The sequence below is a fragment of the Furipterus horrens genome, unplaced genomic scaffold (genome assembly GCF_987537825.1).
Source record: "Furipterus horrens unplaced genomic scaffold, mFurHor1.1.pri manual_scaffold_2, whole genome shotgun sequence".
Classification (NCBI taxonomy): domain Eukaryota; kingdom Metazoa; phylum Chordata; class Mammalia; order Chiroptera; family Furipteridae; genus Furipterus; species Furipterus horrens.
Window position 1 is genome coordinate 35,493,461 of NW_028327172.1, and position 72,089 is coordinate 35,565,549.

Consider the following 72,089-nt stretch of genomic DNA (forward strand, 5'->3'; position numbering starts at 1 on the left):
TTCATTCCCACTATAAGAGTTCATTATGATGCCTTTTCATGTTTTGTCTAGTTAGTTATTCCATTTAGTCTGTGTTAATTATAAACAAAATTCCTAATGTCTTTTTTTATATATTTTTTAAAAATTAATTAACTTTATTTATTTATTTTTAGAGAGAGGAGAAAGGAGAAAGAGATAAAGAAACATCAGTGTGTGGTTGCCTCTCACTCGCGCCGCCGACAGGGGACCTGATGTGCAACCTAGTCATGTGCCCTGACTGGGAATCGAACCAGGGATACTTGGTTCGCAGGCCGATGCTCAATCCACTGAGCCCCAGCAGCCAGGGCCTCCTAATGTCTTTTCATAGAAACTGTCACTTTGATATAAAGAAAATATCCAATTCACCTGGAATTTATTGTCTATATGTGTATCTTTGAAGAGCTGGTATGGTTAAAAATAAGAGGCAGTGAAGTAGGTGACAGGATTCAGGTTCTAGTCCCAGCTTTTTCAGTGTCGCCATTTTGCGATTTGGGTTAAGTCCCTGTTTTTCTGGACCTTGACTTACTAGACATGTAAGTTTTTATGATTCTTGGTATATGACAGAGTTCTTGCTATCAAATAATTTATAGTTTAAAAGGCATTCAAAATAATGTAATCACATGTTAGAGTAAAAATAAGTCCCAAAACAGAAGTGCATGTTTATTACAAGTCAGGAAGGTTTGCTATCTGCTCAACAAGCTTTGTATTTAAGAATATGCAACAAAATATACACTGCCTATGAAAATTTTAAGTGCATACCGTAAATAAGGTTTTATAGAACCTTGCTTTTTTTGCCTTTTTTCATATTTAATAGTTTACTTAATACCTTGGTCGTGGTAAGCCTCAAATTTTATTCTGTAAACAGTGGAGCCTCCAGGGCAACTGAAATAGGTATGGTTAGTCTTATACCATCGCTAGCCCTAAACTGCTGAGCTTTCTTAATGCTGTCTAGTTTTTATGCTTTTGGGGGGTTTTATTTCATGCCAACAGATTGTCATTTCTTAATAGGTGGGCTTGGAAACTAGATAACTAACTGCATTTGTAAAAATTCCATGTTAGAAATGAATACACAGAAATGGAACAACTTGTACACACATCTTAGATTGATCTTAGGGAATTAGGCGGAGTGGGGGAAAAGCCAATCTCCAAAAGTTAAATTGTCTAATTCATTTATATTTCATCCTTAAAATGACAAAATTATAGAATGGAAAACAGGTTAGTAGCTGCCAGGGGTTATTGAGGGATGTGGCTGTGACTGTAAAGAATAGTAAGGATCCTTGAAATGGAATTCTACCTTGATGTGGTGATCACATAAATCTAAATATGGTAACTAAATACACAAATGAGTGCACTTAAAACTGGTGAAATGTGAGTGAATGTATCCATGTCGATTTACTGGTTGTGATAATTTATATAATTATACAAGGTGCGAATTGGAAGAAAGGTAAAAAGTACATGGGATTTCTATATTTGTGTCACTGCAATGATCTCAAACAGTTTTTAAAATGAATGCACAGGATCAGAATGTGCTATAAACACATGGCCTTTTTGCTTGATTGTTCCAAAAAGAGGAAATCTCACAATAGCTGGATTTTAGATACATGAGGCACTATTTGTGTTCTATCTCCATAACCAAGGTTAACCTGTTAATAAGGGCAGACTCTGTCAGACCTCTTTGTATTTATAATATTTTGCTCAAGACTTCCATTTTTAAAACAATAGTCTAGGGGAGCGGGAGTGACGAACCTCAAATGAACAAGATGCTATGGCTGATTGCAGCTGTTAACAATTCGTCTCTGGAGATAGGTAAAATCCTTTAAAATAGTAACTGTCAATCTCCTTTTATGCATAAAAAATATATAATTTACTGGGTGTTCATAAAGGATCATGAAAGGGACGGTGACTTAAAAATCACACAAGTGCAACTTTGATGTCAAGCAACTCCAGAGTAACTACGGAAGCAGGGATTCGGATCATTGCAGATGTTAAGAAATACAGTGGATGGATCTTCATATAATCTAGCGTCCCTTGTTTAAAGAACTTAAGTTATTTACCCATATAGTATTAGTTACTTTCCCAGTTTATTAGTGGGTGGATTAGAAAAGGGCTTCCGGCTGCCAATCTTGTGCTCTTTTCCACTGGACCACACAACACTGTAAAATGTGTCCCCTCTCTCCAGACTTCCACCCCTTGGCTATTTTAATTCCTGGATAAAAAGACAATTGCTAAAGAGCGTTTAAATGACTACAGCGCTTAATTCAAGCGTGCAGGGAAAACGATAAATACGTCCCCAGTCCTTTCTGCGGCCTAAACCAGCCGTTGATGAGAAAGAAACTTGGACATACTGGCAGCGCGCAGCCGCAGGAGGCAGAAGGCATGTCCTCTCTGAGTTGCCGTAGGGGTTAGGTGGCTGTAGTTCGGTCTTCTCCCGCCCCCTTCCACGTCAGCCAAGGACTCTGCGGAGTCGCCGCTACTGCTGGGGGTTGGAGCAGGAGTACACGGTCCAGCGGTTTCCCCAGCAGTTGCCCCTCGAAGCCAGGTAGCGGGCTAAGAGTCCCCAATTCCAAAGGCGTGGTGGGCTGGGCAGAGTCGGGGGACCTGGCTCTCTAGCGGGAGGATGCGGCAGGAGAGAGACTAGGCCGCTTGCGGCCAGGCCTGGAGAAGTGGAGCCAGGGGTATGGGAAGCTTTGGGCCGCACGCCCTGTCCCGACCTGCGTCCTGGCCAGGGGTCTACTCCCTCCTAGACTCCCCCGGGCTTGGCTTTCCGGGCTGGCGCTTGCTTTGCTGGAAGAAAAGGACAGGGAAGGGGCGTGGAGGTGCGCACGGATAAAGGGACTCACGTACTCAGAGTCGGGTCCCGCTGTTAATCGCGATAAAACACTTAAAGGTTTTAACAGAGTAATTGTGCACAGTATCTCTTTACTCGAGCAGTTCAGATTGTATGCCTTGTTAAATCACTTCTATAACATAATGGGGCGGGGCCCGGGGACTGTCACTGTACGGTGGGCCTCAACTGCAGTATAGCATTCTAAACCCTGGGCGGGGTTATGGAGTGGGAAATAATATACCTTAGGTCGAAACTGACAAGTGCTTTTTTTTTTTTTTTTTAAATATTAGGCTCTATTTTTATAGGACCCAATATAGATTGACCCAACCCTTCTAATACTTCAAAACTTGTAAGCTAAACTGAATGAACTTTAGACAGTAAAGATTACGGTAGTTATGGTTGTGGGTTTTTTTGTTGTTGTTGTTTTTTGGTTTGTTGGGGTTTTTTATTTTTTTGTTTTTTTTTGGAGGGTTTATTTATAATGATATTCTTGCATTTATTTTTCTAGGTTTTTCTGGCATCTATTATCTTTAAATCTTGTATCAAGGGTTGATTATCTCCAGAAACCATGACGGCTGCTGAGAACGTGTGCTATACGTTAATTAACGTGCCAATGGATTCAGAACCACCATCCGAAATTAGCTTAAAAAATGACCTGGGTAAACTTTGATAATATTTTGAAAATGATATGAAAATAAAATGCTCATTTGCATTTCAAGTTCCATTTTAATTAAAAATGCTTAATTTTTGTCTAAATCTTTTTCTAGGATCTATTCAGTAGACCTTTTGTCTTACTAAAAATGAAAAGTTGTTACCTTTAGACTTTCAGTGTTGGTTTTTGGAAATAAAACATTTCAGTTCAGCTTAGTAAAGCTAAAGAAATATAATTTTGTTGCTAGATGTTCCTAAAAATAACATAATGGCTTGTGTAGTTCAATATATAATGCTTAAATACAGCTGATAATACTTTGTAGGTAACAGGTTGAGAGAATGTTATTTGAATGTCTTAGCTCCTTGTTGCATTTAACTTCATATTACTTAGCTTGTAAAACCAAAAGAACTTTGTTCTTTGGGTTCGCCACCTGTTGAACAAATGAATGAATGCTAGAATATACATGTATTTTCTAGAAAGGTTTAAGCTTTTTTGTTTTTAAAGCATTTATGCAAAGGAGAAACATATTTCTGAATTTTAAAAGTGTACACTGTGTCTCCTTTTTGTGATTCTGTCAAAAATTTTTAAGTAATGCACATTCCAAAATAATGATTCTCGTTTAATGGAACTACTAAAAATATGTTTAACTTAAGCTGATAACTACTGTTTAAATAGAGTGCAATGAAAATTATGCTTCCGATCTTGAAAGTATCTTTTAGAAGATAGTCACGGTTTGAAAGGAGACAATATTTTACTTATGTATTCCAACAACTTAAGAAGGGGGGGAAAAAAACCCTGTTTTATGGCATTTAAACTGATACCCTTATATAGAAAAGATATATATATAAATATATATATGTGTATATATATATATATATGAATGGAATGCAAATAAATAGACTTTAGTTTTTACGTTTAGACCCCCAAAATACTTAAGGTTATAGCTGGGAATGTAAAGAACAAAATCTGTCCTTAATTATAAACAATACCCTTGCCAATTACAGCTGCCTTGGCTACCCTTCTTTAACCAATAAATAAATAAATATTTTAGATTTATATATATACATATATATATACACATATACTATATCTCAAAAGAGTTGAGATTGAGAAAAAGTTTAGAAGTAGTTTCCAATTTGAGTAACAAATACTTTTTTGTTTGGTGAAATACTGAGTTGCTTTACTACATTTTTCTTTACCTTTAATCATTGGATATGTGCTCTGGTGAATTGAATTGATACTTCAAATTTTTCGTATTTTTGGTAATGTTCATGAAGGCAGAGTTTTGAAAAATTTGAAGATGTAGATAAAAGCATTCCTAACCTCAATTTTAATTGTTGGAATAAATGGAAATTGGTGTTGAGAGGCTTCAAATATAAATGGTGTAGCTTTCTACAACTTTGCTAGTAAACTTAAAACTTAATCTTTAGTTACAAGTGGTGTTTTATCCTGCTGAACTAAGATTTACTAATTTGTGAAAAGTAGACAAAAACTGGAACAAAAGAAGCCATTAACATTATAGTGATACAACTTTATGCCGTTTCATTTCTGTCCTTTACAGTATTAAACAAATTAGAAAAAAATATTTTTTAAAATTTCAGAAAAGAAGTTTTGGGACTGAGAGGAAAACTTGTACCTGTTCAGTGAATACAACTTTAGCCACTTAGAGCTTTGCCTCGTCTATCTTATTTCCGTGGTTATAGCTGTCAGCTACTGCCATCTCTCCTAATGCTTTGTTTCTGTCATCCTCACTGACTTAAAAACTAAAAGTTTGCCCAGATTGATACTCCATCCTTCCACATTTATTTCTTGATTTGATATGGTGCACACCAATTTTTATTCATATATGGCTGGAGATATAATACTCTGAAGCAGGGAAAAATGTGTGAGAAGTTGTTTTAAATAAAAATACTGACACTTATGAGGTAAATATGCCAGTAACCCTTACTGTGTTTTCAGTTCAAATACCTGAGGATATGAACTTTTGATTTACCTGGTACAATTCTTCTGAAGCTTAAATCCTTCCTATAACTCTACCAACTTATCATTCACAGTCTCTGTCTCTTTGGCAACAGCTAAGAACTCATTATTAATAGCCACTTGACTCTATGTATTAGAAATTTGTTTCTGTTCTATCTTTTCCTCATTATAACTCTTAAGATTATTAAACACTTTTCGTCATCCCTTTGTCCTTTCTTCTAGATACTTGTTTATTTTTATAATCAACACAATTGTAGTAGCACTATGTTTGTCTCTTATATTTCTGCCTTTGAATTTTGGATCCAAAAGAGATACACTACAGTATTCCCTCACTTATCGTGGGTATTACTTTCCAGACCCCCCCCCACCCCCGGAAAGTAGGAACCTTGCATTTATTCTACACTCTTAAACCTACATAACTTTAACAACATACATATACAGGACCGCAAAATCCTGCGATATAGCGAAAAATCCGCAATAAATAATTAAATATAATATTTTTAAAAATCCTTCTATACAGTGAGATTGTGATATAGCAAGGGACTGCTGTATTCCCTCACTTATCGTGGGTATTACATTCTAGATCCCCCTGTGATAGGTGAAAATCCACAAAGTAGGAACCTTACATTTATTTTAGTATTTATATATATTTTAAGGCTTTATAAACCCTTCTCACTTATAAACCATTCCCAGTCCCTTATTAACCTTTCCCACTCCCTTATTAACCATTTCCACACTTTATAAACACTAATTATGTTCTTAAACATATTCTACACTCTTAAACCTATGTAACTTTAACAACGTATGTATACAATACCACAAAATCCCGCAATAGAGCAAAAAATCTGCGATAAATAAATATAATATTTTTAAAAATCCCACAATACAGTGAGGCTGTGATAAGTGAACCACAATATCGAGAGGGACTACTGTACCATAAAATCTTTAGTAATCAGTGATAATGATATGAATTTATTAATTGTTTTGCATAAAATATAGTGCATTTTTTTTAGGCTAAGTGACAATAAACTAGTATCTTAAATGTGTTAATTCTAAACAGTGACCACTAATGTAGTACATTTTTTTTCTAATTTTTTTAGGTAATATCTTAAGAAAGTTTCTAAAGTTTTATATAGCCTGTAAGAATATGATGGGATCTTGGAATTAATCTAGTCTTCTGTTCCCAGTCTTTTTGAGTTTGAGGATCTTCCTAATGTTGAAAATATGTCACTGATCCCCACCCCCTAGTAGAGGTTGTAACTTCAGTTGAGAAAATACTATACATAGTAGCTAAAAGCTGCTTTGAATTCAACAGCACTTAATAGCATCTCTTTGCATTTTGAAAAATAGCTGCATGCTTGAGACTTAACATTATTTAGTATACCTATGAAGTATGGTCTCTGCATTAATTCCATTGGTTAGGGACCAGAGATCTAAACCAGTGTCTTCATATCATATGTAAAGAATCATGATGTTCACAGATAAATCACTTGTGTGAAGTCATGTAGCTTGTTTGTGCCATGATCAGGTTATGCCACATGTCATTTGGATTAGTGCCTTTATTACCATTGCAGCTGATAGTGAGAAAATGTTTTATTTTGTTAATCTCTTTTAAATTATCTGAGATATTTCCTTTTGAAATAATTAAATTTTATTTTAATATTTTTTAATCAGAAAAAGGAGATGTGAAGTCAAAGACTGAAGCTTTGAAGAAAGTAATCATTATGATTCTGAATGGTGAAAAGCTTCCTGGACTTCTGATGACCATCATTCGTTTTGTGCTACCTCTTCAGGATCACACCATCAAAAAATTACTTCTGGTATTTTGGGAAATTGTTCCTAAAACCACACCAGATGGGAGGCTTTTACATGAAATGATCCTTGTATGTGATGCGTATAGAAAGGTAAACTAAACTGTAATTATCCATGAATATTGCTTGGATTTTAGATAATTGAAAAATTGGTGGAAGGTGCTTTGTTTTACTTGTAAATATTTGGAACTAAAGTTGTAAGTTATTATTGTAAAAAGTTTTATCGTTACTTTTTTCAGACATTTTCCATGTATTTTTATGTGTTATTAATAAAAAATAATGACACAGAATATAAGATATTGATGTGATAAATAAAAAGTTGCTTTAATCAACAGGAATCTGATAAAAATCTGATAATCTAGGTCTTATTAAACCTACTTTATTATTTTTTCATTAGAAAATTTTGCACTAATATTTTTTTGTAAAATATTGGAACTCGACATTTTCTATTTAAATTTTTATATCAGGATCTTCAGCATCCTAATGAATTTATTCGAGGCTCCACTCTTCGTTTTCTTTGCAAATTGAAAGAAGCAGAATTGCTAGAACCTTTAATGCCAGCTATCCGTGCTTGTTTGGAGCATCGCCACAGCTATGTTAGAAGAAATGCTGTTTTGGCCATCTACACTATCTATAGGTAAATAAAGATACTCCTCTGGACTAGTTCTGTGAGGACTGTTTGTTTAGTCTTTTAGACTACAGGTTACAAAGTGGTTCCTTACAGATTGTGTGTAGCTTGCAGATGTGTTTTGTTTGGCCTGAATGAGATTTTTTCCTTATTATCATTATGTTGTCAACATAAAAAGTCAACAGTGGATCTTAGTTTCTGCATGACAACAATCTGCTGAAATTCAATGACAGTAGCCCCCTTTAAAGAGGTTATACACTTTCCAGTTTATGACAGTGCCTGCCATTCTCAGTTGTATTACTCCAGCCCATTTAATTAATTTATTAACTTACTTATCTCCTACAGGCTTTAAGTTTTTGAGTTTTGACTTTCAGAATTCTCTTTTTGTAGAATTTGAGTCTTTTTACCCTTAGAGGCCTTAAAATGGGAACTTTTTTAATAGAAAAGTTTGCAATTCTCAATTAATTCCTGTTCTTAGGAAGCTGAAGATTTTGAACTTTAAAAAAATTCACAGAACCAGTTAGATGAAGTTAGAAAACTTGAGTTTTATAATCAATGACATCAATCCATTTATAAGTAGGATGTAATTTTTATAAACATCTTCGTACTTTAATAATTGATTGTTACATAATTTCACAGTTCTCTTACTGTTATATTAGATTTTGTTACCTGTTAGGGAAAGTGTTATTGTGGTTAACAATGTAGAGTTCCTTGAAGCTACTATACAGACTACACAAATTTCAATATTTAAACTATTGTACATGCACACAAGTTATGCCATTAAGACAGTTGGAAATTTGAAGACTGTTTATATGATGATATTTGGGAATTGTTAAATTTTTAAGGTATCATAAGGGTATTATGATTAGTTTTTAAAAGAAAGAACTTTTTTAAAAAGATTTTATTTATTTTTAGAGAGAGTGGAAAGGAGGGAGAAGTAAAGGGAGAGAAACATCAATCAGTCACCTTTCGTACACCCCTAACCAGGGACCCAGCCCACAACCCAGCCATGTGCCCTGACCAGGATCGAACCCTCAACCTCTTGTTCCACAGGCCCAGGCTGGTGCTTAGTCCACTGAGCCACACCAGCCAGGGCAGACAGATTTCTTAATTTTAGAGAACATACCGATATATATACAAAAGAAATGATAAGTGGTCTGGGATTTGCTTCAGGACAATATGCAAGGAGAGGAAGTGGGGAGGGGCATTGGTGAGACAAAAAATGGCTGTAAATTAATAGTTCTTGAAGTTAAGTCATGGTTTTTAATACAATGTTCATTATTCTGTTAGAAATACTTTAAAATTTCCAAAATAAGAAGTCAGTAAGTAATTCAAAAAATGGTTTTTTTAAAAAATTTTTTGAGAGAGAGAAACATTAATTTGTTCCACTTATTTATTTATACATCCATTGGTTGATTCTTGTATGTTCCCTGACCAGGGATTGAACCCACAACCTTGGTTTATAGGGAGGATCCTCTAACCAACTGAGCTACTCTGCTAGGACTCTAATGATTATTGAAGAAGGATCTTTCAGTACCTTAAGGATGTCGCTATGAGCATTGATATTATATTCCTAAAGTATATGAAGGACAATTATTTGAGATACGTGATAGCATGTTGAATAAATTAGCTCTTTCTGTATTGAACTAGAAAAGTGTAATTTGATAACTTAATAGGTGAAGATGTAAACTTGTGATTTCTGCCCACAATTTTCTATCATTTTAAAGTTTTAAAAAGCAAAACAATTGATACTATTATAAAGTTTGATAAAGGTTAATTTTGGTAGTATCCAGAGAGTAACTAAAATAAAATAACGAGTTTTTATTAAACCTGGGTGTTATTGGTTTTATTTTAAGAAATTTTGAACATCTTATACCTGATGCTCCTGAACTGATACATGATTTTCTGGTGAATGAGAAGGATGCAAGTTGCAAAAGGAATGCATTTATGATGCTAATTCATGCAGATCAGGTGAAGTACTGTTTAAAAATCTACTTTTATGACTGTATTTAAATCATAATTGAAAGTATTACATAGACCTAATCAAGTTTTTAGTCGGTAATTTTGTTTATATTATGTGATTTGTATACTTAGAGTGTTTTTAGATATTTGAACTTAATTTGTATGAAAATTTTTTTAACCCTCCTCTAGAATATCAAAGTAAACATTGGTGAGGCATTTAATACAACTGCCTTACAGGTTTTCCAGATTGAAATTATGGCCATATTCTGTGGCCCTCTACTTTGGGGCTTTGATGCCTGTTTTTCCTTCTCTTGGTATAAATCTAAAATTTCTTAATACAGAAAAAGAGTAGCTTTATATAAGGGCCACCCTGAGAGATGTCTGCGAAAGAGCATCCACTTTCAGTGTAGAAGTGTGTTCCTACTAGACTCTACAGATTTCTTAAGTGTATATCAACTTGACATCCAGCTCTGCTGGTAGTTCAAGTATATGGATCTGCTGGTGGTTAGCAGTGACTACACACCTTGGTGGCATCTAAGCTAGGGATTTTTGCTGTCCAGTATTTATCAAAATGTGGGAAATAATATGCATGAAGATTGAAAAATAGTCTATTCATTCCTCTGAAATCTGGATGCTGCTGTTTTCTCTTTGTAAACAAGATTATAAGAAAGCTATGTATTTAGGTCACAATGTTTTGTCCTCTTGTAGAGTTGGCTTTAGTGATCTATGTTTTTAGTATTACCTACATAAAGGGACAGAATCACAAATAGTTGATAAAATTTGTTGATACTTTTACTATACAGATGTTGTTGAGGCCATAGGTCTCTCTATCACAGTTTTCAGTCTGTGAGAATCTATGAGATTTTTCTTCTCAGAAATAGGAAGAACTGTACTCATAAAGAGCTGGTTTGTTTTGATTGTTGAAATACCCAGAATCATGTACTCTGAATACATAGTATTTTTCTCCTTCGTGTAGCTGCTGGAAAATTCCATATAGGTGACCCATTTCTAGAACATATATTTGACTTTATGGCTTATATTTATGTGTTAGCCCTCATTTTTTTCCATCAGTTAATTTTCCTTTGCCCTGAATTTCCTCATTTGTTTTCTATTTAGTTGTGTATGTTTTTTGTTTGTTTGTTTGCTTTTCTTAGGTTGCATTAAGTGCTTTTATTGAATGAGGTGGAGTTTGATAAATATATTTTTATTTTTTTAGGATCGGGCCTTGGATTACCTAAGTACTTGTATTGACCAAGTTCAGACATTTGGAGACATTCTTCAGTTGGTTATTGTTGAGCTAATTTATAAGGTAAGACTAATCAATCTATGATGGGTAAAATAAATTTGAACAGTTAAGATAAGGTTAAATAGTCTTTCTGGAAAGCTGCTTAATTGCTAGGTTAATATGTTTTAGTAGTACACATATTTGGAATGACTTTATTAAATAGGATGATATGGACAAAAAATACTCAGAGCAGACACTGCTCATTATAGCCATCTTTGCTTCTGCAGGAAAGTGGCCCCTTTTAACACAGGGTACTGGTCATATGAAATTGGCATTTAAGATGAAACCAGAACTGTGAATATATAATTCCTTTTAATTCATATGTACAGTTTAAGAATGCCTCCGAGGTTCTCAAAAATAGGGATTCTCTGCTCTCCATTGACTAATTTTGTCCAGGAGGAGCCAGGTTATAGTAAGAGAGAATAGTTTTTGAGTCATGCTCAAGTAATAGACATTGTAGTGGATACATTTTAGGAAAATCTAACATAAATACTAACTTCAAAAGAAAAAATAAGGGATATTTACTTCACAGGTAGAGGCATTAAGGTGCATTTAGAGCAGGATAGAACGTTTTAGTTGTCTCCCCAATATTGAATATGATTGCAAAATATGAGTAGTAACTTAAAAAGATGTTACCTTTCTTGCTTTAAGAACTAGTATTTTCCTTTTACTAGCTTTTGAGATTTATATTATTTGTCATATTTTCCTTTTTGATGTGATATCCAGAGTAAAAATTTTAAGACCAAATATAATATCCTATCCCAATACCTGTAGTATACTTGATCATTGTTGTCCTTGCTTTTCTACTTTACATTTTCTTTTTCTGTTTCACTTGTGTATAGTATGCATCTTTTATTATAAGTCATTTGAAAACCTCTTGTGGAAGTGAAAATATAAATTATTACTGAATGCATAAATAAATGAGCTGCTGTGACAATTATTGAAAGTAAAACGTATTTCTTTCTGAAATGACAAGTGTTGCGTCACAGTGTCTCATCCCAGGTTGGCTGGCATCTTCAGATGTCCTTATAAAACTGTTCTTAGCTTTCAGGCTAAGAAACTAGCATTCCATAAACTGACGTCTGTTTTTAAAAATTTATTTGAAATCGAATGTCCATGAAGTCAGTTGAAACCTAAATGTTTTCTTCTCCAGGTCTGTCATGCTAATCCATCAGAAAGGGCTCGTTTTATTCGCTGCATCTATAACTTATTACAGTCATCTAGCCCTGCTGTGAAATATGAAGCTGCAGGAACTTTAGTGACACTCTCTAGTGCACCTACTGCAATCAAGGTACTGCTTATTTCTTTTGATGCCAATTAGATGATAAATGCTCTGTCTTATCACTTATGATTTATTGACATTGCAGTTTACTATGTGGTAAACTTACAGAGGAGTCGCAAAAATAGGACAAAGTTCCCATTACCCTTCATCCAGCTTCCCATAATGTTCATGTCTTGCGTAACGATTGTATAATTGTCAAAACCAAGAAATTGAAGTTGGAACAATATTGTTAACTAAACTATAGACTGTATTCAAATTTCACCAGTTTCCCCCCTAATGCCCTTTTCTTTCCTGGGATCCAGTCCAGGTTACCACATGACACTTAGTTATCACGTGTTAGTCTCCTCCAATCAATGATAGTTCCTCAGCCTTTCCTTGTTTTTCATGATCTTGAAAATTTTGAAGAGTATTGAATCAGTCTGTAAAGTATCTCTCAATTTTGTATTTGTTTGATATTTTCTCATAATTACATCAAGTCTCTGCATTTTGGGGGAAGAATACCACAGAAGTGATGCTCCTTTCTCAGTGTATCATAAAGGAGTACGTGATGTTGGTATATCTTACAACTGGTGATGTTAACCTTGATTAGTCGGTTAAGGTGGTGTCTTCCAGAGTTCTCCACTGTTGGATTAAAATTTTTCCTTCCGTAATCAGTAATATCATGGGAAGATACTTTGAAACTGTATGAGTATTCTGTTTCTTCTGAACTTTCATCAGCTAATTTTAGCATCCATCAGTGGTTCTTTTCTACAGCAATTATTACTGTAGTATTTTAATGGTGATTTTCTATTTCCTCTTTCTGCATTTACTAATTGGAGTTCTTCCGCAAGGAAGAGATGTCCCTTCTTCGTCTTTCCTTTCCTCCTTTCTTTCTTTATATCATTTTATTGTATTGATATTTTATTGTATGGATTTTAATCTATTATATTGTCATTTATTTTGTTGATCAGATTGTTCCAAGACATTGGGAGCTCTTTTCAGGTTTGCTCCTTTGTCCTCTGCTTTTAATGACTCAGGGTTATCTTAATATTTTTTATTTTTTTGGATGGTAATGCAGGTGTGTCAGACTTTGCACCTACAGTAAAAGATTCTCGGTAGCTATACTTTTTGGGGATTGTTTATATGCTTTTTTCCTGCCTTGTTCCTTAATATCAATCCTTAATTTTTGGTTGTTAATCTGCCTGTAGCAGTCCCTTTTCATTCTTTTAATTTCTGATGCTTCCAGTATTTTATAAACTTGAAAAATAATGAGATTTGTTAGAATTTAGAGAATAGAGGGTCGTACTCTTAAAAAAAAAATGCATAGACTTCAGTGGAGGAGTAGTAAATATATTTTGTTGTCTTGGTTTTTTTTTCTAATTTTCACCTATGTTAAAGATAAATGAATGTGTTCTCAAATGTATATTTGGTTTTTGTTTGTTTACATAGGCTGCTGCTCAGTGTTACATTGATTTAATTATTAAGGAGAGTGACAACAATGTAAAGCTCATAGTTCTGGATCGATTGATAGAATTAAAAGAGCATCCTGCTCATGAACGAGTACTACAGGTAACTGTTATTTGAATGAGAAGTCCTAAATAAAATCTTTTATATATTGAGATAATTCCCAAGCTTGCCATCTTTGTTAGCTGAAATGACTGGGCAGTTTAAATTTTGCTCAACTAAGGTGTAACTCTTTAATCATCATCGCTTTTTGTGGTATTGTCTTTGCCATAAAAATGTTTCTAACATTAATTAATGTGTTATCTTTTATCTTTTCTATTGTACTGCACTTCGTATTATTAGCAGTAGAGAAATATTTTTGATTTGAATGTAATTTACATTTCTTGAAAAATAATTGTGCCAACTGATTGCGAATAAAGATGATTAGATTCTAGAAAAGTTATCAGTGTACCTATTTACTCTGTGAGAATAATGATCATAAAAATTAAGACCAAGGACTGCTAAATTGAAGAAAGGTTAATATAGACTGTATATTAGTTAGCACTATCAGTATCAATGATAAGTTCTCTAAATTAGTAATTGTATTGTGGTTATATAAGAAATTATCCTTATTCTTGGGAGGTATACACTAAAATGTTTAGGAGTAAAGAGAATATGATAAAGCATTTGTGGCAAAGTATTAACAACTGGTAAATGTAAATGAAGGCTATATAGGTGTATATTCCTAGACTTGTTAGAACTTTCTTGCCCTGGCTGGTTTGGCTCAGTGGATTGAGCGTCGGCCTGCGAGCTAAGTGTCGCTGGTTCGATCTTCCAGTCAGGGTACATCAGAGAAGGAAAACTCTGACTCCAAAAAACCTCCGCTGCCTTGCGGCATACCTCTTCAGGGGAAAGGCTAAGGGAGTAAACCCTGACAGAAAATCCGGAGCCGGAGTCCCTAAGGCGGTTTGACGTTGTAGTCAACACCGGCAACTCCTGCGGCGCACCTGAAACCAAGCTGTATTGACTCCGTCTTTCCCTTGGATCTCTCAGCTGCGAAGAGAGGGGGGGTCTGCTGCATGGGCAACAGCAGACCCTCCATATCACCCTGCCCAGGCTCTGTAGCTTCAGCTTCACTGGAGAGGACACTCCAGCATCATCGCAAGATGTCGATTCAACACGGGAGGAGACAGATACCGTGTCACTCCCGAGTCGGACTGCACAGCCATTCTCGGCGGTGCAGATAGACTCTTAAGAAGCTACACCATCGTCTCTCGAGACGGACGGCTGCCGATGTTAGAACTTTCTTATCAGTGAAATTTATTTTTAAAAGATTTTGTTTTATTTATTTTTAGATGGAGTGGGAGGGAGGGACTAAGAGAGGGAGAAAAACATCAATGCATGAGAGCAACATGAGTCTGTTGCCTCTTGCATGTGCCTCACCAGGGACTGGGCACAACCCAGGCATGGGCCCTGACTGTAGTCAAAGTGGCAGTCTTTTGCTTTGTGGGATGATGCTTAACCAACTGAGCCACACTGATCAGGACTTTTCAGTGAAATTTTTTAAACATATAAAGTTTAAAGAAGTAAAATCATTTGTAAATTAGTTTTAAGTATACATCTTTAAATATTACATTTTCCTGCAAAGCCAAAATAACATTGTCACACCTAACAAAATTGGTGATAATTTCTTATTATCTAATACCAACTCCAAACTCAAATTTTTCCAGATGTCCCCCCAATGCCCTTTTTGTTTGTTTTGTCCAATTTATGGCCATACATCATCATACTTGGTTGTTGTGTCCTTTAAGTCTCTTATTTGAGCAGTTGCTTTTTTTTTTTCGTGACACTGACTTGTTGAAGAGACCAGACCAATTGGCCTGTCAGATGCTTCTCTGGATGTGTCTGGTTACTTTCTGGTACTGTCATTTAGCTTGTTCCTTAGATTTCTGTATTTCCTATAAATCGTTAAGTTTGATTTGAAGCTTGATAAAGTCAGAGTAAACATTTTCAATTTGTATACATCATACGTGATACTATATACTTCATATTGCATTATATCAGGAGACCAGAAATATCTATTTCTTCCACCACTAGTGATTTTATTATTGATCAAAGAATTAAGGTGATGATGGACAGAACCCTCCATTCCTCAGTTAAGATTTTCATCTTATAACCAGAAATTCTGATTTTTTTGTTCTTTTTCAGGATCTGGTTATGGACATCCTAAGAGTATTAAGCACACCAGACCTAGAAGTACGCAAGAAAACTCTGCAGTTAGCACTGGATCTTGTCTCTTCTAGGAATGTTGAAGAGGTAAAAACAACTCTGACAGCCGTTTGTAAGCTATCAGGCCAAACATGTTGTAATTCTCACTTATTTTTACTTTGTTCTGTAGCTGGTTATTGTACTGAAGAAGGAAGTGATTAAAACAAATAATGTGTCTGAGCATGAAGATACTGACAAATATAGACAACTCCTTGTGCGAACATTGCATTCCTGTTCTGTCCGATTTCCAGACATGGCTGCGAATGTTATTCCTGTGGTATGTAATTCTGATTATCTTACTTTTGAAATTCTCAAAAAGAAGTTTAAAAATTCTAGTTATTCAGTAGTTAAATGCTAGAAATCTCAGTTGTTTGGAATTATTAAATCTTATGGTCAGAAGGGAGCTTTCTGTTCACACTTAAACTCAGAGGAATAAGGACTTTGACTTCTTTCTCTTACATCTTCATTAAAAAATAAAGTAAAATCATAGTAACAAAAATATATTTGCTTGTTACAGTTACCTAAAGTAAAATTATTTTGTGTGTGTGAGTGTGTGTGTGTGTGTCTGTGTGTGTGTGTAGTCTGTCCAGAAGGTATTCAGCCAGGTAATATGAGAAATAGAGACTTTTATTGAAGAAGATACAAAAAATATTATACACAGGACAATGAAACCTCAGTCCCCTTCAAGGTAGGCACCTTGGGACCTCACACAGTTCTCCCTCTTGCCATCAGCTGCCCCGTCGTATTTTCCTGAATCTCATCAATAGTCTGAAATCTCTTCCCTTTCAAAGATGATTTTAGTTTTGGGGAAAGCCAGAAGTCACAGGGCACCAAATCCGGGCTGTAGCATGACTGAGTCACCTGGATGATTTGATGTTTTGTCAAAAAACTCTGCACAAGGCATGATGCATGAGTTGTCCATAGCTGTGGCCTTCTGAATCATCCCAATAGTTTCCACAGAGGAATGTTCAAGCCTAAGGCAAAATTTGATGCAGTTTGTTGCTCTACTTACTCAGTCATTTTGAATGTGACAGCCACACAGTACACATGCTCACTCAACAGTGTCTACTGCCTACACTGACTAGTACAGTGAAGTTGTCATTGTTCACACATGCTCGTTCCAGTCCACTCTCTTTGACTGCCAAGTTGCATCAGTGTCACGTAAACCATTTTCATTATATTAACAATGGCTGGATTTTTTTTGGATAGATCTTTATATTTTTTATATATATATATTAAGACAAATAAGTAATTCTTTCAGATAGTTTTACCTCTTAAAGTTGAAAGGTTCAATTATAAGAAAAATTCCCATACCCTAGAATATTTTGGTTTCTATAACTGTGAGGTAAAGGAGGTATGTATTGTAATTTGAAATTTTGCTATTGAGCTCTAAATTCTTTTCTAAAATGATTTTACTTTTTTAATAAAGATTTTATTTATTTATTTTTAGAAAAAGGGTCAGGGAGGGAGATAGAGGGAAAGAAACATTGATAATGGAGGGAAACATTGATTGGTTGTCTCCTGCTGTGCTCCCACCTGGGGACCGAACCTGCAACTCAGGCATACGCCCTTGACTGGGAATCTGATGGACAACCTTTCGTTTTTGCAGGTCATCACCCAGCCAACTTAGGATGATCCAATTAATTTATTTTGAGTTGTGGATTTCTAGCTTTCGTTGTATAGTGAGTTTTGTAATAAATTTTGCTGCACATGAAGCTGGAAAGCCGTTGTGACTTGGTGTAATTTAGTGGTGCTTGTCTCTTGACTTACATTTTATTACACATTTGAAAATTATTAATTACATGCTTTGTAAATTTATTTAATTTGCTCTAGCCTTATTAAAAATTGCTTAAGGTTATTAAACCTTAAGTTTAAATCGTTATCCTCTTTTGTTTCTTTTCTTTTAGTTAATGGAATTTCTCAGTGACAGTAATGAAGCAGCAGCTGCCGATGTCTTGGAGTTTGTTCGTGAAGCCATTCAGCGCTTTGATAACCTGAGAATGCTTATTGTTGAGAAAATGCTTGAAGTTTTTCATGCTATTAAATCTGTCAAGTAAGTTTAAAATCTATTTAAATGTAAAGTTAAGTAAGCACTGTACCAGTATCTGTCTTTGAAGGGTCAGTTGATATAAAATATAGAAGAGGAAAGATGACTCAAGACAATCAAGACAAAATAAGAATGACAGTAAACATTACCATACACCCACCCTCGGTTGATGCATAACCTATTGGAACAAAATTTTTTTATAGTTGTGATTTAGCTATATTTTTCTATCCTAATTTTCTCTAAAACGTTGTGAATCCTAAAGTGGCTACAAAGATATTTTTAAAGGTATCACTTTTTAAATATCATTATTATTTATGTGTCCCTTTATCATTTATTAAAGTGAAAGATTGCACCCAGCTAGCGTGGCTCAGTTGGTTGGAGTGTCATCCTGTAGACCAAAAAGTTGCCAGTTCGATTCCCAGTCAGGGCATATACCTAGGTTGTAGGTTTGGTTCCCAATTTGGGTGCATACAGAAGGCAACTGATGTTTCTTTTACATTGATGTCTCTCCCTCTCTCTCCCTTCCTTTCTCTCTCTGTAAAATACATATATATATATATATATATATGTATATATATATATATATATATACACACACACACACACACATACACACACGCGCGCGTGCACGTGCACATACACATATGTAATTTTTTTAAATAAAAAAATAAAGTGAAGGATTACAAATGCAACCTAAATCTAACATGATGTTTTTCCCTTCAGATAGCCTTTACTAATGAGAAAGGACTTCTACATTCAAATTTTGTTTCCTTTAAAGCATCTGAGGGATAGACTATAATAGACTTAAGTTGTTTTTCTGATTGAAAATGTATTGACATTTGTGCAACTGAGAAAGAGTTGCCTTCTTTATGAGAAAAATATCAAAGTTCTGCATTTAGCAGCCATGCACAGTCTGTTAGAGCTTCAGTTTCTAGAATTTTTTAAAAAGTAAACTCAATGAAAATCATAGGGAAAAGATGACTAAAGCCTTTATTTAGTTTAACGTCTTTAACTAGAAAATTGTTGCTTTCTTTACTTTTTGTTGTTGTTGTTATTGATCCTTTTGCACTCCTTCCTTGTTGTTCTGGTCAGCATCCTGCCTGTTCTTTTCAGTGACTACAAATAAAAAGTACTTTTTACATTAAAGTAATACATTTTTTATAGTAGTAGGTGATAAGATACACTTTCATCTTAACTCTGTCCTAAATGAAGAATGACACCTCTCTGGGAAACATTTTGGTATTTTATTTTTACCACTGGGTTTATTAGTTTTACAATGTTCCTAATAATGATGGATGAGAGCACTTATTTTTCTTTTAATGCTATGTTGCTGGGAGAATTAAAGAAACTTAATGTCTTTGTTATATTTCTTAAAATTTCATTCATAATCCCTTAGAACTGCAGAATATTATTTTCTTGCTTGAGTTTAAATTCACAAAGAAAAATTGCTTCAAGATTTGTTGACAAATCAGTGTTTCAAAACTTATATTCTTGTTTTAGGATTTACCGAGGAGCATTATGGATTCTGGGAGAATACTGTAGTACCAAAGAAGACATTCAGAGTGTGATGACGGAGGTCCGAAGGTCCCTGGGAGATGTATGTTTTACTTTTATAGTAGATTCTACTTTAGATGGTGATTTTTATTTTATACATTTGCCCTTATTTTTCTTCATTTTTTACACCTGACTTTTATGTGTTGATTCGCTTTCACTTTTGGGTTTTTATCTGGGCTGAAAAATGTATTTTAATTACCCAGATAATGAAACCAAATAGCTGTTGGAAATTTGTGGGGGCACTCCCCTCCACTGTGTTATTTACCCTTCTGGGAAAGATTTTATTTGAACAGAAGTTTCTGTGTTTTTAAAAATAAGAAGACTTATAAAACTCTTCTTTAACCTATGTGTTCTGAAAGAAGAATGCAAATATTATAAGAACAGGGCTGACTTTACAGTATGTATGTACTGAAACTGACAGCAGTATTTCCTCATTCCACAACCAAATGGGGGGAATAGAAAAAACAGTGTTTTTTTTGGAGACCTGGGTTCCAGTCTTGCTTCTGCCAATAATTAGCTCTTGGGCCATGGATATAAGTTCCTTAACCTGACTGGACATCAGGTTTTTAATTTGTAAAATAAAGAAATTGATAGATAGTAGACTGGTATTGAGGACTACATGTACAGTGGCCTTTTTTTTTTTTTTTTTTAAGGTAGTCGAAGTTATTTTGTACAATTAAGTCAGATTTATTTCAGTTTAGGAGAATGAGGGCTCTTTTAGTTAGTTAGGGAAGAAGAAGAAGGTCTGTTTTGTCTTAGTCATTCTCCCAAGCGTTTTCTTACTTAGTAATTTGTGTGGAGAGAATTAAGATTTGCATTTAACAGGTTAAGAAATTAAGGCTCGCCCTGACCGTTGAGGATCAGTTGGTTGGGTGTCATCCCACAAAGCAGCAGGTTGCCAGTTTGATTCCAGTCAGGGCACATGCCTGGCGAGGTTGCAGGTTTAGTCCTAGGTTGGGCACATGTGAGAGGCAACCAGTTGATGTTTCTCTCTTTTTCCCTCCTTTTTCCCTCTCTCTAAAAATAAAGAAAAAGAAAAAAAGAAACTAAGGCTCAAAGTAGTTTAATTAATTTGTGTAAAACAGAACAAGTATGTGGCATCTAACACCACCCTCTTCTTCTCACTACATCATCATGGGAAGGAAAGAAAATTGAGAGTTCCAAGTTCAAAAAATCCCATTGGGGAAATGCCTTTTCTGTGGAAATGGTTGAATATTTAAATAAGATTTTGCACCCTGACTGCTGTGGCTCAGTAGGTTTGGGTCCTCCTGCAGACAGAAGGGTCGCCTGTTCAATTCCTGATCAAGGCACACGCCTGGATTGTGGGCTGGGTCCCAGTTGATGGAGAATGAAAGGCAACCTATCAATGTTTCTCTTGTTCTTCAATGTTTCTCTCCTTCTTTCTCCCTCCCTTCCCCTCTCTCTAAAAATAAATAAAATCTTTAAATATGATTTTGCTTGCTATTGATATTATTACTAAATTGATGTTTCTAATTGATTTTTAGATCCCAATAGTAGAGTCAGAAATAAAGAAAGAAGCTGGTGAATTAAAACCTGAAGAAGAAATATCTGTGGGGCCAGTTCAGAAATTGGTAACTGAGATGGGCACCTATGCAACTCAGAGCGCCCTTAGCAGTTCCAGGCCCACCAAGAAAGAGGAAGAGAGGTAACCTGCAGCACTGTGCACAGCCAGCTGTGCTTGTTTTTATTACTCTTGTCAATAAAACACTCAAGTGATTTCTTTAGTTTTACTTGGTTTTTTTGACCAAAAGGGCAATCTTTGCCATTTAAGATACTTGAAAGGAGAAGGATATTTAAGTTCTTTCTCTCAGGAATTGTGTTGATGATTTTAATTCTCTGCTCTTGTAAGTGTTTTTATTAAAATAACTGGTTTCTGTTTAAGCTAGAATTATTTTACTCATATAGAAAATGCTAAGCTGAGGTAACTAATGATATTCGAGTTTTGTTGTCTTTTAGGAAATATTTGGGAAGATTTTCCACTTCTAACTGATGGAATAAAATTCCAATGATTTTCTTATTTTGTTCTCCAGTTTTATAGTGAAGATGATGAAAATAATGCCTAAAATTTTAATAATTGTTTATTACATGCTGGGCATTGTGCTTTTAGTTTGCCTCATATAATCTTCACAGCAGCCCATTGAGATTGAGTATATTATTGTCATATTTTATAGAAGAGGAATTTGAATCTTGAAGCTTGTAACTTAACCAAAGGCACACAGTAAATAAATACTGTAGATAAGCTGGGATTTGAATGTAGTTCATTGGCTCCAGTACATACACCCTTCACCATTTTCTCTTTATATTTATTTGTTTCTTGTATCATTTGAAGATAGGTTTTAAATCCATGTATTATTTTCTTTTCCCTTTTTCATTCTGAGAGTTAGAGGGAGCTAGTTGAGCTCCTCATCACTGAAGGGTGGCAGTGAGAGTGTTAAATAGCCTTATTTGAATCATTTATGCAAAAGCTGCATGCTGTTTAAGAAGTTAGTGGATTTCATTTCCCTTGATTGCTTTGCAGACCTCCCCTGAGAGGATTCCTCCTGGACGGAGATTTCTTTGTTGCTGCCTCCCTTGCCACAACTCTGACCAAGATTGCCTTGCGCTATGTAGCTTTGGTTCAGGAGAAGAAAAAGCAAAATGTAAGTTTATTTATTCTACATTTACCCAACAAGTGAACATTGAATGTCTGCTATATGCATTTCACTATGAGGGATCTAAAAGTGAATGCTAGAGTTCCTATCATGAAAGAGCTATGGTTTAATGGGGTAAGTGGACACAGTAATATAATGTTATTGTAAAATTGACAAAGTAATACAATAATAATACCTTATGATTAGTTCAGTGGAAGAGTTATAAGGGTTTTTGAAGTCATTTCTGTTGGCTAGGATTAGTCAAGCATCAGTGAAGGATACACCTCTCTGCAGCGTCTTCATCCAGCCAGTCATTGCCCGTTTTATTCCAGAAATTTCTCTTTAATGTATTCCCATTACCACAGTTCATAACCTTCATCATAGCTCTGACCATTCTGACTATATGCTCATTTAAGGTAATGTACAGTAGTCCCTCTCTATATCGCAGTTCACTTATCATGGCCTCACTGTATCGTGGGATTTTAAAAAATATACTTAATTATTTATCACGTATTTTTCACTATATCGCAGGATTTTGTGGTCCTGTATATATATGTTGTTAAAGTTACCTAGGTTTAAGAGTGTAGAATATGTTTAACATAAGTAGTGTTTATAAAGGTGTGGAAAAGGTTAATAAGGGAGTGGGAAAGGTTAATAAGGGACTGGGAACAGTTTATAAGTGCGTGGGAAGGGTTTATAAAGCCTTAAAATTTATATAAATACTAAAATAAATGTAAGGTTCCTACTTCGCAGATTTTCACCTATCGCGGGGGGGTCTAGAACCTAATCCCCACTCTCTTTAAGTGAGGGAAAACTGTACATATATATAAGTAAAATAAGAATGGAAACATGACAAAACGGTAACTATTTGTGAAATATATCTTTCTTTTGGCTTTTCTGTAGTTGGAATTTTAAAAAGATAGCATTGGCATGTGAAGGGGTTAGAGTAATACAAGACAGTTAAAAACCATCGCTATTTTTTTGTTAAAGCTTAATGAAGGTTTTAGACAGTGGCAGCTAGTATAGAAAAGAAATAGGATGCAAAAAAGATAAGAGACAAAATATAAAAGATTTGAAATCTTTTCAAGTGAGTGAAAATTAGTTTTTTTTTCTTGAGTTGTAAGTTATGATAAAGCAACATTATTCCAGTTGCAGAATCATGACAATAAATAACCCATTTCTCTACTTTTCTAGTCTTTTGTCGCTGAGGCTATGTTGCTCATGGCCACAATCCTTCATTTGGGAAAATCCTCTCTTCCTAAGAAGCCAATTACAGATGACGATGTAGATCGAATTTCCCTGTGTCTCAAGGTCTTATCTGAATGTTCACCTTTAATGAATGACATTTTCAATAAGGAATGCAGACAGTCCCTTTCACACATGTTATCTGCTAAACTTGAAGAAGAAAAATTATCTCAAAAGGTAAGGGATATTTGATAAAGCCATAACAGTGCTTTGTAGCTTAAAAAAAAAAATCAGTCCTCATATGTGAAGGTAGTCCTTATTAAAGGCTTACAAAAAGCTGTCTTTCTTTCCATATTAAAAAGACGTCTATTTGTTTTCTCAACACAGAAAGAGTCTGAAAAGAGGAATGTGACAGTACAGCCTGATGACCCCATTTCCTTCATGCAACTGACTGCTAAGAATGAAATGAACTGCAAGGAAGATCAGTTTCAGCTGAGTTTGCTGGCAGCTATGGGTAACACACAGAGAAAAGAGGCAGCAGATCCCCTAGCATCTAAACTTAATAAGGTAACAAAATGTCAAATACACTGGTAAGTTATTTTTATTGGCTACTTAAGAAAGTAGTAATCAGGAAGTTACCTGTCTCACTCTTTTTTAAAAAGAAAAACGAGTTATACAGCATGATACAACTGAGAGGCTGATAAAGTCCTTTACTTATGATAGTACTTGATTTTATAACTTGTTGAAATCCTAGTGTAATACACAGAGCTGGGGGATCCTTAGAGGTTAACTAAAGCTTTTCTAGGCCAGGACTCTGACCTCCTCCACACCCTGCCCTCAGCTTTTCCTATGTCCCACTGCTTTAAACAGGGCAACTCTACTTTTATATTCTTAATATATTGGGTTCCATATAGGATTCTGTTAGAAAAACTATACTACACTCAAAATATATAAATTTACAAATCATTGATCTAGTTTAATACCTTTATTAAATGAGTAAACAGTCTCAAATTGATTTTGTTGTCCAAGCTAAGGTTAGTTGCCGAATAGAAACTACTAGAACACTTTACCTCCTTTCAAATTGGGAATTGCTCTCAATATGTCAGTTAAAGATTTAAAATATTTTATTTTTAAAAATTGTGTAAAATTTACATAACATCAAATTTACCCTCTTAACTATTTTTAAGTATACAGTTCAGTGGCATTAAGTACATTCATATCGCCCTTGCCAGTGTGGTTCAGTTGTTTGGGCAATGTCCAGTAAACTGAAAGGTCACGGGTTTGATTCCCATTTGGGGCACATACCCTGATTGGTCCCCATTTGAGATGCGTGCAGGAGGCAAATGATCCGTGTTTCTCATCAATGTTTCTCTTCCTCTCCCCTTCCCTTTCCCTCTCTGTAAAAATCAGTAATCATGTTTTCGAGTGAGGATTTTTTTTTAAAGTACATTCATATTATTGTGCAGCCATCACCACCATCTGTTCCCAGAACTTTTTTCATCTTGCAAAACTGAAACTCCATACCCATTAAATAATAACTCCCCCACTCCCTTTCTCCTCAGCCCCTGGCAGCTTCCATTCTACTTTCTATTTATGAATTTGACTGCTCCAGGTACCTTATATTAGTGGAATCATACAATATTTATCCTTTTGTGACTGACTTATTTCACTTAGCCTGATGTCTTCAAGGTTCATCCGTGCTATAGCATGTGTCAAAAAAAAAAATTTTTAAGGCTTAATAATATTTCATTTTGAATATATACTACATTTTGTTTATCCAGTCATCTGTTAATGGACACTTGGGTTGCTTTCACCTTTTGGCTATTTTGAATAATGCTGCTGTGGACATGAATTTACAAATACCTATTCAAGGCTTTGCTTTCATTTCTTTTGGGTTTTAACCAGCAGTGGAATTGCTGGATTACATAGTAATTCTGCTTTAATTTTCTGGGGAAAAGGCCATACTGTTTTACATAGCAGCTGCACTGCTTTATGTTATATCCCTAGTACATAAGAGTTCTCCATGTACTTGCTAACACTTTTTCTTTGTTCTCTTAATAGTAGCCATCCTAGTGGGTGTGACTTAGTATCTAATTGTGGTTTTAATTTTCATTTCCCTAGTGATAAATGATATTTGGCGTTTTTTCATGTCCTTATCGGCCATTTGTATATCTTCTTTGGAGAAATGTCTGTCTGAGTTTTTAGCTCATTTTTATATCTGGTTGCTTATTTATCTTTGTCTTGAGTTATAGGAGTTCTTTATATATATTCTGAATGTAAGTCCCTCATCAGATACATGATTTGCATATATTTTTCTCCCATTCTGTGAGTTGCCTTTCATTCTGTTAATAGTGCCCTTTGATGTATAAAAATTTTTAATTTTGAGGTAGTCCAATTCATATGTTTTTTCTTCTGTTGTCTACATTTTTGGTGACAATATTATGTCCTAAAAGTGCTATGTTTTAGACGTTTCTTTTTAAAATTGGGGGGAACACGTTTAAAAAATTATCTTCATGGAATTATAAGCATTTCTCATTATGTGCTCTATTTCATTCCTGAGCTTGGTTAGCAGGGACTGCCACATGATCTGAATTTTATTGGGTTCTTGAGTTTTAGAGAACATGAGTTTAGGTGCTGAGGGATTTAATTGAAATGTATCCAAGTCTATTTCTTAAGTTTTATGTTTAATGTATTTGGTGGACATATTTAATGTCTTTCAACTACTGAAATATAAATTCTAGGACCCATCATTTCTAATGTCTGTGTTTTGATTTACTCTATCTACATTACAAAACAATTTTATTACACCTATTTCAAAATGACTTGTCTAATCTAAGCATATCTGTTAATTACCAAACAGACTTAATCATTTGGCTAGGATATGTTTGGCTAAATTGTCTCAGTCATTGGATTATCTCTTCATTTTTGTTTGACAGGTTACCCAATTGACAGGTTTCTCGGATCCTGTATATGCAGAAGCTTATGTTCATGTCAACCAGTATGATATCGTCCTGGATGTACTTGTTGTGAACCAAACCAGTGACACTTTACAGAACTGTACATTAGAGTTAGCTACTCTAGGTGAGGAAATTTACCATAAAGGAAAGATATTTATAGTAAATCTTTATGACAGATCATTAAGGGATATGCACAAGTTTTAGTATAAGAATTCTCTTGAGCCTTTTGTTACATTTTAGTCAAGACTTAGTGTTACATTTAATAATTAGTCTTTTTTAACTCTAGTGTTCTGAACTCTGTGGTATCTTCTTATGCTTATGCTCTCCGTACATCCAAATAGGTTTACTCACTGAGCTTGATCACACATACCAGTTTTTCTAGATAGAAATAAGAGCTGTTTAAGTTACAGATTTACCAAGTAGCTCATTTAGTTACATTTTTTTAATTCCCTTAGTATGGAACGAGGTATTTTCTGAGTCTATACCAATATATACTACATGTGGCCAGAGCAATATATCCTTATTGTATTTAGCAATGTAAGATGTCTTTTGTTTTTCTTATTAAAGACACATGAATCAGACTTTCTCTACTTCTATATCTGTCTTTGAAGTTGGTAAATATAAATTGTATACAGGAACAGTGCAGTGCCTCTAGGAAATTCCACATGGCTTAAACAAGACTTGAGGGACTTGAAGATATCAAGGGAAAATATATTTCTGCCCTTAGCATAGCTTGATGTCTATATAAAGTACTAAGTTTCTAAGAACTTACATTTTTCTGCAGTTTTATCTTCTTTGTAATGGAATATATTGTTTACAACTTAAGCTTTTTGAGAAGTTTGTAATCATTAGTTGAAATGCAGTGGTATGCACGTGCGCGTGCGCACACACACACACACACACACACACATATAGTTATTCTGAGAAGCCTATTAACTTTTTAATGATTTGAGGCTCTTATATATATGTCTTAACTATGTATAAATTTTTTTTTCAGGGGATCTGAAACTTGTGGAAAAGCCGTCTCCTTTGACTCTTGCTCCTCATGATTTTGCAAATATTAAAGCTAATGTCAAAGTAGCATCAACAGAAAATGGAATAATATTTGGTAACATAGGTAAGGAATTATTTTACAGCATGTGATGTTTAAATATTTTTATTAAAGAATTTTTGTAATGAGTCACCGTGATATTTCTTGAGGACAGAACCTGAATCTATTTATGCATTCATTTATGGAGTACCTCCTGAGATGCTAAGGACTGTACCATATTTTGGATACATGGAAGTAAACCAGATAGAGTCATTGTCCTCAAGAAACTGTCAAACAGGAGGAGGAGATAAATAAATATATAATTGCAATGCAGTGTGATATGGGATAGTTTATTTACTGTGTGCTTTGAGGTCATGGGAGAAAATGCTAACAGTATGGAAGGCTTTATAAACGTCGATGGTATGTTACCAAAGGATAACATTTGAACTCAGTCTAAAACTTTGCATAAGCATTTATTGTCAAGTCACCAAAGGACTGGCTTCTATAGAAGCATTCAGTCAAAAACTTTTTAATTTTATTTTTTAGCTATTTTTATGGTAGGGTGGGGTCTCTCATGGTGAGAAACAAATGACCTCTGTCCTCAGCTTATAGTCAAGTAAAGGAGAACCAATATGTAAAATAGATATGTGCAATTCATAATGGTAACTGTTACGAAAGAAGCCTGTGGAAGTCTATGATGCAGTTAGCTCAGTTCTCTCAAAATGGGGGTGAGGAAGGGGGAATGTTAGGATAGGCATTGCGGAAGAGCTAATTCTCAAGTAGGGTTTTAAAAGATTAGTAAGGGTTCTACAGATAGACAGGGGTGTAGCTAGAACAGAGGCATGTATATACCTGGAGTTTACAGTGGTAGGAAAAAAATGAGTTTAAGAAAGTTAGTGGGAGCTATATTTTACTTGTTAGGCTAAGGATTTTGTACTTTATCCTGCATATAAATGGGTAACCATTAAAGAATTATAAGTGAGTGAGTTACATGATAAAATGTTTCTGTGACAGCACTATATTAGAAGACTAATTGGAAGAGGCAGGGTGGTTAACTAGTAGACTATTGCAGTAGCACATGTGAGACATGACAGGGAGCTTGAGCCAGCTCAGTAGTGGTTGGAATGGAGAGAAGGGCTAAATATGATAGACGTTAAGGAGATAGAATGCCAAGGACATGGTTACTGATTGAAGAGGAAGGGGCTAGAGTAACCCTCAGACTTCTTTTTTATTTGAGTTTTCACGTAGATTTGTATTGTACCAATGGAGGGTAACATTCTACTTAAAAACCCAAGAGGCATTTTTCAAAGATAAAACTGAAAGGAAGGGAGGAGACACAAATGAAGAAAGACCACCAAAAGGCCAAGGGATAACTGATACTCCGATTTCTTGATTGGATTTATTGGGTTTATGTTTATGTCAATCACTAAAACAAGGAATATAAGAGAGAACAAATTTGAGAGAGAGAGAATAAGTTAAATCTCCAGCAGGTTGAGTAATAAAGTATCTGAAGATATTCCAGGGCAATTTTGATATCGGTCTGGAACTTGAACCAGAGGTAAATATTTGTTTAAAAGTCATAGAAGTAGAAGAAATCACCAAGGGGGTGTTTAAAAATGAGAAGAGAAGAGATTTGAAAACCAAATCCAAGAGAATAGCAATATTAAAAGCCTGGTCAGAAGAGAAGCCTCTAGAGGAATCTGAGGTGTGGTAAGAGAAGTAAGAAAAAAATTTTAAGAAGTGTCTGAGCTGCAAAGGATCAAGTAACATGAAATCTAAAAGAAAGGGTTCTTCAATTGTAATAGAAAAACAATAAACTTTTTTTAAAAAAAGGTCCGTTGGATTTGGTGATTAATGATATTAAAAAAGTTTTTGTCCATGTTTTGGACAATGGTGATGAGTTGAAGATTAAATAGGAGATGGAGAAATAAAGATAGTGAGTGTAGACTATTCTGAGTATAGGACCTTGGATTTGATAAGGGTGAGGAAGAGCATCAGAATAGAAATCAAGGATGAAGAAGATTTATTTTTTTAAGATGAAAGAGGCCTGAGTATGCTTATAGGCTGATTATAAGGGAAGAAAGTCAGTAGAGAATACAAAGGTAAAGACAGAGTGAATGAGGTAATGGTTGATGAACCAAAGCAGGGATCACAGATGGCAGGAAGTATTAACCTTGAGGAGAATAGACAGCACTTCTCTGATTTAAAAGATGAGGAGGTGAGAGTAGATTCAGAGAAAGACACACTTTTTAGAAGTGGGGCTGAAAATTAAAGGAATTTATTCTTGTTAACTTTAGTTTTCTCTGAAAGTAGATAAAAATGTGGGAATGTCAAGAGATGAGGGTAGAAGGAGGAAAGGAAGGCTCCAATCAGATTATGACTTTCTACTATGGAAGAGATGGTCATAGAAGCATTTAATCTTATATCATTAAGTACTATGGCTCAGCAATATTTATTTTAAAATATTAGTTAAGCACCTACTATAGGAACACTACTATTTGTGTATTCTCCTAGTGCGTCTAACATAGCAACTGAGTTTGAATCCTGGCTTCCATCACTTATTAGTTCTGTGCCCTTGAGCAACTTAATTAACTTCTCTTGTCTTTGCTTCATCTACAATGGAAAATAATAATACTATAACATAGGATTAATGTAAGTACTAAACAAATACTATTTGTAAAGCATTTAGAATAGAGCAGTATTAATAAGCATTATATAAATATTTGATAATACAGTATTCCCTCTATCACAGGTATTACGTTCTAGACACCACCACGAAGTAGGAACCTTACATTTATTCTACACTTTTAAACCTACATAACTGTATACAGTACCACAAAATCCCACGATATAGCAAAACATCTGCAATAAATAATTAAATATAATATTTTTTAAAATCCTGCAATACAGTGAGGCCGTGATAAGTGAGCCAAGGTATAAAGAGGGACTACTGTACCATAATTATTATTTGGAAATGTTAGAACTTTTTTAAGTAAAATTTGCCTCTGGTGATTGAGGATCGTTTTGTGTATGTATATTGCAGTTTATGATGTCTCTGGAGCAGCAAGTGACAGAAATTGTGTGGTCCTCAGTGATATTCACATTGACATCATGGACTATATCCAGCCTGCAACTTGCACTGATGCTGAATTTCGTCAGATGTGGGCCGAATTTGAATGGGAAAACAAAGTTAGTTCTTGGGAGATTTGCTCGAACTCATTATCTTTTTTTCTTTTTAGCTAGTGTTGAGGGATTCTCCTATAAAATTAATCCCATTGAAAAATGTCAGATGTGAAAAGCAAAGTCTTTTCAGTGTCTGTTCTCACAAATTAGCCTTAGTTGAAAGTCATGCAAGTTAGTTCGGTAAGTCGCTGTTATAAATTTGTGAGAGTAGCAGTTCTATAATTAATCTGATTGATTGATTGACATTCCATTTCCTGTATGTATGAATAATAGGTTACCAGTGAATCCAGGGACCAAAAGAGGCTTTACAGAGTCAGTGGCTTACTGCACAACTTTCTTTGAGCCTTGATTTTTATTAGAAATCTTTTATATGCAGTACTATGTTGATCGTCTGCAAAGTTATCTATCTGAAAGTTCTGATACGATCTTACGTTTGTTGGATTTTGTAGATGTCATTTATTTTTGTTGTTGTTGTTGTCTGTCCTCACTCACTAAATACTTGGAAGAATGGTCTCATATGACATGATTGTCTCTCAACCCCAGCATAAGAAATTCACAACTTTCTCATCATAAGAATTATAATCTTCATAGATGAAGAAAAAAGAAAACAGCGTAATGTGATTTTATGTATCTTTATGTACTTCTATTGCTTTTAATAAAGAAAATTGTTTGATATTGAAAATTTTTTTAAAAATTAATTATAGTCTTCTTGACTTTTTTCTCCCTCCTTACAGGTGACAGTTAACACAAATATAATTGATTTAAATGATTATTTACAACACATATTAAAATCAACCAACATGAAATGCCTCACCCCAGAGAAGGTAAGATTTGACTGAGACCTTGTGAAATCCGATAGAGAGTAATAGAGTAGTACGGTAGATTCCTGGCTTTCTTGTATGTGCTCTAGTGTATTTTTATTATTATTCAGCATGAGAAAAGCAGTGTCATTCTGGATTAGCCAAAAGAAGTTATCCCATAGCATATATGAATCCGTTTACCTCTCTCTTCTGGAGTATATCAGTCTACTTGTTTCTAGTGCAGTGACCCAATTGAATAGTCAGATTAGTTTCTCTTTTGAGTCTTGTCCCTTTCAGGTGAAGGCTTATTCCGAAATAATTTCTGATATTCAATTAGAAAATGTTCATGATGTCTTCTGTTGGCTCTGCTTATAGGTCAGAATATATCTGCTTATGTAGAAAATTGTTGATATGCTTTGTTTATCTGCTGTGTTTGTGTATGTCTGAAAAAAGACTAGAAAGAGAAAAAGGAAGCTGAGGTTCTAAGGAATATCTGCTAATGTTATAATATTAATTTTATCAGTAAAAGAATGCTGCCAGATAAGTGAGTCCAAGAGTACTCTGAGCTGTTGGATATACAGTAATGAACAAAATTAAAATAAATCTCTTTCTTCATGGAGTTTAGGTCTGATGTGGGAGAGAGTCAAACAAATATAAGTAACAGAGAATGTATAAATATAAACTGGGATAAGTATTACTTCTTTAAAGTCAGATTTATATAGACATGGTAAAATCCACACTGTTTAGTTGTGTCGTTCCATGAGTTTTGACAAATTTATGCAGTCATGTAGTCACCACCATATGATAACTACTATTTTAGTGATAATTTATCTCTGTTCTTTGGTCTTGTTTATATGTAAGTTCTTCAGTAAGAGTAAATTGTTGATTTTATCACAAATTTCTTCCAGGCACTTTCTGGTTACTGTGGCTTTATGGCAGCCAACCTCTATGCTCGATCCATTTTTGGAGAAGATGCACTTGCAAATGTCAGCATTGAAAAGCCTCTTCAACAGGGACCAGAGGCCCCTGTGACTGGCCACATAAGAATTCGTGCAAAGAGTCAGGTAACAATTGCTCTTTTGAGATCATCCCTGATGTATTGTAGTATTGTTCACAGAAGGAAGAAGAATTTAAGTCTTTCTTATTTCTATATGTAGTATTCTCTGTCCTACTAGTGTTTTGTGTATTAGGTGCATATATATAATGTACTCTCTGAATAGAAATACAACTTCTATTTTATTAAAACACGATCACTCTCCTTTTGGGCCTTTCATTTTGGGTATTTGCTTAAAACCAGATCCATTTCCGTGGGCTATTTGTGAAATTGGTTCTTTAGAGTTTTTTTAAAATCCAAGCTACAAATCTGATGACTGTAAATCTAGCACTAAAACACTAAAATACTTAATAGCCAAGTAAGGTGGTTTTGGTGAGTCTGATTTATACATCCTCAGTTTCAGTGTCAAATGTGGTGTTACTGAATGGGGGGTTGGTAAAGATAGGATAACCTACTGGTTTTATATAGTTTGAATAATTATAAACATTTTTACTCTTGTTTACAGGGAATGGCCTTAAGTCTTGGAGATAAAATCAACTTGTCTCAGAAGAAAACCAGTATATAAGAATAAACAAAAAGTTCTTGCAGCTTTACAGCTAAAATTTAGGTATGGGCTTATTGGACCCCAGCATCTTTTGTACTCTTTCATGCTTTGTGTTATATAGGATCTGAGTTCATGCTGATGCATTGCAGCCAATAATTTATAGCCTTTCCCTTAAATCAAGATTGAGTTTAAAATTATAGTTTGTCTTTTGTCTTAACAGTTCTGAATTGTGTCTTCAAAGTATATAATGTTTCTTACATGTACCAAGATCATTTTCACAGTACAATAAACAGATCTATTCCTAAATCTGTTGTTATTTTATAAATAAATGTATAATTACGTAATTTTAGTTATGTAGCAATGGATTCCTTTTAGTTGGGTTATAGGTTTCTATTATATAAATTTAAAGTACTTTGACGTGTGTATATATGAACTTGATTAAGAGAATTTACAAACCCATTGATGTGAAATGAGACAGGCCTTAATTTACTTGATTGAGTTTTACTTAATATTCCAACATCAGTATTTCTAAAAATGCCTCATTGTATTATTCTAAAGGACTTTTCTCTGGAATTTAGCTCCATGAAGAAAGTATCAAATAACTTGAGAAAACACACCCAGCTTCAGTTTAAAAGAGTAGTATTGTGAACCCTGACTGAAATAAACGTACTATTCTCACTATCCTGAATAGTAATGAAAAATAGATAACCCAAAATAGATTTTATTCATTCACATTTAGCTTTGGGTGTTCCTTTATATTTGTTAGGAATTAAATTGGTTCCTGCCAGTTACTGAAGCTGCAGTAGGAGAATTCAACTCCAGAGGATTCAAAGAGTGATTCTGTTTCCATGTTGCCTCTCTGCTTTACTCCTCCCTGTTTTCTCACTTTCCACCAGGCTGGGCACCATCACCTCCCAATGATGATAAATGCTTTTCTGAGTCCAGTTCCCAAGAGGCTGCTTGTGCTGTTGTTTTGGCCCTTACCTTCCCTGGGGATGATTGAGGCAGTCTGATCTTTTAGCTGAGCCAAGCACTGAACTGTTATACTTTGTCTTCTGTTAGGCTGCAGGCTGCATTCAGGATGAGTCCATAGATAAGGTCTGTGAAAGAGTCTAAGCAGCATCTCTTATTTCAGCGCTTGAGTGAGACTGGAATGATTTGTTTGGATTGTGGAGGAAATTGATACCTTGTATGATGTCATAAACTTTGAAGCCACTGCTTATTTAATAAGAACCAGAGGATTACCAGGCACTTGAGATAACAGAGCATTGAAATCTCAAAGCTGAGTCAGTGGCTACCCAATGAAAGACCCTAGAAATACAGGGAGAGCATCAGGTTGAGGCTTCGAGTCAAGGCTGGAGATTTGTGATGAAAGCAGAGAAACTGGTGCAACTTTGTTTGTATTAGATCATTTCCCAAAGTATGTTCCACTGAACATTAGATTTCTTGATATCATTAGATTTTCTGGGAGAAAAAGGATTTCATAATCAAGTAAGTTTGGGGAAAACTTTATGCTGTCCTATACTGGGGATTCACCATGCACATTAGCATACCAAGAATTCTGAGAGTACTTCAGTAGAGAAAGCCGATTAGTTTGGTTTAACCGATCAGATCTTAATCTTACTTGACCAGGGAATTCTTTTCTCATAAAACACCTACTGACAATATATAGGACAGGAAAAGTGGCATCATGTTAAAGATTTTGGTTTTGTATCCACAGTCAGCCGGTATCGCATTTAAGATCTCAAGAAATTATGCTACTGTATGTCCTAGAATATGTTTGTTGATAATGACAAGAACATTGCCTAACATGCAGGACGTTTTTTGTTGCTATCGAATTGGCTCATACTGCCATTTTCTTAAATTCCTAAATAAGGAAAACAAGGAGAGGTTAACACAGTTGTCAGATATCTATTATACATTAAGCTATTTACTTCATTAGCATTTTATTAGCTTTGTGCATTTAACGTAAACTGAATTGGATAGCAGCACTGTTTAGAGAAGCTGTTTACACTATGCTCTCTTAATTAGGATACAATATACCTTTAAAGGTTGTGGCTGCTCACATTGGAAGATACTGGCCCTGGCCAGTGTGGCTTGGTTGACTGGGCAAACCTAAAGGTCATGGGTTCAATTCCTGTTAAGGGTATTAAGGGCACATACCTAGGTTGTGGGTTCGGTTCTCAGTCTGGGCGTGAGTGAGAGCCAACCAATTGATGTTTCTGTCTCACATTGATGTTTCTCTACCTCCCCCCCCCCGCCCCCCGCCCTTCTTCTAAAATCAATAAACAAGTCCTCGGGTGAGGATTAAAAATACATAAGATTTAAAAAAAAATTTTAAAGAAGATATTGTATAATTAGGAACACGATGTCTAGTAAGAGAATAAACATAGCATCTGACACCAGGTGAGGGCATAATAGATAAATGCGTTGAATGAATTTATCTGTAAATCTTAGAATTAAATGGCCCTTATATTTTGCTGTCATGACGCTAGAGGGGGCTCTGTGCAGTTACTTCTGTTTTGGGATTAGAAGTGATTAGAGTTTCAAGTTGCTTTTAGTGATATTTTCATAGCTGTAAAACTTTTCTTTGTGACTTATAAATATTATGAGGGACAAAAAACGCATTTTAGGATTTCTAAAAAGGCAAGAGAATCAAAATATTTTTGAAAACTCAGTGTCAGATATGAACTATCTGTGCTTTGTATTGGGTAAAGTAAGTAGTTTTACTAGTGACTTTTGCCTTCCACACTGGTAAATGGTCTTAGCGAATAATTTATAACCTTCCCCTTAAATCAAGATTTTAGTTTAAAATTATACTTTTGAGAAAAATTAATTAAATTACAGTTTTTCTTTTATCCTAACAGTTCTTAATGCTCTCCTCAGAGTAGAGTCAGATATATTAGCTCCCTCCCTACCAGCCTCTCCCAGGCTCTTACTACATCATCAGTGTTATTTGTCCCCCTCCCTGGGCTCTGCTCTTTACCCCCAGGATGGCAGGAGCCTAAAGAGTTAATTAGGTGTGGTGCAGAAGTTCATTTAGAATCAATAAAAGTGTGGAGTCCTGTCTGCCACTACTTGCTGTGTGGTCTTAGATGATGATAAGTAGATGGTTTATTGAATGCATAACACTGAGCGCTTTTTTTATGACATATATAATCCTCCCAATGACTGTGAGGCAACTATTAATATCATTTACTGATGATCACACCCCAAAATGAGTATTGATAAGCAAATAGTATTAAATATGTACAGTGTGTAAGTAATATATACAGAGTGTAAGTTATTATTAATTAAGCCTTAATAGTAGGAGTTGAACCCAGATATAAAACGAGGATGTCTGACACTAAAGCCCTTGCACCTAGTCACACATTGCCACCACTGCCTAATCCCTTTGTGCCTCAGCTTCTACATTCTAGGGTGTTTATAATACAGTATTCCCTCACTTATCGTGGGTATTACATCCTAAACCCCCCCCCATGAAGTAGGAACCTTACATTATTTTACACTCTTAAACCTACGTAACTTTACATATGTATACAATACCACAAAATCCCGCGATATAGCGAAAAATTCACGATAAATAATTTAATATTTTTTAAAATTCTGCGATAAAGTGAGGCCGCGATAAGTGAACCATGATATAGTGAGGGACTACTGTATTTGCTTCATAAAGTTGATGTGAGGAATGAAATGATAGAGTATATTTATTATGACTGTTTGGCACATAGTAAATCTCATTCCATTTTTTCACCCATTCACCATTTTTTTCTTCCACTACAGAGAAAACAAAAACCTGTTCACGTCACCATCTTCATCCCTCCCTCTGAATTTGGGTCCTAATTTTATTCTGTACTTGAATGCTTTGTTTTTGTTTTTAAAACCAGTAACTTAAAAGAAGTTTTATTTCTCTAGAATTCTTTATTTGAGGTATCATTGGCCCTCGACTTTGTAACAGTATTTATCATGTCAATTTTTTAAGTAGCTCTTGACACTTTTGTTTATCAACTATTGTTATCACAGCTACATGAAACTGTCAAAACCCATTTATCTCATGTGATAGATGGCCTGTGATGAACTTAACTTTTTTTTTCCTTTCAGAATGACAACCAAATAACATTCTTTAACACAAAAATAAGTGCAGCTAGGTTATAATAACAATGTGATACGTAGAGTTCCTCACTCTGATCAAAAGGCACTTCTAGTTATCAGACCACTTATTAAAATTTTCTCTAGCATGGCAGGATCTCTTTGAGAAGTCAGTTGCACAGTGACAAAAGAATGCAAATGGGATTTATGCCTTTTATCTGGGGTTCTCTTTGTATTGGGTTCTGAGAAAGCTACTCTGTATTTTAAAACCAACAAGATATAAAAATGAAATGCAGTATGGTGGGCTAACATAAAATAGTCCCTGAATGAGTCTTTCTAAATCTAATCTCAATTCTCTTAAGCAGATTTCTGAATTTAGGTGTGTCTTTCTGGGCCTATTTCTTCATCTGCAAAGTGAAATAATTCCGTTAACTGACCACTTAAGAAATTCATACTAAAAAAATTAAAAGCCTGTGTTTTTACAGCTACCACTTCAACAAACTTTATAATCAACTGGAATATCTCCACCTAGATATTACCACAGATACCTGAAAATCAACATGAAATGGAGCTTATCTTGCCCCTCAAACTTGATCCTCTGCTGTGTTCTGTCTCGTCACTTATGCTGGAAACACAGTAGTCACTCATGATGCTGCCCTCACCTCCTATATTTCATCAGACATTCCTTCATTTTCTTCCACAGTATTTTTCCAATCTTTTTTTTTTTTTAGTGCTACTCCTACTAAGATTGCCCTGGTATAGACTTCTGCCATCATTATTCTGGTCTACTGCAGTGATCTAACTATAAATTTCACATGTAATTCTAAAATTAAAGCCTATGCTTTAAATTTGACCACATACAACAGTTGCTATACAGTTCCATGATCTGTTCAGGCTCTTCCTGGTAATAACATTTTGGGAGACATACCTAAAAAATGGAAAAGGTCCACAAAAATTTTAATAATGAAAATTGAAAATGATGATGGCACTCCAAAATGTGTATTGATCCAAATGGTATTAAGTATATACAGTGTGTATCAGAGAACCCAGTGAATATAGATGCTCAATAAATTCTTACCGAGTGACCAAATGAATAAAGCATGCAGCTATAAAGATAACGGTATGGATTAAATTACACTGAACATGTGCCAGTGAAATAATGTTAGGAGGGAAAAAGACCCCACTCTGTAAGAATGTCTTTTACATTAAGATGAGTCAGGTTATGTTACAGAAACACTGCCTGTCCAAGTGAATAAAAAAATCAAAATATACCAGTTGTATCACTAGAACATCTTGAAAATAAATGCTGTCTACCTCCTCAGGTCACTGGGCATGGCTAAGATATTTCATTGGCCAGAATCCCTGATTCCAGCTCTAGTGATTTTTAGATCTGTGATATTGATCTCTTGGGCTTCTGAGTGGCTGAAACTTCAGCTTCTTCTGGGCCCACCCAGAGAGCTGGCTGGCATCCTCCTCTAAGAAAGTACTGCATTCTCTTACAACAGGGTGGGGACTGAATCTTACTGCACAGGACTTCAGCCAGGACAGCGGGGAAATGCCTATCTGGCTCAAGGCGTCTGGGAAAATTACTGAACTCTTACTAAGCTACCAAACCATTTCTTAAAGCCCAATAGCATTAAAAAGTGAATTTAATGAATCATAATAAAAATTTTCTCTTTCTATGAAGTTGTTTCAGGTCGTACTTTTTTTTTTTTTAACAACCCTGTACTTTGAGTAAAAGGTATGACTGTTACTCATGCTTTGAGTAAAGGTATGACTGTGAAGAGTGTGGTTTTCAAACCATCTGTTAGTACAGTGGGATTCCACAAACTAATGTGTTCCCACAGCTAAAGTCAAATAATGGTGGTCTTTTTCCCAACTCCAAGAAAAGCTGGTAGATAGAATTTTGTTAGTTGTATGTTTCTTCTCTGTAAATGTTTTTGACACGTTAATACCTGCTACCAAGTTTAAAAGGTTATATATAAGAAAGCATTATGGGAATATTTGGTCAGCTAAATATTTTTGGTTGAATAACTTGTCTTTGTGGCTATGTGTGCTCCTGGTGGTATTATATTGTATACATGTATTTTCTGCTAGTAAATTGTTCCTTGTTCATCAAATTGAATTAAATGTGTTACTATCATGGTGGCAGCAAAGGACAACTTGTTTTCTCTGTGCTCAACCACTGGACTTAGGTGTTTGTGCAAAACATAAGTTCCAAATATTCTTACATAGTTTGTACAGATCATATATTCAAACGTACACTACTTTAGTGAAAATATAACCTTTGGTAATAAAAATATAACTCTAAATTCAGGTAATCCCTGGCTTATGCCAATATAATGACTTCTGGAAAAGCCCTGGGAGAGTGTGCCCTGGTTTTTGGCACTCAACCTGTAATTAAGACCTTTCCCTTACTCCCTAACCTAAGGCGCAAGATGGGGACTTTCTAGGACCCTTGGGTTCTGACTGATAATACCTGTTCTATGTCTAGTTCAGTGCTATGTTCTGAAGTTACTAAGGATAAAATACAGTTTGGTGAGTGTTTTAAGGACACATAAACCTAATCAGGGTACTGTTTAGTAAGTCTTATAGAAAATATAGCAGCTGCTGTGAGAGAACAAAGAGCTGTGGCTACCGGAAGAAAGTCAAGCATGGTTTCACAAAAAGGTGACATTTGAACTAAGCCTTGAAAAGCATAAATTTGCCTGCTGAATGTTAGATAAGGAATGGGAAAGCCATTGCAGCCACAGAACAATTTGGGTGAAGTCACAAGTGCATGGCACAAGAGAAGTAGGTCCTCCTCAACATACGTATGGGACATATTGCGGGGCAGTGGCAGATGGTGAGGCTGGAGATGGTAGACAAGGGTCAGGCTGGGGCATTTGAACTTTATCTTGTGGGAATGAAGAACTATTAAGGATTTTAAGCAGGTAAGTGAAATGATGAGATTTGCATTTAGAAAAACCTCTGGCTACAGTTTGGAGAGTAGATTGGGAGTGTGGGGAAGTCAAAATCAAGAATCATTTTCACAACATGATGTGAGTGGAACATGGTGCAGGCAGGGAGTAGAGAACAGGAAGAAGCCTTAAAAAAATGTTACAGGTTTCCCTTAGGGCAAATGATGCTCTGATAAGCAGGTAGGGCAACCAAGTCTGATTTTCTTCATGTATCATATGGAAACAATTATCCCTTCCCTACCTGTCTTAGGGGGTTACTGAGATGGCAATGAAATGTAATCTGTAAAGGTGTGTACAAATGGACAATAGAGTAGTTATTAATAGTATTGCCATAGTGATCTTCATTCACAGAACAATACCCATGAGATTGAATGATATAAAATTGTCTCTTTTATGGCTAAAAAAAAAAAAAAAAAAAAAAAATCAGCAATTTCATGTGATTCAACCTCATAATCTGGGGTTAGTTTTTCCTGTTACTTCATGCCTTCTTTTCAGCCATATCATTGCCTTTTTTTTTTTTTTCTTTTTTTAAGATGAGCAATACATTTCATCAAGGGTATTTCCAGGAATGCTGGGAAAGCAACTGGTAAAAAAGTGTACAGGCTTTGATGTCAGATAAACATGGAATCAACTTTTTCTCTGTAACTTATCAATTGTGATCTTCATTAAGTTAATCTGTTTCAGCCTTATTGTTTTCATCTGGAAAATGGAAATAATGCCTGTCTTGCAGGGTTATTAAATGAGAAAATGCATGCCTTGTTAGCTTGTGGCAAGTGAAAGGTGTTGAGTAAAAGGTTCAACTGTTCCTTACTCCCCCTACCCTTATTATTATTATTTACTTGTTCACAGGTTTGGCATAAAACTGTAGTTATTTGCTTCCTTGTGTCTCAGAAAAGCAGAGTTAATAGCTACATACCAGGGATGTTGATGTGTATCAGAAATGTTCAGCTGTCATAACTTCAAGCCAAAATCTTTTAAACTAAGTGACCATTTATACTATCAAATATCATTCCATGGAATTGCTTTAGTGCACAATTTGTGTCATCTTTTTCCGGAATGCCACAAGCCTCATCACTTTTCACATAATTCAGGAAGTTACTCATTTAGCCCAGTTTTCCAATAAGCTCATACATACAGACTGTGTCATATTCCTCAGGAAATGTCATCACATTTATGTGTGTGTGTGTGTGTGTGTGAGAGAGAGAGAGAGAGAGAGAACTGCTCTTTGCAAAGGAGAAAATCTTAAAATATTATATTTCCTTATATTCTTGACTGGATCTATCCCCAAAAGATGAACTGAACTCACATTTGCTGACTCTACACCGCTAGGTCCCAGTAGCACAACTTGGTTTCTGTCTCTGTTTCCCTGCTTAACATTTTCTCTGATGATGAGTTTTGACTTTGCATTAAATCAGGGGGTTTGGTGGGGGGTTTTTGTTTGTTTTGAGCTTCTACTTTGTGCAAACCCTATTCTTTTCAGAGCATATATGTGGCAAACAAGACAGAGCTTACATTTTTGTGACAACAATCAAATAAGATATTTTCAAAATGAGTGCTATCAAGGCCTAATGGGATGTTTATAGTGGCTGGGTAACTTAGAAAGGGTTGTCAGGGAAGTAAGGCAGTAACAATGTCTGGAAGGGAAACTGAGTTTGGCATATTTGAAGAACACAATAGCTGAGGTGTTTTCTCTCCCCCTCTCTCCCCCTGCCTCCCTTCCCCCCTCCCTTGTTCTTTGTGACAGTAGTAGAAGATGCAGTGAAGAGATAAGCCGAGGACAGATAAAAATTATTCTCTGAGCTGTGGCCTCCAGCTTCCCTGGAAGGTTGGATCTGTATCTAGCCACAGCCGAGAGCCTTCCTTTAAACCAGAAGCATGCCATCCAGCAGTATGGCAGTGACTAACATTCTCACTCCATCTCTACTGCATGGAACCTGGCTGTCTTGCCCTCCCCCCTTGAATTTACCCCTGACCAAAATCAACTTGATAGCCTTTTTAACTTAAAAATTAATTACTAAGTACTGTCTGCTCTTGAAGATTAAAAAATGAAGAAAGGCAGAAACTGAAGCTTGATGCCTCATATCTGGGGTGCTCATATTCTGAGCTCAAAGAGATGAATTAATTGGCAAAGGTTGCTCAGCAAGTAAGTGATGGAGCCAGAAATGCAACTCTTAACTTCAGACTGAGAGCCTGTTCTCTATTACATGTTGATATTTTTACTGCTTGAACAACATTTGATCCATTGTAAAAATAAGCAAACAGACAAAAACCTCTCCTATAAACTTTATGTGCATGGCGGATTTACTGTCTTCACTTACTGCTTAATGGAAACTTGGTTCTCTCTTGAGGCCACATTTTATATTCTGTTCCAATCTTCTGATTAGAAGCTGACTATTCTCACACGTTGCATTGGGGCTTCCAATGGCATTCTCAACATTCCCCACAGACATTAACCTATCACTGCACTTCTGTTACTTACAAAATTTACTTCTTTGAGGCTTATGCCAGCCAGCTCAGCTGATCAGATCCTCTGTCCTGAGACTGTGACTCTTGAAAGAGTGACACAGGAATGGAAGGAATGATTGGGAGAAGGGGCTGTCTTTGGGGCTCCTGCCATCTGCTACGTCTTCTTTGTAGTGGTTGTCTTCTGACCACTTCATTCTCTCTAATCTTCTCCACTTCGAGTCCTGCTGTCACTCAGGTGACTTCATAATGTGAAGCCATTTAACATGCTCGCCTCTTTGTTCCTCCATGTTGGCAACAGTAACCACCACCTCACAGCCACGGTTATACCGTGGACCTTCTCAAGACCTGGCACTCTACTTTAGAGTTTTTAAGTTCTGGTATATTAAATCTCTGCCTGTCATCCCCTAGCTCCCTCACTCTCTCACTCCTACCATATCTTCTTGACATCCTGGCCTTTGGCCTCACTGTTTTCCTTCATGTCTAACATTCTCCGTAATATTTTGCTTCCTTCCCTACTCTGCCTTGACCTTGTAGCACAGCATGAAAACCAGCATTATTCTCTTTCTGCAACACCCATTCTAAAAAATCTAAACCATCTGCCTTCTCTCCTAAACTTGGGCCCCTGAGCACAACCATGCAGATTGGCTCTAAAACAACCTTGGTCATCTCTTCACAATAGATATGAATTAATTTAACTAACAAAACTGATTAGTTCATTCCTTCATCTGGCCAACATTTACTTATCTGTTAACATGCCAGGCAATGTGCTACATGTTAGAAAACAGTAGACAGTAAACAAAACCAGACAAGAGACACAATGCCTGCCTTCATAGAATAATAGTCTAGCAGAAAAGAGAACCCTTGTTCACTCTATACAAACATGTCATTACAGTCATGAAGAGTGCTACAAAGGAAAAAACTCTGAGTATTATAAAAGTGTATCATAGGGTGACCTATCCCAGTCTGAAGGACCAGGAAAGGCCAACCTGAGAAAGTGACATTTAATTTCTGGCCTAAAGGAAGGGTTCGAATCAACTAAGGTAAAGTACAATAGAAGTGGGATAAGAGAGCTTTCTTTGTGGAGGGAAGAGTATCTGAAGACGCTGAGACAGGAAGGAGGGAGGAAACAAAAGGGGGCCTTGCAAGAGTGTATGGAGGGGTCTGAGGGCAAAGTTGGAGAAGTTGATGTGAGCGAGATCTTTGGGTCATTTTTAAGATTTTGAACCCATTAGGGTTTTATGCAGAGAATGACATAGATTTGCCTTGTCTTTTAAAGGAGGGCAGCCCATTTGTAGGATGTCGAAAGGATTAAATGGAGGTAAGTAAACCAGAGAGAAGGCTGTTGTAATTGTCCACTCAGCAGCTGGTGGCTTAGTGGAGATAGATTTGAGAAACTTCTCCAAACTCCAAAAGGCCCATAACCTACTTTTGATTCCTCCCACTACCAGCACCACCACTACCACCAATTCTGGCAACTGACTTGCTTCCTACTTCTTAGGAAACTAAAAATATCAGGTGTGAACTTCCTCAATTTCCTGCCTCGACACCCACAGATTTAGCTAACTGCATATCCTTCACTTCCTTCCTGCCAATCTCAGAGAAAGAGGGTCATCATGTACCCTTCCACTTTCTCCAGGATCAATGCCATGCTCTATTGCTTGTCCACTCCCTGTCCTGTAAGCAAACTCAATTCTCTTCCAGTTAGAAAAATAAAAATAAAAATCCACTAATCTCGTGTCACCCTAGATATTATCTTATCTCTCTCCTTCCCTTTATTAACACATTTTGTAAAGTCTGTTCTCCCTCCGTCAGAGATGGTGGTGCTCTCCAAGGAGTCCATTGTACTCCCCACATCTCCCAGCTCCTTTGAAGTTAGGCAGGCCTAGGTAACCACCATCTCACTTTGGCCCAAAGCATAAAGTAGCTGGCATGTGACCTTCCAGTGAGCTCTTCAATTGCTGAGACAGTTGAGGTTTTGTTTCCTAGAAGTTCCAACTTCGAGATAATGAAGACTCCATCACTCTGAGCTCCTAAGTGACTCTGTAGAGTAGTGAAATCCCCCCTCACCACCCCCAAACAAAGCATAAGAAAGAAGCAAATTTTTCTCTGAGTCACTGAAATTTGGGGGTGGTTTGTTACTCCAGCTTAGCCTAGCCTAACTAATACATTTACCATCTCTACTTCCACACCTCCCATGCTCTTTTTAAAACAGAATTACATTATTTCTAACATATTTTTCAGTCCTCAGACTCCCCCCTCCCCAACTCCATTGACGGTTTATTCAAGCAAATGCCACCATAATACTTTTATTGCTAAATCATTGAATTTGATTTCTTAGTATCATGTGACATAGTTGGCTACTCTACTTGAAGCTTCTCCTCTGGCTGCTAGGACACTAGCAACTCCTGGTTTTCCTCCTACTTCTCTAGAACATAGGTTTTGGAGGTAATAGAGCTTTATTCCTCATTCTATTGAAGTGGAATCAAATGGCTTTTATCAAGTCAAACTCCCATTTAAAAGACTTCTATGACTTTCCAAATCTAAGCTTATTAAACTGACATTTGAGACACTCAATGATTCAGCCACAACCTGTTTTTCCAGCTTTAGCTTCCATTCCCCTTTACACAGCCTACCCTTCACCCAACAGGGGCTTGATGAGTTGCTCCTCCTCTTTGACCTTCATCATGCTGTTTCCTGCTTCTGTCATATGCTTCAGTTTTGCATTCTCCTTTCAAATAATTTAGACATTTGTGCGAAGAAGCTTGTGTAGGGTTTGCTTATAATAGTAAAATTTTGGAGATGACCTAAATGTCCATCTTGAGGATAGAATTAGAAATGTTATATACATATTGTGTCTGAAGTGCACTCTTTCTCACCCAAATAAGGGAATAAACCGAGGAAACAGAAGTTTCAACAACGAAAGAGATGAAGAGCAAGGTGATCCAAAAGATATGTTGTGGGTTGTCATCAGGCTAAAACTGATGAAGCCACTGGTACACACAATCTCTCAAATAAGGGTGTAACCTAAGAAGGAGGAAGATACAAATTCTACTCAACAAGGACTCCAGGACAAGGCAAAAAATAAAAATAAAAAATAAAAATTATCAGGATGACAGGGAAGGAAAGTCCCAGAAGACAGCTGAGCAAGAGGTCTAGAGTACAAACAGTTCCAACAGGAAAATAAAGATCTCTAGGAGGGGTGTATTCAAGAGAAAAATCAGAACTGACAAATTACCTGATGCCATTGACCACAGGAAAACTATAGTGAAAACTTATTGGAAGGTATTAGAAGATTTAACTCATAGGTAATTTTTGCAAAGACTATTAAGTAAATGAAAAACCAAGGCAATTATGAAGTTTAGGACAAGCAAAAGTAGAAAAAAGAAATATAATTTTGGCATGTTTCAATGATCAGTTATAAACAATATTTGCATAGGGATCATAATGTAAACACTGAATGCCAATTCAGCCCAAAATTGTAATATAATTCTATCAGGAAGTTGGGGTAGTAGAAACAGTAGGGATGGGGATGTAAAAGAGCTAAATCCTAATCTACAAAAAGAAGTCACTATAGTATGTCTAAAATGGATTAATCAAAGGTAGCAACAAGAGCATATTATTTAGGAAAAACAGAGATATATAAATGCCTAAAAAGACAACGAAGATGGTTACCTCTGGGAAAGGCACTTACGGGAATGGGGAGGGGAGAAGCAGGGCAAGAAGTTACTGCTTTACCATAGGTGTTCTCTCTGCTCCTCCTACCTATCTGGATGAGTATTTCTTCTTTATATCTTTGTTTGCTGAACTTCCATGCAGCGTGATTTTCTGGAACTTCTGGTTGTCTCTAGTTTTGAGGTAGTTGTATTCCTTAGTTGTGGAGGGAGACCCAGTGTGTCTGTCTAGGCCTCCATCTTGGCCAGAAGTAAATTTTTATTTCTAATTCTCTTATTCCCTTGTCCGGATCTAGATATTCATTTGGTATGATTTTCCTTTTGCCTGGAGCACTTCCTTTAACTTTTCTTCCACTGTTGGTTTGCCAATAATGATGTTTTTCAGCTTAAAAAAAATGTCTAAAGCCTTGATTTTTTTTTTTCTTTTAAACAAAACTCACCCATTGCAAATGATTTGGTAAATTAATAACGTTTTACATCTATAGCCATAATCCAGTTTTAGAACTTTATCATCTCTCCAAAAATTTCCCTGATGCCCATTCAATAGTTAATCTCCACTCCCACCCCAGACCTAGGCAACCACTTAATTTCTTTAAATTTGCTTTTTCTAGGTATTTCATATAAATATAATCATATATGTAGTTTTTGCTTCTGGCTTCATTCACTTAGTTATTCAGGTTCATCATCCATATTGTAGCATGTATCAGTAGTTTGTTTATTTTAAATAATGAGTAATGTTCCATTATATGGATACTATGTATAATATAATAGTTTCTCAGCCTTTTGGCTAAGGTCAAGTGTGGATACTGTATTTTCTTTATCTTTCACGAACTGATGAACATTTAAAATATTTCCATTTTTTTATATTATGAATAATAGTGCTATGAACATTTTCATACATGTTTTTGTATGGCCATATATTTTCATTTATCTTGGATAGATACACAGAAATGGAAATATATAATAAGTTTTTAAGAAGTGGACAAACTGTTCTCCAAAGTGGTTGTATCATTTTACATTGTTAGCAGTAGTACATGAGGGTTCCAATTTCTGCACATCCTCTCCAACACTTTTTTTTTCTCACCAACACTTGGTATTCTATAACTCTTACTATGCCCCTCTAGTGAGTACATAGTGGCATCTCATATTTTATTTTTATTGAAGTTAGTTCACATACAATATTATGTTAGTTTTAGGTGTACAAAATAATAATTTAATATTGATATACCTTACAAAATTATCATCAAAATAAATCTAGTAATAATCTGTAACCAAAGTTGTTATAATATTATTGACCACATTTTCTATGCTGTACATTATTTCCCTGTGACTTATATGTTTTATAACTGAAAGTCTGTATCTCTTAATCCCCCATTTATCTTATTTTTGCCATTTACAAACTGGGTTACTTTTATTACTGAATTGTGAAAGTTCTTTATTTATTCTAGGTTCAAATCTTTTTTCAGGCATGTGATTTGCTAATATTTTATCCCAACCAGTGCCTTGTCTTCATTTTCTTAATGGTGTTGTTGAAATGCAATTTTTTTTCATTTTTTTATTGTTGTTCTATTACAGTTGTCCCATGCCCCCCCACTTCTCTCCCCTGCCCTACCCACCTTCCCCCTCTCCCACAGTCAATCCCCACCCTATTGTCCATGTCCATGGGTCATTGATACTAGTTCCTTGAGTAGACCCATCCCTTTGCATATATTGGTTGATTCTTATATGTGCTCTGAACAGAGATTTAACCCGCAACCTTGGTTTATTGGAACGATTGTCTAACCAACTGAGCTACCTGGTTAGGGCACAAAGATTTTTTTTGAAATTCAATTTATCGATTTTTTTCTCTATGATTTATGCTTTTAGTGCCATGTCTAAAAACTCATTTCCTGATCCAAGGCCATGAATGTTTTCTCCTACATTTTCTTTTAGAAGTATCATAATATTAGCTGTTTCTTACATCTAGATGTAGGACCCATTCAAGTCAATTTTGTGTATAGTGTAAGATAAGGGTTTGAGTTAATTTTTTTCTAGATGGATGTTCAATTGTCAAAGTACCATTTGCTGAAAAGACTATCTTTGCCCCACTCAATTGTCCTTGCTCCTTTGTCAAAATCAAGTGACCATAAATGTAAAGTTTTATTTGGGGGCTATTCATTCTGTTTCATTGATCTAAATGTGTATCTTTGTGCCAATACTATACTCTCTTGATAACTGGGGCTTCATAGTAAATTTTGATTTCTTTTATTTCTGAAAAATATTTTGGCCAGATATGGAATTCTAGATTGACTTTTATTTTCTCTTTCAGCACATTAAAAATGTGCTACTGTCCTCTGGATTGCATAATTTCATATGAGAAGTCTGCTGTCATTAATCAGTTTTTTTCTCTAGTCATTCGAATTTTTTTTTTTTTACTTTAAATAATTTCATTATGATATACCTTAGTGTCTTTTTAAATTTAACTTTATTTTTTAATGAATTTTTTGGGGTGACATTGGTTAATAAAATTATATAGGTTTCAGGCATACAATTCTATAATAGATCATGTATACTGTATTGTGTGTTCATCACCCCAAATCAAATCTCCTTCTATCACCATTTATTTCCCCATATACTCTCTTTTACCTCCTCCACCCACCTTTCCTTCTGGTAATCACCATACTGTTGTCTGTGTCTATGAGTCTTTTGGTTTTTGTTGTTGTTTTTTTTGCTTAGTCCCTTAACCTTTTTCACCCAGCCCCACAACCCCCTTCTCCACTAACAGCTGTCAGTCTCTTCTCTATGAATCTGTTTCAATCTGTTTGTTAGTTTATTTTATTCATTAGATTCCACATATGGTACTTATCTTTCTCTGACTGTCCTATTTCACAAAGCATAATGCTCTCCAGGCCCATCCACACTGTTGCAAGACTTTCTTCTCTCTTAAATCCAAGTAGCATTCTATTCTGTAAATGTACCACAGCTTTTTTATCCACTCATCCACTGGTGGACACTTGGGCTGCTTCCAAATCTTGGCTAACATTGCAATGAGCACAGGGGTGCATGCATTCTTTCGAATTAGTGTTTCGGGTTCCTTCAAATATATTCCCAAAAGTGGAATTGCTAGGTCATAAGGCAGTCCTATTAAAAAAATATTTTTTATCCTCACCTGAGAACATTTTTTCATTGCTTTTTTAGAGAGAGAGCAACATTGATGTGAGAGAGAAGCATCAGTTGGTTGCCTCTCTTATGGGTCTGTCCAGACAGGGCATTGTCTGTGCCTGAACTGAGGATCAAATCCACAACCTACATATGTGCCCTGACGAGAAATCAAACCTGCAAACTTTGGGTTACAGGATGACGCTCCAACAACTGAGCCACACTGGCCAGGACCATTTTTAACTTTCTGAGGTAACTCCACACTGCTTTCTACAGTTGCTACATCAATCTGCATCACCACCAACAATGCAAAAGGGTTCCCCTTTCTCCACATCCTTGCCAGCACTTGTTGTTTGTTGATTTCTTGATAATAGCTATTCTGACAGGTGTGAGGTGATATCTCACTGTGGTTTTAATTTGCATTTCTCTGATGATTGGTAACATTGAGCATTATTTCATATGTCTATTGGCCATCTGTATGTCCTCTTTGGAGAAGTGACTATTCAGGTCCATTGTCCATGTTTTAATTGGATTTTTTTGGTGTTGTGTTTTGTAAGTTCTTTATAAATGTTGGATATTATCATTGTGAATATGTTCTCCCAATCAGTGGGTTGCTTTTTCATTTGTTGATGGTTTCCTTTGCTGTGTCAAGACTTTTTAGTTTGATGTAGTCCCATGTGTTTATTTTTTCTTTTAATTTCCCTTGCCCAAGACAACATATCAGAAAAAATATTGCTGTGAGAAATGTCTGAGATTTCACTGCCTATGTTTTCTTCTAGGATGTTTATGGTTTCAAGTCTAACATTTAAGTCTTTAATCCATTTAGAGTTTGTTTTTTATGGTATAAGAAGGTAGTCTAGTTTTATTTTTATTTTTTTGCATGCGTATCTGTCCAATTTTCCCAATACCACTTATTGAATAGTCTCTCTTAACCTCATTGTATGTTCTTGCTGCCTTTGTCGAATATTAATTGACCATAAAGGCATGGGTTTATTTCTGGACTCTATTCTGTTCCCCTGATCTATATGTCTGCTTTTATGCTGGTAACATGCTGTTTTAACTACTATGACCTTGTAGTATAGCTTGATATCAGGTAGCAAGATTCCTCCAACATTGAATTGGTCTTAGAATATCTAGGTAACAATTGTAAAAAAGAATATTAAAAACTCCCATAATTCCCCGGTAGTAATTACTGGTCAGTGTTTTGTGTATTTCATATTTCCTTCCAGTCTTCTATCTTTTGATTTTGCATGGTTTTTACATCAGTCTTCCCCTTACATGACTTCTTTCTGAACTTTGACACTAATGATTACTTCCTCATTTAAAAAATTTTGTTCACTGTTAGCTTCCAGGAAATCTCTCTCCTGGTTTTATTTCAACCTTTCCAAACTCTAAGAATTATCCCTCACAGTTTCCTTCACAAATTTCTCTTTCTCCATATATCCTTAAATACTGACTTCTTTCTCGCTTCTCTTCTCATTCAATATCTACGTTCTCTCTGAATGATTTTATCTATTATCCATGACTTCGGTTATCATTCATCTGCTTATGACTCACAAGTTTATATTTCAAAATATCTCTCCCCAATACTTCAGACCTATATATAGCCAATAGCCTAATATACACCTCTTGTTGGATATCTCACAATGTGTCCCAAATGGAACTCATAATCTTCCCCAACAACCTACATTGCATCTTTGTTCCATCCCAGTTAATGGCATTAACATCCACCTTTCTTCCCAAGCTAGAAGCAGAGAAGCCATGCTCAACTGGTCCTTCTTTGTTCTTCTTAACCCCATACATTTAATGGAAGCACACAATTCTTGACTGTTATCTCCTAAACCTCTCTCTCCTTCAAACCTGTGCCCTGGTTTTCCCACAATCCTGTTGTTCATACCTTTATTATATTCCACCTGAACTACTACAACAGTCTCTTATCTGGTCTCTGGATGAGTCCTGGATATACTGTGGTCTTTATAAAACACCAATTAGATCATGTCACTCTCTTGATTAAAGAACTCCAAGGGTTCCTCATCACACAGGATAAAATTGAAACCTTTAGCTTTGTATGTACAAGGCTCAGCACAGACTCCCTAACCTCCTAATCATCTCAGATATATTATTTCCAGATACATCACCCCATCTTCCTTTTACATGCTCTCCATTCTGCCTGGAAAGTCCTTCCCCATCTTCTCTTTTTTTACAAATGTCTTCTCATATTTCAAGATATAGCTGAAATGTTCATTCTTCAGTGACTCTTTCCCTGGAACTTCTCAAGAAGTGCATCCCCTCATTCCTTTTATGCTCTGGCATTTTCTTCATTCAGCTGTTACTGTGCCTATCTCAGTGGCCTGTGGCTATGCATTTACATCTACTTCTCCTACTGGACTGTGTACCCTTCAAAAACAGTGGTCATCTTATTCTTCTATGTAGTTTCCTCTCTAAGAAGGACTCAGTATGATAATACTCAATAATTGTTTGTATAATATTTAGTTTCCTAACTGAGGTCCCTAATAGACTTTGCAGGGCAACTGAGCTCTGTGTAGTGTAAATAAAATTGTTATTTTTGTTTTTGTTTTTAAGGATATTTTCCTGGAAACAAGATCACATTCTTGTTATCAGATTTTCAGAGAGGCCTGGATTCACAGAAGTTGCAGCATCTTTACCTTAGGGAGCAACTGTAGCAAGGAAGTTAACTTTAGAAACCTGAAGCTTGATGAGAACCTAGACTTCACTCTGCGAATGACTTTCTGCTGTAGCTCATGTCCCTCAGACCTGTGCTGAGGAAAGGGCTGGAGGGAGGGGTGGGCAGCAGCCCTCCAGGGTAGGTGGAAACATTCAGAAGTCTGAATCCGAAAAGCCTAGGACCTCTCTCTCTCTCTCTCTCTCTCTCTCTCTCTCTCTCTCTCTCTCTTCTCCTTTCATGCTCATGAGCACACATAACAGGATGAATGCAGACTTGAAATTCAAACACACACCCATCTGCATGCACACAGATAAACATGCACACACAAATGGGCTACATGCAAATACGCAGTCTGGTTCACACACAGTCTCGCCCATGCATGTTCCCTATGTAACCGCTCACATACACGCGGCCATGCATGTGAGAATCACACGACCTGGCTCCGGCCCTCCCTCCTGCAGAGTGCGAGCGCTGCCTCTGGCATCAGGCCGGGAAAGACAGCCGAGTGGAGCCATCTGTCAGGCTGAGGTTCCTGCGCCGCCCATCCTGCCTGAGCTCAGACGGTAGGCATGCCGGGCATGCAGCCTCACTCTTCTCTCCTGGCTGAATCATGCGGAGTGAGCTGGCCCGGCCAGAGTTTATCAAATCGGAACAGAATTTTGGCAAAACAGATGACTCGTGAGCTTGGCATTTGTGGGCTTGGGAGGTGGAGACCTGGAGGGGGAGGGAGGAGAAGTGGAGGTGAGCAAAGAGGGAAATTGCCACTGTGTACACTGAGAGTCCATGGAGAGGACACCTGACTCAAGGTCATAAGAACAAATAGAAGTTCTTAGGCAGAGAAGTGGGAGTGGGGAGCAGGTGTTCTGGGTTTAGTGTATTGCAGGCAGATATCACAAGATTATATATAATTATAAAATTTATAAGAGTAGCAACGTCTCCTCTTCCTTTGGCTTCTTCATACACTCTTCCCTCTATTTCTCTGCCCCACATATTGGCAGAATCATCACAGTGTTTAAGAGCACAGGCTCTGAGCTCTACAAGTTTTTGGTTCTGTCACTTACTACCCATATGACCTTGAGCAAAGTCACTTATATCTTACAAATAAAGACAATAGTTTTCTTTATTTGTTTTATAAGATTGTTGAGAACATTAAATGAAATTACAAATTTAAGGAGTGGACCTGGCACAAGGTAATGCTAAAGAAATGTTAGCTGCTATTATTTTTATTGTCATAATTAAGAACCTTTAAGCACCAAGGAACAGAAAGCCTAACTCAAACTGGCATAAACAGTAAGGATATTCTTCATCTTATATAAAGGGGAATATTGAAGGAAAGTGGGCTCCAGGCATGGAATAATCAGGGCTCTGACTTTATTTCTCTGCAATTCATCTAGCTCTGTCCTCTTCTTTGTATTGGCTTTGTCTGCAGGCTGGTATACCTCATTGTCTAAGGATGGCCGTGTCACCATGTCTTGAGCAACTGTGACAACATGCTTCCTTGTTCACATCCATCATGACTGAGAAAAAAAATCTCCTCCCACAAACAGAAATATGGATCCCTTCTTTCAACCTATTAAGGCCAGCATAGATTGAGGGCCTGCCGCTGAACCCAGTACAGTGACCAGGGGTATTCATGTCTTAGTTAACTTAAGCATGGCTTCCTAAACCAGTCACTGTAAGTGAGGATGGATTGCCAGGATTGGCTTAGACTAATTGGGACCCACCCCTGGAGTTGGAGATAGAGTCCAGCTTTCTACTGTTCCCATGGCTGCAAGTGGGGAGGGGCTCTATTAGAGAGAAGGGATGAATATCGGGATGTTGGCTGGACAACCAACAGCATCCTTTGCTATACTTACTATTTCATTCTTGGCATGGTAGTTCACATGGGTCTTTTCAGACCTTTGCTCAAGCTCAAATGGCTCCTTACCGGTGAGGTCTTCCTTGATCATGAGACCAGTTACATAAAACATCTCTCTCTCTCTCTCTTATACTCTCTCTCTCTCTCTCTCACATACACACACACAAACACACACACTTGCCTCTCTTCTCCACTCCTCCTCTGCCCTTCCTGTATCCCTCAACCTGCATTAATTTTATCTAAAGCACTTATCACCGCCTGACAGGTCATATACTTTTGGCTTTATTTGTTTATTTTGTCCTTCCTCTATTACATCCATGAGAGTAGAGATTTTGGTTTGTTCAATGCTGTTTTTCTAGTACCTGGAAGAGTCCTAGCCCATGGAGAACACACAATAACAATTTGTTGAATGAATAAATGATTCTGGCCAGAGCCAGACACCTTTGAGCTTCACCTGTAATGGGGCCCGGGAATGGTTGCAACTTTCACAGATCCTTCTTTTCTTCTCTTCCTGCTCTCTCTGTACATCTATTTCTCCCATAGGTGTCTCCCTGTTCTTCTAAATCCATTTGTGAAGTAGACTGACCGGTATTTGTAATTTTGCTTTCTTTCTACACAGTATTGATTATAAATCTTTTTCTTCTCCCTTTTCATGCTAACGATTACCTCTTATTCTCTACATAAAAAATATTAAATATCTTTTGTCCAAAAAAATTAGAAAACTAAAGTGGCCCTTCATTTTTGCAAAGATTTAAGACATGGCATCTCTCTCTCTCTTTTTTTTTTTTTTTTTTTGAGAACTGCATTTGTGTTTTTGTGCATGTGTTTAAGAAATGCATATGGACTATTTCCTGGTTGGAAATAGTCCGTTCTAGTTTCCTTTGAGGTCTCATTTAGTATAAATACATTTTTTTATTTATTACTTTTTTGTATCCTCATTCGAGGATATGTTCATTGACTTTTTTAGAGAGAGAGAAGGGGGGAGAGAGAGAGAGAGAGAGACATCAATATGAGAGAAAAACATCCATCAGTTGCATCCTGTACGTACGGGCCCTGACTGGATATGCAGCCCATAACCTTTTGGTGTATGGGACAATGCTCCAACCAACTGAGCCGCCCATCCAGGGCTGGTATAAATATTTTTTAAATTTTAAGAAAAAAATCTCTGCTATTTCCCACCCCACTCCCACCCTAAAACCTATCTGCCTCTAATGAGGGACATGTAATAGGACATTCTTTCCTTGGGTAATATTTCCTGACTCTAGGACTACACAAAAGAACAAGACAAAAATAACAACAAGTAACACATATTTGCCCAGAAATTTATAATGAACCATGTCTGTTGTTCTTTTCTTAGTTATAAAATTAGTATGTGCTCATAAAATATTACTTGTTTAAAATAAAAAGTGGAAGTCTCTCTATCATCTCTAATCTTGCTCCCCAAAGGTAACAACTATTAATAGATTGGTGCACATTCTCCAGACTTTTTTTTTTGCATGCATGGCATGTCCACCAGAATTTCACATCCTCCTCTATGGTAGAAGTTGTGGTCAGAAGCAGCTACCTGTGAAGAAATTATATTTTCTAGCCACCCTTGCATCCAGGTGTGGCCATGTGCACAGTTGTTGCCATGGGAACATGAGCAGAAAGACATGTTATCATTTCTGGGCCAAAGCTCTCAGGAAGTGAGTGTGACTCTTCCACACCCTTGTTCTCCTTCTGCCGGTTGAAGCCCTGGGGGATGGCAGAACCACAAGATAAAAGGACCCTAGGTCTTTGAATCACTGAGGGGAAAAGGGCCACCTGCCAAACAACCTTGAACCTATGTAAGTGAGAAATGAACTACTATTATGTTTGGGTCCTTATACATTTCAGGGCTTATTTGTTAAAGCAGCTAGCAGTACCCTAATTAATATAGCATGTACAAACATGAGCTATTGTATGTCATATTATATTCACCTACACAATTTTTTTAAAAATGGATCACACATTACATCACAATGTTATTTGGTTTTCACAGCTGAGAGAGGTCATCTAAGGGGTACAGTCAGGAGGTGCAGAAGCCAGAACTGGAACCTGGGCCTTGGAGCCCCCAAACCTGTGTTTTGTTCAGTACCCTCATGCCAGCCATAACCTTTTTCTAACCTGCCTCTTTGATGATGCTAACGTGTAAAAAATTGTTATTTGTTAGGCTTCTTTGATGACTCAGAACAACAGCTGCATTGCCCTCCGAGGCAGAGGGTGGGTAACCCAGGTTGGCTCTGCCCACCTAGGAGCCTGTGGCTTCCTGTCTTCCTCAGTTCAAGGGTTTCTCAGAGAAGGAGCCTTCAAAATGATCATATTTCCCAGAAGACTTAGTTTGATTTGACAAGCACTGCCCTAGGGACAAGGGTATGGGGTTGTGGTGAACACTGGCAGAGTTTAGAAGAGCCAGATCTGAAAGCCTCCTTCTCCAGTCCAACACAAACACCCCCCAGATCCTCAGAATTTATATAACTAGTGAGCTTACATCCCCAGAGAGAGCTCCTTGCTTCAGGTACCAAACACAACCAGAAAGTGAGCTGTGGAAAGCCAGATGGCCTTAGCTCTCACGGGATTCCAGGAAACCTTGACAGTTTTAAAAAGCCCCCATTTCCTGCTTAACATCCAGAGCCTGGGTGGGGAAAGTCAGGGAGGCCCTCACCCACTGCTCCACCCACCCCAAGCCTTACCCTGGGGAGTATTTCTTTGTGCCCAGATGAGATGTTCATAGAAGCAGTATGAGCAACAGGGTGGGTTGGGAGAGAGGGCCCTCATCTAGACTCTGGGATTCCCCACTTCTCTGGGGTACCCTCCACACCCATTTCTTCTAGCTCAACACCCTTCCATCACCTCCTGAGCTAAAGACAGGCCCAGAGATGAGCCAAAGTAACTGATAACTCAAAAGTGTTTCATTATGGTACAACATTTAATAAATCAATGTTCTCCAGCATGTAAACCATATAGCGCTGGTGGGACACAAAATGCTTGAAGGTTTGTGCATAAACACCAGCAATAAATAATATTTAATTATTCCCCTTTCCATCCATTTCAACACTTTTGATCATATCAAAGATGTCACCATTAGATGCTAGTAGGTCTTTAGTATCTCTCTAATACGGGTAAGACTCATCAGAAAAAAGAGAGAAAGCTCAAATAAACAATATTAGAAATAAAAGTGGGGTCATGACTGATACAGCAGGTAATAAAAATATGCCAGCAATAAACATTTTCTAATGTAATGTAAGTTTTTTAAAAAGACATCCTTTACAAAAGCAACTCAATTTTATGCATCTAGAAGCAAATTAACAAAAGGTGTGTTTGGTATTTATCAAGAAAAAAAACATAAAACTTAAATAAATTAATTAAATTAAGAGACAAGCATGGATAGGAAGAAGACTCAATATTATAAAGGTTTCAGTTCTCCCAAATTGTTCTAGAAATTTATGCAATTCCAGTCAATATACTGACTGTGTGCATGTGTGAGTGAAATTTTGCTAGCTGATTCTAAGATGTATTTGGAGGAGCAAAGAGGGCCACTATTTTATATAACGTGGTCAAGAAAGACCTTTCTGAGATATGAGTTTGAGGACTGAAGCATCCTGGGCAGATTGAGCCAAGGTTCTGAGACAGCAGCTGGCTTGGAACGCCCGAGGAATACGAGAGGTCAGGGTGGCAGGAATAGACGGAATCAGTGGCAGAAGTGAGGTCAGAGAATTATCCACGGGCCAGATTATATGGGCCTTGTATGCTATGATAAGAACTCTGGACTTAAATCAGAGATGGAAAGCCAGAGGAATGTTTTGAGCAAAGAGTGATCCAATCTGATGTAAACATTTTAAAGATTTCACAGGAGTTGGAAGTATAAACATATTTCCAGGTGGTATGGAAGTGCAGTAAAAACTGTGAAGGGAGTACATCATGACTGAAATTTGGGAAATCCTGTCTTTAGTAACTCCTTGGGTCAGAGATTTTCTCAGCTCAAGCAGAATGGGAAAGGAATCTAAGCTCTCAGCCAACACTGACAAACAGACAGGCCAGGCTCCGCCCAAGTCATCCTCCTGCCCCTTTGGCTCAGGGCTGATGTCCTAGGGAATCTCTTCAATGGCTGGGCCTCCAATTCAGCCTCCCAGGGAGCAGGTCCAAATAGAAGCAACTCTGTCTGGCTCCTGAAAAACATCGCTGCCTTCCAGAATAATGAGGCTTAAGTAAGGCTAAAGGTGAAAGAGACTCCAGAGAGAGTCATAAAAAAAGTAAATTATAATACAACTAGCATGTCCCGAAGGGAACTCATTATCTTCCCTAAAAAAGTGTTTCTTCTCTGGCATTCCCTAGTCAAGTGTCAACACCATTATTCACTCAGTCAACAAATACTAATGAAGTATCTGCTGTCAGCACTGGATTCTCTGTGGTGAACAAGATAAACAGAATCTCTGCCATCATGGAACTTATAGTCTAACGTAGGGAGAAAGAAGTAAGTTCTTACAAAGTGCTTAGTACTGTGAAGGAAACCAATAGGGTGATGTGATAGAGCAAGGGTACTGTAGGTGGCTGGCAGGCCAAATGTGGCCTACTGCCTTCTCTTTGTAAATAAGGTTTTATTAGAATACAGCAATGGTCACTTATTTATGTATTGTCTACACCTGCTTTCATGATTTCAAAGCCTAAAATATTTACTCTCTGATCCTTTACAGGAAAAGTTTGCCTACCCTTGTGAAAGAAAGAGGAGCCTGTCTCCTACCAATGTCTGAATGAACTTTCTGCTATGATGAAAATATTCTGTATCTGTGCTGACCAATATGGTAGCCACTAACCACATGTGGTTACTGAACACTTGAACTGTGGCTAGTAACTGAGAAACTTACATTTTACCTTATTTAATTTTAATTATTTTAAATTTAAATAGCCACCTGTGGCTGGTGGCCACTGTGTGGGACAGCATAATTCTATATATTGACTCAGGTCTTCCCTGAATCCTCATTTCTTCTTCACACATCTCCTGAATATCTCTTAAAATGCCAATAAGCCAATAAAACCCAAAATCAAAAATATGTTCACCATCATTTCAGTTGTATACAAGTGTATACAAGAAGTATGTATCTAGTACTTGAAAGCTACTACTATTATCATTAGTTACTTTATTAAATGGGAAAGTACGGTGTGTAATTTTTATCTTGCTCTTTCAACATTTCATTGGTACTATTGAATCATTATATTTATTAAAATCTGACATTAAGCCGTGCGTGGCTCTTTTGATTGTCAGGAACAAATAATCATTCAATTTACTTCAAGTGATATGTGTGTGTGAGAGAGAAGGATGAAAAAAGAGATAAGCTTGTCATCAACTCTAACGAGAAGACCCCTATGGTAGTGTGGCTGGGCCATAAGTTTGTTCTGTATCTAAAGAAGCTCAAGGGGCCCTGGCTGGTGTGGCTCAGTGGCTTGAGCACTGCCCTGCAAACTAAAAGGTCATCGGTTTGATTCCTGGTCAGGGCACATGCCTGGGTTGCGGGCCGAGTCACCAGTTGGGAGCATGTGAGAGGCAACTGATTGCTGTTTCTCTCTCACATAGATGTTTCTCTTCCTCTCTTTCTCCCTCCCTCCCCCTCTCTCTAAAAATAAATAAATAAAATCTTTTAAAAAATAAAGAAGAAGAGAAGAAGCTCAAGGGACCTTAGCCACAGGGTTTCCATGGACCTTTCTTGCACTGGTCTGTTATTGTGACTCATTTACTCTGTACATCTATATGTCTGCTCTATTTTCTTTTTTAAAAAAATTATTGGTTTGTTTGTTTGTTTAGTGGAAAGGAGGAAGAAAGAGGGAGAGAAACATCATGTGAGAAACACCAATCAGTTGTCTTTCACATGCCCCAACTGGGGACCTGGCCCTCAACCCAGGCATGTGCTGTGACCGGGAATTGAACTGGCGGTCCTTCGCTTTGCAGAATGATGCCCAGCCAACTGAGCCACACCAGTCAGAGCTGCTCTATTTTCTCAATCCGATCTCCACTCATAGTTTCTGATTCCTCACAATGTCTGTCCGTACAGCTTTTGTCTGCTCGCGGTGGTTGCTCCAGGTTCTCTAAATCATAACCCTTCAGAGTCTGCTCCTGCTGCTAAATTAAATACCTCATCTCTGTGTTTCTCTGTTTAAATTCTCAAAGAAGAAAATACAGTTATTTCAGTTCCTCTTTCTGAGCCATTCCATATTGGAGGTCATGGACCAGCCTGTGAGTTTGTTACACTTGGGTTCAGCTTCCTACTTCTACCTGCCCAGTCAGCTGTAGCCGAAGGGAGGTGGATCACCTGATAAAAGCAAGGCTATCCTTGGCTGCAGGAACAATGAGTGGAGAGAATGTGGATATAAAGCTGGTGCCCAAAGCTATGACAGTGTGACCCTGGAGAGAGCTGGGTCTGTGACAGGCATTGATTCTCTTTACAGCCAGAAGTTCCCAAATGATGGCATGGTTGGAGAAAACCTATCCCTTTCAGTCCTTCCCCCAACTCAGAATTCTCCTGTCCCTTCCCCAATTTAGAATTATTTCAGCAAGAGAGGGAAGGACAATTCTTCCCACATGTGGGTCTCAGAGATAAGGGAAACACTACTGTCCCTTGGGAGGAAGCCTGCTTAAGAGGCTGCTGGAGATCTGATTTTCTGCTTTGGGCCTTAGTAATTCAGGGATGACGTAGTTAGAGCCTGAGGGGATACATTTGTAATCTCTGAAGGTTGGCCACCTCTGACTCAGAGCTGAGTTAAGGGATTAAATCTGCTGCCTCACAAATTTGGCAAGGATGGCAGTGGGCAGTCACCACACAGCCCCTGGGAATCTCCTGGACAGGCAGAATGGGTTTCACTTGGCCATATTGGGGCACCGGGTAGAGGGCCTAGAAATTTTCCCTTCCCAGCACACCTTCTCCAGCTGCTCTGAATGCCTAAAATAAACCAGCAGACGCTTCCCTTTACCTGGCAGCTTTGGTCCCAATTAAAGTGCAACTCCCTTTACTGCCCAAAGCCATCCTCAAAACTGACTCCAGTCCCATGGGCTTTACAGAAGACTGAATTTCACATTGTTCCCTCTTCTCTAGTTTGGAGAGGAAGATAGAGGAGCACTGGGAGCTGGAGGGTGTGTGTTTGGGGGTCGATGTAGGAGATGGAATTGAAAGAAAAAACATGTTCAGAATTGGGGCTTGGGCCCCACTAAATGCAGATTATAACAGAGCTGTACCTTTAAATACAGACCTCGTTTAATCCTGACTGAGCCACCAACTCTATGTATCCTTAAGCAAATTGCTTAATTGCTCTGGGCCTAGTTTCCTCATCTGTAAAGTGAAGAGGCTGGGTGAGAAAGTCTCTCAGGGGCCTTTCCAGTTTCGAATCACTGGACCTGAAACACGCTTTCTGGAGGAGAGTGGTGAGAGGAGGAAGTTTCCATTGGAATCTCTTCTTTTAGGCTTTGAAATAGAGTAGTGGCAGTGGCTCACACCCAGAGACTGGGGGGTGGGGGGGCCTTACGGCTAACCTGAGTTGGCTCCAGCTCCCAATCCCAAATTCCAGACCCTGCCAGTCTCACCTCCATTCCAATTAGAAAAATGTGTCCCTCTGCCCTGACCGGTGTGGCTCAGTTGGTTGGAACATCACCTGGAAAGGAAAGGTTTGGGGTTTGATTCCCATTCAGAGCACATTCTAGGTTGCAAGTTCAATTCCTGGTCTGACGTGGGCCCTGTGCAACAACCCCCAATCCAATGTGTAGGATCCCTGGTCTGCGTGCTAATCTTGTATCCAAGTGCTGATCTTCAGTCCAGGCGTGCACGGGAGGCAACCAATCAATGCTTCTCTGTCTCTCCCCCACCCCATCCCCACCCCCTTCCTCTCTCTCTCTAAAAGCAATGAAAAAAAAAAAATGTCCTCAGGTAAGGATTAAAAAATTGTGTTCCTCTTCAAGAGACAACAATTTACTTTTATCTTCCAGAAACTTGTCTTAATAGCCTACAAACCTACAATGTCTACAATGTGGAGGGCAAAGCAGATCCTGCACAGTTGGAAGAAGAAGCTTTCCACCCCGTCACACCAGGGCCAGGGTGTAGGCTCAGGAGGCACCAGGTACCATAAAGACCATATTGCAGAACAATGGTTTGCAAACTGCTGGGGCCTGCCCCAGAGTTTCTGATTCAGTGGGCTGGAGTTGATCCTGAAATTTTGCATGTATCAGGTTTGCAGGTAATGCTGATGCTGCTTAACTGGGGGCCACATATTGACAACTCCCACGACAGAGTATTAGAGCAGAAAGGGGTCTTTCTTATAGATTAGAAAACTGAGGGAAAAAGAGTTGTCAACATAATGGACCTCTGACCAGTTTTCTCATCCATCTTTCTACTCCATCATCTTGCTGTTCCCTGGGTAGTGTGAGAAATGCTCACAATAAAAACCGGGACACAGGACTTGAGCAGCAAAGTGAGGCATATATTCACAAGTTTGCAGAGTCGGGCACACCCTCAGCCAGGAGAATGTTCTCGCAAAGTAGACAAAGAAAACTGGTTTTATAGTAATGCGATTAGCTTCCCAAACCCTCTCCTCCCCAGTTTCTCCATTTCTGGTTACTCCAGTCTTACAATCTAAGATGATTATCTAAATGCCCCTTTTGTGATTTGTAAATATGCTAATGATGTCAACTTCCTTCTCAGAGATCCTCTAATTACATTTGCCCTTAAGACTCTCTAATTACATTTGTCCTTTGTTACTAATGATTTTCTACTGGTTTGGGAGTCACTATTTCCTTGTTTCTTACAGTAGTAACACTGACGGAAAACCCAGCATCCTTCTCAGCTTCCCTGGAGATCTTTGAGGAGAGATGAGGGCTCCCTGAAGGCAGGGGAAAGGACTTAACCAGTCTTGGCAGACCCTGGGAACTTCTGTTTTAAATTTAGGCTGCAGAGGGAAGGTGAAGCCTGCCCTCATTAAGGGACCCTGGTGGGACATGTGACAGTGGCTCCCCAGAGAAGGGAAGGCCTTAGCAGGAACATCCAGTTCAGAAGCAACTGTGACACTGCAGTTTTCTGTCCGGCTCCATCACCCTTTGCTGACCTTGAGTGAATTGTTTGTTATCAAGGTAGCAAATCTTGTTTCCCTGAATTCTGATTCTAGTTTCTCTATAAGGCACTGATCCTGCTTCTGCTTGGACACCTTCAATTAGCACAAACTCATGCCTTCCTAGGAATCATTCTAACGTCAGCTAAGTACCCAATCTTAGTTGGGGAATTTCTCCTTTCCGAGGAATATGTACATTGATGCCTGATGTCTTTCTAATGCCCAAGCATGTGTCTTCCTAAGACCAGAAGGGTTCCTCTCACGCCCATCAGCTAATTAAGTGATCAATAAATATTTGTTAAACAAATGAAAGGGGGTGGGGATGGGCAGACAGAATCAAACTTACTAGAAGACTGGCTTTATCAGCAGCTATAAGGCCGTGTAAGCTCTGGCCACTGCCTACCTCCAGTTTCATCTAACACAACTTTTTCTCATATCCTACTTTTCTTACTATATACTTATTTACACTTATGTGACAGTTTGAAGAATATACTTATGTGACAGTTTGAATAATTTCTGTTTGTTGCACCATACTGAAAGGCCTATGAGTGTGAGAATGCTCACAATAAAAACTGGGACCCAGGACTTGAGCAGTTAAGCGAGGCCTTTATTCATGAGTCTGCAGAGCCGAGTGCACCCTCACAACCAGGAGAATGTGCAGGCCAAGCAGACAAAGGAAACTGGTTTTACAGTCTTAGCTTCCCCACCCTGAAATTGCCCTGAAAGTGATTATCTTCCCCACCCTAAAATTGCCACCTTAAACTGATTATCTTCCCCACCCTAAAGTGAGAGCGATTAGCTTCCCTGCCCTAACGAAATTAGCTCCCCCTCCCCTCTCCTCCTTCCCCATTTCTCCATTACTGGTTACTCCAGAGTTACAATCTAACATGGTTATCTAAATGACCCTATTGTGATTTGCAGATATGCCAGTGCTGTCAGCTCCCTTCTCAGAGACCCTCTAATTACATTTGCCCTTAAGACCCTTTAATTACATTTGCCCTTTGTTACTAATGACTTTCTACTGGTTTGGGAGTCACTATGTCCCTGTTTCTTACATGAGGACAGGGACAGTATCTGTTTTGCTCACCAACATATCCCTAGCATTTAGCAATGTGCCTATTGCTTAGTATGTGTTCAATAAATATTATCAAGGAAGGAAGAGATTGCCTACTCTGTGGCAGGCCCCTGCTTAGCCCTCTTAAATCCTTGTTTAAATAGGCAGAATATATATAAATAAGTCATTTGGCTTAAACATTGAGGGTAATACTCCAGGAGCCTATTTCCAAAATATTGGTTGGATATTAGGAAAAAGGCTAAGTTGCTATAACAAAAGGGCCCGAAATACAATAATTTAAAGAAAATAAGGTTTATTTTTCTCTCACAAAAGAACCCCAAGGTAAAGAAATCAGGGTGGCTGAACCCTTCTGATCCACACAGTCATAAGGGTCCCAAGTTTTTCCATCTTATCATTCTGCCATCCTTAAAGCCATTATCTACGCCTGCATGGTCAAAGTTGGGTCATGTGTGACCCATATATGTTTTATTTTTTGAGAAGGAGATAGAGTAGAATGCAGGGCAAGTGATTTTTATTTTTTAAACAAATGAGGCAAAGTTGCACTCTTCACTTCCACTTATAGTCCATTGATGATAAATTAGTCACAAGGTCACACTAAGCTACAAACTAACCAAAAAATGGGTAGCCATTGCTTAGATTACCCTCTATTACAACAAAAGAATTGGATAATGAATTTGGAGACTATCTGGCAGTCTCTGTCATCAGAGGATTTTATAATGATAAATAACCATTACTCAGGAGATGTCATCTTAACCCAAAGTATGGGCTCAAGCCACTAAATCCCCTCAATAAGTTACCAGAAAAACATTTTCTTTATGGATTTTACCAGTTATTTCTGATAATTTTTCAGGGTGTTCATTGTGTTCCAGAATAGGTCCCTCCTCAATTTGGCAGTATACATCAGAATTATAAATACTCATACCCTTTGATACAACAAGTCTATTTCTAAGACTTTCTGCAATAGATATATGTACTCACATGGGAAATGAAATATGTGCTGTTGGTGAAAGAAAAAAATTAAATAAAACATTATGTTCCCATACAGTGGAATACCATCTGGCTATTTTTTTAATGAGGGAGCTCTTTTGCATTGCTATGTGAAGATCTGCAAGGTATATTGTTAAGTAAATAAAAAAGATGCCGAATAGTAAGTAGAGTGTCCTAATTTTTATAGAAGGGAGTAAAAAGGAACATATGTACTATACGTATTTATATTTGCTTTTGTATTCATAGGGTATCCCTGGAAGAATTAAAAAGTAACTAGTAACAAGGGTGGGGAGAGGATTGGTTGACTGGATGTCTGGGGCATATATTTTGTATACTTTTGATTTAGGACCATGTGAATATATTGTCTTAAAAAAAAGGGGGGAGAAGGGTGAGAAGAAGGAGGAGACAAGGAGACAATGTAAGAAACAAGGACATAGTGACTCCCAAACCAGTAGAAAGTCATTAGTAACAAAGGGCAAATGTAATTAAAGGGTCTTAAGGGCAAATGTAATTAGAGGATCTCTGAGAAGGGAGTTGACATCATTAGCATATTTACAAATCACAATAGGGGCATTTAGATGAACGTATTAGATTGTAACTCTGGAGTAACCAGTAATGGAGTAATGGGGAAGGAGGAGAGGGGAGGGGGAGCTAATTGCGTTAGGGTGTGTGGGGGGGAGCTCATCACTCTCACTTTAGGGTGAGAAAGCTAATCAATTTCACTTTACCATGGCAATTTCAGGGTGGGGAAGCTAAGACTATAAAACCAGCCATCTTTGTCTACTTGGCACACACATTCTCCTGGCTGTGAGGGTGCGCCTGGCTCTGCAGACTCGTGAATAAAGGCCTCGCTTTACTGCTCAAGTCCTGTGTCCCAGTTTTTATTGTGAGCGTTTCTCACAACAAGGAGAAAGGGAAGGAGGAACAGAGAAGAGAGGAAGGAAAGAAAGAAAGGGAAGAAGGAAGAAAAGGGAGGGAAGGAGGAAGGGAAGAAGCATCCTTCCTGTTCTTTTGCTCTGGCCTTCTCTCCAAGAAGGCACACTGCTGCCTCTGATACAATGGCCCCTGAGGATGCTGCTCCATGGGCCTAGCTGTCCTCTGCTAACACTATTTGGGCTTCATATAAGGTTCTGCTCTCCTCTCGGCTTCTTCGGCCCAAGTGTGAGACAAAATCTTCCCTTCCATCTTCCATGTTCCAGCAGAGACTAGACAATAATTTTAAAGAAAAGTGACTAATGATTTCAGAATAAAGAAAGGGAAGAATAACAAAAGATAACTAACTTCCTGTGACCACACAAACTCAGATCCTTCCTCAGGTATCCCCTATTGATCCACCCTCTTGCTCTGGTCCGGGCCTGGCCTCACTAGGCCAGGGTCAGGGTTCATCACCACCAGGACTCTCAAGGAATGTCCCCATTTCAGACACCAAGCCAAATTAGCCCAAGTTTCCAGAAAGAGAAGGAAGTTTTCCCCTTACTCTAGTTCATGAGGTGGCTTCCCAGACCATATTTCCAGCCAAAGGACTGAACTTTTGCCAAGATGATTAACAATGACAATATCTATTCCCTTCAGGAAGTATCCCCTGCATGCCCAAAGGGGTATATTTTGACGTTATGGTTCTCAAAAGACAACCACAAGAATCTGACTTGAATACATTTCCTCAGTGGGCTTTAGATATCAGATTAAGATATGTAGTCTAGAATGTCAATTGCTGACCCAGTGGAAAATATGCCAGATTTAGTTCATTTTCAGTTGTTCTTTCTTCAGGGGCTCAAAAGTTCTGGGGCTCAGACTTTCCCAGAATTAACTTATTACATAAAGAAATGACAACTACTACCCAATCTTAGACACAAAGAAAGGAGAAACAGAATAGTACCAAGAGCTTGGGATGAGATCATTATGGTTATTGAGCAGTACACATAGCTCTAAGTTTTACTGCTGTAAGAGAGAAAGACCATGGATTGTGTAATTGTCCTTGTTTGGTGAGAGGATATTTGTCCATAGACACAAACTTGTAATTCAAGGAGAAATTTGCCACAGATTCTTATATAAAGGATAGAGAACAAGGACATAGAGTGTCTTCCATGGGAGCGCAGCAAAGAGCTCAAGGGAAACACAGCTGTGTCTGAGGCTGATTCTAGAACTCAGTGTGGAGGTGGTTAACAAGAGAGTTGAGTAATGTTTTTGGGAAGGAGTCCTCATTAGAAGAGAGTGTGGTGAAGACACCAATATCTCTCACAGAAACTGTTGTCTGGTCCAGGCAAGCAGGTTTGAATTGCAGTGTGCTGTAAGGAGGGTTACATGATGTGTGACCCGACAGTGGACACTCCAGCTTCCATTCGAATAGAACTGTGATTTTGTTCTGCTACCCACTTCTCCCTCACTCAGCCATGTGCATCACGGGAAGTGGGCCTTGCTCCAGATGCAAGGGATAGGCCTGACTAACTGGTGAAAAAGCAATCTTTTCCCTTGGCCATGATTAGTCTACAATGCATATGACCCAGTTCCAGCCAATGAGAGCTGAGAAGTCTCCTGGAGGAGTCTGGGAAAAGTTTCCTTGTTTTAAAGAAAGAGCCATAGAGAGATGGTCTCTCTTCTTCTGGATTTTGTATGATTCCTGGGCCTCTTACAGTCCTCTTGAAGTTTGAGGATGAAGTCAGAGGTGACATTCAGAGAGCTGGAAAGAAGCAGGATTTTTAATGGCATCACTGATCTGGGAGCTTACCCTACCTTTTTATTCTTACATATGGTAGCATATATTCTGCATTTAAAACAAATTTCAGTTGGGACTTTAGTCACTTGCAACTGAAAGCGTATATTCCACAAATATTTCCTGGAATCCAACTATTTATAAGGTGCTGAGGAAGCAGTTTTAAATGATAACACATCTCAACTCCAATAGAGCTTATCTTACAGTGGAGGGGAGCTAGAGATTAGACAACTGATTTCACAATTGATAATTTCATCATAATAGTGTAAAGTGCTACCCAAGAGAATGTGTGTGAGAGAAGATCTCATCTTGTCTGAGGGAGACACCTTCCTTTCTCCAGAAGTCTCTCTCTTAATGGGGCTTTTAAAAATTTTCAACTATGCTTCTTGTGAGAAGGTAGTTTGCATTCAGTTCTAAGCTTTGCTTCCTGGTGAGGGCTTGTGGCATCCATCTGATGATTAAAGGAATATCCATTGACTTTATTTTTTCTTTTTTATTGAATTTATTGGGGTGACATTGGTTAATAAAATTATATAGGTTTCAGTATACAATTCTATAATACATCATCTGTACATTGTACTGTGTGTTCACCATCCTAAGTCAAGTCTCCTTCCATCACCATTTATCCCCGCTATACCCTCTTGTTCCCCCCCTTTCCCTCTGGTAATCACCATATCCATGTACTTTAAATATAAGACCAACGGGACCAAAACTGGTATGCTTTTGTGAAAATTGTGGGGCCTGAATTACAGTCCTTCTTGGATGGAAGGAATCTAACCTGCAGTTTCCTGAAGATGAGCAAATCCCACTTCACTAACCAGCAATGCCAAAGAAATCCTGGGAAGGAGGTAACTAGGAGGGTGGGGACAGTGCTTGGGGATCCCTTCCAGCAGTGCAAGTATTGGATAGATGATAAGCAAGCGTTATAGTCGTCAGTTAGTGAACTTTTGAGTACAGATCAGCAAAGTCAGGTCTCTTTCCTCTCCTTCTTTACTCAGGATCAGCCCACACAAACAATGAGGCCAATAAAAAGAGAAACTCCATCTTTGATGACGCATCTGAACTAGAGAAAGCAGGGGGGACAATGTCTTAAGAAATCATATAGAGATAATTATGTATGGGGCCAGGTGGGTGCTTGAAGTGGCCGGGGGACCACTCTGTAAAGCGCATGACTTTCTAACTACGTTGCTGTACATCTGAAACTAATACAGAATAATATTGAATGTAAACTGTAATTAAAAAATAAAATCATTTTTTAAAAATCCCAGAAAGTGGAGGAAGGTAAAGCTGCTACGGCAGGTAGCGGTGGTGCCGCGCTCACATGTCCTCAGCCCACTTCTGATTTCAGCCACAGCGCAGCCTCGGCTGCCGCAATATCTCTGTGCTTCAGGCACGGGACTGGCATCTTTTCTCTTTTTGCCTTAGAGCTTCTCTGATACTGTGAAAACTGCTTGGCTCGTGTACAAGTGAAAGTGTATTTTGGGGAGAGTACATTTTTGCTGTTGGGGCAGTTCTCAACCAAAGCGGGATCAGCGAACTAAGGGATCCAGCGGCCATTGCTTCAGGGAGACAGTTTTGAAAGGCACCTCCTATATACTGCTCCAGCCCCCATTGCCCGCAGTCACAGCCTCAATAACGCGGCCTTAGGGTGGCTTTTCCTTCTCCTCCTGACTTGCATTTCGATACTTCATTACTCTTGCTTCCTGGGGTGGTCTCTTAGTCAAGCGACCTACACCCCTCCAAACTAAGGTAGATAGTACTTGCAGGAAGAGACACTGACAAAAACCAAATCGATTTTTTTTTTTCAATACCCTAGAAAGGCTCAGGAATTGGAGGGGTACCAGATGCTCTGAAAAGTGTTGAGATCCTCCAATGCAAAATGAATCGCTCTGCATGGGAAACCTATAGGGAAGCTCTCTAACCAACAATTTCTGCCCATAGATAGATTCCAATCAGCATTTTAGTGCCCCACTATCTTCTTCCTTTAAAGAATATATATATATATATATATATATTTTTTAAATCTCAAATCTACAGAAAGGTTGCACGTATAATACCTTCAGAGATACTGGTGGAAACTGATGAATTTCAGTATGTGTGGAATAACTTTTATTCCCTCAGACTATTGGAGTATAGGGCACTGACACGATGATTCATCTCTGAGTTCTCTTCAGTGTATATTTCCTAAAAACAAGGACATTCTATTACTTAACCGCAACACAACCATCAAACGTAGGAAATCAACACTGACGCATCACCACCATCCAATCTTCAGACCCCATCAGGTTTTACCAGTTATCCCATGAGATCTTTTACAGAACATTGAGCCAGTTCAGAACCACGTGTTTCATTTAGTTGCCATATCTTAGTCTCCTTTAGTCTGACACCATTTTTGGCCTTTCCTTGACATTTATGATCTTGATACATTTTAAGACTGCAGTCAAATTGTTTTGTAGAATGTCCCTCAATTTAAGTTTGTCTTGTGTTTCCTCATAATTAGATTCAGGTTCTGCATCTTCGGCAGGGATATCACAGGAAAAATGTTGTCTCTTCATTTCATCCATTGAGTAAGGTGGTGTCTTCTCCATTGAAAAATTACTCTCTTTCCTTTTGCAACAAATAAGTATTATTTTTATTGTGGTAAAAACACAGAATACAAAATCTACCCTCTTAGCCATTTTTAAGTGTACAGTAGTGTAGTGGTAACTGTAAGCACATTGTTGTGCAACAGATCACTATAACTTTTTCATCTTGCAAAACTCAAACTACACCCATTGAGCAACAACTCTCCATTTGTAACTAATTAAGCATTTTGTGGGGATGTGTTTTGAAACCATGGAAATATACTGTTCTTTAAGCTTTTGATTTATTTACTTATTTATATTAGTATGCACTCATGGTTTCCTAATTTATGTAGTGAATTAACAATATAATCTGTTATTATCATTATTTTTTTGATGTGCAGATTTGGCCAGTGGGGGTCACCTTAAGCTTGCTTCTGTACCCTTGTAACCCAATTGACTTTTGAACATTTCCTTACTTTCTGGCGCAAAGAGATGTTCCAGGTTCATGTTGTTCTTTCACTGGCTGAGCCCTGGAATCAACCATTTCTCCAAACAGCCTTGGTTCTTTTAGTGGAGAATGGTTTTTAGGAACCAAAGACTGAGTATTAGGTATGCTCTTTGTGTATGTATCTATGTTGTGATGTGTATGTGTGTGTGCTTGCATACAAACATTTATGTTTATTTCTACATGTATCCTACATATTGAAAGTTGTATGTTTCCACCAATACCTCAATTTCTAATTCAACACTACATTTTTATATTCTCCCTTTCAATATTTATAACTTCATACTTTGGAAGTGACGGACCTGATAGATATTTAAGATATTCTGTTGAGTGAAGAAAGGAAGTCACAGAACAGTATGTACACTATGAAAGTCTCCTTTTTAAAGTTAATCAAGTTAATAGTCACTGCAAAAAAAAACTATAAGAATATGTATCAAACTTCTAACACCTTTTCCCCCCACAGAAGTGGGATAATGAGAACTTTGTACTTTCTATATAACATCACTATTTATGGTATTTAAAAGTATTTTTACCGCCCTAACTGGTGTGACCCATTTGGTTGGGCATTGTCCCACAAAGCAAGGGGTTGCTGGTTCTGTTCCTGGTCAGGGCACATGCCTGGGTTGCGGGTTCAGTCCCTGGTTGGGGAGCTTAATGAGAGGGGTGCATACCAGAGGCAGCCAATGGATGTTTCTCACATTTCCCTTCTTCTCTCCCTCCCTTCTCCTTGTTCTAAAAAAATAATTAATTAATTAATTAAAAATAATTTTGCCAAGAGCAGGAACTACTTTTCTTTTTTAAAAGATTTTATTTATTTATTTTTAGAGAGAGGGGGAGGGAGGGAAGAGAAGGAGAGAAACATTAATGTGTGATTGCCTCTTGTGCATCCCCAGCTGGGGACTTGGCCCGCAACCCAGGCATGTGCCCTGACTGGGAATCAAACCCGGGTCCCTTTGGTTCACAGGCTGGCACTCAATCTACTGAGCCACACCAGCCATGGCAGGAACTACTTTTTAATAGGATGTTGGTGTCTCTTTTTCTCTTGCCCTGTAGTCACACCAAAGCCTATGGCTGAAAATACAAAAACAAAAACGAAAAAACAAACACCTAAAAATCTCACCTTCTAAAGAGAACAACT

General features: G+C 37.4%; 1 protein-coding gene across 1 annotated transcript; it reads left to right on the plus strand.

Moving 5' to 3' along the window:
• Positions 1–2,445: 2,445 nt before the first annotated feature.
• On the plus strand, positions 2,446–33,489 carry COPB1 (coat protein complex I subunit beta 1). The gene is made up of 22 exons (XM_090263755.1): positions 2,446–2,557; positions 3,354–3,504; positions 7,152–7,381; positions 7,756–7,925; positions 9,773–9,887; positions 11,095–11,187; positions 12,317–12,454; positions 13,874–13,993; positions 16,076–16,183; positions 16,266–16,412; positions 18,043–18,188; positions 19,683–19,779; positions 21,242–21,402; positions 22,276–22,396; positions 23,582–23,809; positions 23,960–24,139; positions 26,509–26,653; positions 27,527–27,646; positions 30,603–30,748; positions 31,477–31,566; positions 32,451–32,606; positions 33,102–33,489. Exons 2-22 carry the CDS (start codon positions 3,414–3,416, stop codon positions 33,159–33,161), a joined length of 2,862 nt encoding a protein of 953 aa, XP_090119881.1. The 5' UTR covers positions 2,446–2,557; positions 3,354–3,413; the 3' UTR covers positions 33,162–33,489.
• The last annotated feature ends 38,600 nt before the right edge of the window (positions 33,490–72,089 follow it).

Coding starts and splice junctions, on each gene's coding strand:
- COPB1 (XM_090263755.1), top strand. CDS start 3,414: ATGACGGCTGCTGAGAACGTGTGCTATACGTTAATTAACGTGCCAATG. Junction 3,505..7,151: donor TAGCTTAAAAAATGACCTGG/GTAAACTTTGAT, acceptor TTTTTTAATCAG/AAAAAGGAGATGTGAAGTCA. Junction 32,607..33,101: donor GAATTCGTGCAAAGAGTCAG/GTAACAATTGCT, acceptor TCTTGTTTACAG/GGAATGGCCTTAAGTCTTGG.